Source organism: Natrix helvetica (assembly GCF_964273705.1).
Source record: "Natrix helvetica genome assembly, chromosome: 1".
NCBI lineage: Eukaryota > Metazoa > Chordata > Lepidosauria > Squamata > Natricidae > Natrix > Natrix helvetica.
Window position 1 is genome coordinate 219397003 of NC_138548.1, and position 72089 is coordinate 219469091.

Here is a 72089-nt window from a genome sequence, read left to right on the forward strand (position 1 = left end):
ACAGAGATATCAATAAACTGTACACTTCGGCCCTCTACAACCATGATATCTTGTGTGTTATGCTCCAAATGACGATCCGTTTGTATTCAAAAGTCCCACAAGATCTTCACCTTCACATTTTTGATAACTTTTTCCACTTTATGTTCCCATGACTTTCTGGATACAGGTAAATCATATTTTTTACATAATGACCGGTGGATTAATTTAGCAACTCGGTCATGCCTAGCTTTGTAATCAGTTTGTGCGACATTGTTGCATTCACATATTAAATGTGAAACAATTTCAACTTCGTCATTGCAAATTGGGCAGTTTGGATTATCAGTGGATTTTTATATCTTCGCTTTCATGGCATTAGTTTGCAGTGCTTGTTCTTGAATAGCCAGTATTAAACCTTCCATTTCTTTCTTGATAGTTTCCATCTTAAGCCATGTCCATGTCAAGTTGTCATCACATTTTCCTTCAATGTTTTTCAAGTGCTGTCCATGCAAAGCTTTGGTCTTCCATCTATTTAATCTGTCATCCAGCTGTTTTTACTTATATTCTGCCTTTGTTTCTGTTGTTTTAATGCTGTTCTCTGTTCTCACAGCCTGCAGCAATTTTTCTGTACTTTGGTTCACATAATCATTCAAACTTTGTTTTTCTTCTTCTACAGTTTTATGGATTTGCAATAGCCTCCTGCTCCCTATTTTTCTTGGCAGGTACAACCTGTCAATGTCACTTCGTGGATGTAAAGCATGGTACATATTAAAAAGTTTCCGTGTTTTCGGGTCCAAGTTTTCCAGTTCATCCAGAGTCCAGTTGATGATTCCAGCTGAGTAGAGTATCACTGGAACTGCCCATGTATTAATGGCTTTACTTATGTTTCTAGCATTAAAGTTTGATTTTAATATTTTGCGGACCCTCCTGATGTATTCCTTTTTCATTGACTCGTTGACTTTTCCATTCAAGATGTTATCTGATTATTATTATTATCATTATTATTATTATTATTATTATTATTATTATTATTATTATTATTATTATTATTATTATTTTGACTTATCAGTCGCCCCCTCTCCGCAAAGGGACTCAGGGCGACGTACAATCAAATCAAATATACATGTGTGGCATGGAGGAGGTAACATCAATGTTTAACAATACAGATGCAAGTGCAAGCCACTAAGTTAAAATAAATAGCCATAAGTTAAGACAGTTAAAACAATTTAAAAACCCAAAATTTACATTTACAGTATTAAAATTGCCAGGGAGGTTAGAGGTTCTAGTTAAGCCAGGCCAGCTAGTTGGAACAGGTGGGTCTTGAGTTTCGTGCGGAAGGAGCGGAGATCGGTCGTTATCCTGATATCTGGGGGGAGGTCATTCCAGAGGGCTGGGCCCATCACCGAGAAGGCCCTACTAATCATTATTATTATTGTTGATGATGTTGTTATTGTATACTGTATATTTTAAGAAGGTACTTGGTTGATACCTAGGATACTGGCAGGAACCCATATCAACCATGAGCACCAGTCAATGGTATTTGTGATGCATTTTTGAATGTTCAATTGGCTGAGTTTCATGTTTTATGAAAAAAGTATATAATAATAATAATAATAATAATAATAATAATAATAATAATAATAATAATAATAATAATAATAATAATAATAATGGTCTGGATTGATTACAAAAAGGCATTTGACTCATTGCCACATAGTTGGATCATAAAATGCTTAGAAACAACTGGCATTAGCAAAAATATTACATCCTTTACTGAAAAGGCGATGAAACAATGGAGAACCGAGTTGGCAGTAGGGAATGAGAACTACGGAATGGTTAATATCAAGCGAGGAATTTTCCAGGGTGATTCACTTTCACCTCTTCTCTTCATCATCGCGATGATCCCACTATCAGTAATCTTAAAAAAATGAAATTAGGCTACCAAACAGCCAAAGAAGCTGAAAAAATTTTGCATTTATTATATATGGATGATTTGAAACTATGGAAAGTCAGAAATAGAAATCCAATCATTGACAAATACAGTCCGAGTATTCAGCACCGATATTTCAATGAAGTTTGGCATGGAAAAATGTGCCACTGTATCCATAAAAAGGGGCAAAATCACTGCGTGTGAGGGAATTGAAATGCCCAATGGCCAACTAATTAAATGCAACGAAAATGAAGCCTACAAATACTTAGGCATTCTGCAGTTGGATAACATCAAGCATGGAGAAGTAAAAACTATTGTCAGGGGAGAGTACACCAACAGAGTTAGGAAAATTTTGAAATCTAAATTGAATGGTGGAAATACAATCAAGGCCATAAACACCTGGGCAATACCAGTTATAAGATACACAGCTGGTATAGTTAACTGGACACAAGCTGATTTGGACATTTTAGACCAAAAAACCAGGAAACTAATGACAATGCACTACAGTTTACATCCACGTGGTGATATTGATAGACTATACCTACCCCGGAAATCTGGTGGCAGAGGATTATTACAAGTGAAGCAAATAGTTGAAGAAGAAAAACATGCACTGGCTGATTATTTAAAAGAAAGTCAAGAACATCTATTAATCGAAGTAAAGAACAAAAATCTATTGAAGGCCCAACAGACAAAACAAGAATACAAAAAAGATGTGATAAAATTTAGAATGGAGAGTTGGCAGAACAAAGCATTGCATGGCCAATTTCTGGAAAAAATAAAAGATTAAGTGGACAGTGAAAAAACTTGGTTATGGTTAACAGCAGGTACATTAAAGAAAGAAACAGAGTCACTAATCCTGGCTGCGCAAGAACAAGCTATCCGCACAAATGCCATTAAGACCAAAATCGAAAAATCCTCTGATGATGCCAAATGTAAAGTTTGCAAAGAAACTGATGAAACTGTTGACCACATACTCAGCTGCTGTAAAAAAATCGCGCAGACTGACTATAAAATGCGGCACAATTCAGTGGCACAAATGATCCACTGGAATTTGTGCAAAAATTATAACATTAAAACAGCAACAAACTGGTGGGAACATAAACCTGAAAAAGTCGTCGAGGGTCAGATGGTCAAGATCTTGTGGGATTTTTGCATACAAACGGATAAAATACTGGCGCATAATACACCAGACATCACACTGGTTGAGAAAAATAAGGTTACAATCATAGACATCGCAATACCAGGTGATAGCAGGGTCGCCGAGAAGGAATATGAAAAAATCGCAAAATACCAGGACTTAAAAATTGAAATTCAACGATTATGGCACAAACCAACAGTGGTAATTCCAGTGGTAATCGGCACACTGGGTCCTATTCCAAAAGCACTGGAATTACATTTAAAACAGTTAAAAATTGACAAAATCACCATCAGTCAAATGCAAAAGGCCGCACTGCTTGGATCCGCACACATATTACGAAAATACATTACGATGTCCTAGGCCCCTGGGTGGGGCCCGACTAGTAATTAATGCCAAATCCGGCGAAACAACTGGCCGCTGTGATACAATTCTGTTGATGCAATCATCATCATCATCATCATCATCATCATCATCATCATCATCATCATAATCTTGTTTTCTCATATTCTTTGAAAGACAAACATTATTACTATTATATACTTTATTCATTAAACATCATTTGGCTGAGTTTCATATTTAATGAATATATAATAATAATAATGTTCGTCTTTCAAAGAATATGAGAAAGCAAGTTAATCATCCAAGCACAGCATGGTGTTGTTCTTTGGGGATGACCTTGCAGTAGAATGAATAGGTGTTCTAGGGACTCTACACAGCAGTCAATCATTTGTTGAGGTTAGCCTACCATGAGCTGAAGTGGACTGGTGTGTTCAAAGTCAGACATAACATAGAAAGTGTACTCTGGATATGGAGTAGAAATGTGCCCAGAATGGAAGTTTAATTGAGGATAATATCATCCATTTTGGTCTTCCAAAAATGGTTGTCAGGCCATACTGGTAATGGGGCAACCAGAGATTCTGGTTCTACTGTCTCAAATATCAATCTCATGTGATGTCAAAGGATTCTTGGCAAAAAGTGATAGATATCCAAGCCATTGCCTAAGTTTGTGTCACATCACCTGGAACCATGGCCATCAAAGCTATTGTGCTGCTACTTGAAATGTTTTAGTAGGGTGTGAAACAAACCACATTTCGCTGGTTGATATCCTGGATCATGGGAAACATGGACAATGGACTCAGTCTCTATTTTAAAAGATACAGTAGGCAAAAACTACTGCACAGTATTTGGACAAGGCAATTCATTAACATGACTACATCATTGTGCCTCCTCCTGATCCAACTCTGGAAAAATTTAAATACAGCAGTTAAAATACTTTTATTTTAGTCTACTTTCAACTAACTACTTTTAACTTCATTCTAATGGATGTGGTGGCTCAATGGCTAAAATGCTGAGCTTGTCGATCAGAAAGGTCAGCAGTTTGGCGGTTCGAATCCCTAGCACCGCTTAATGGAGTGAGCTCCCTTTACTTGTCCCAGATTCTGCCAACCTAGCAGTTCGAAAGCATATAAAAAACACAAGTAGAAAAATAGGGATCACTTTTGGTGGGAAGGTAAGATTGTTCCATGTGCCTTCGGCATTTAGTCATGATAGACGTCTTCAGACAGCGCTGGCTCTTCCGCTCTGAAACGGAGATGAGCACCACCCCCTAAAGTGGGGAAAAAACTAGCACATATGTGTGAGGGGAACCTTTACCTTTAGCTTCATTCTCTGAATCCTTTCTATATAAACAAGCATGGAAATATGTAGGACAAGAATTTTGTTAATGTTATTGTGACGGAAGGAGACAACAGTGTTACATTTTAATAATTGCTGGATGGCAGCATCCATTTTCTAAAAAAAGTTCAAGGCCAACCATACCTTTATGCATAAGCATGAGACTATCCTTTACCCAACTACAAGGTAGTCTCTCCCTACTGAAATGAGAGTCTGGAAACTTTACCAGCCATAAACAATCATAATATTGCAGTGGATGTTGGTTCCTCCTCCAAGAAGTTGGTGAGCCTGGCAGTTCTTCTCCATCGCAAGCAAATTAACCCATGCAGGCATGAAGGATTAACATGGCAAATGAGCCCTTGTCTGCAGACATTGAGGGAAATGAATGCTGCCTGGGGCAGCCCAGAAGGGAAATATCCTTTTAATAGTGGGGAGTTGCCTGTAACAAAGTGTGATAGAATCCCAAAACAACTTCCTCCTGTTGCCCCACAAAGGCTGGACTTGGTGGCTCCAATGCAGGACATGTGCCTTGAAAAAAATAATGGCTGGGGAAGCAGCAACCAGCCCATCATGGAAAAATCACCCCTCCAAAAACCAAAACAAGATACACTTATTCTGAAACAATGAGAAGGACAAAAAATAATAATCACACAAGGTCTTGTGCCTTAAGCACCACCAGATTTTGAATCATGGGGCTATCCATGTTATATAAAGAGATTGACATGAAAAAATAAAATCACCATTGCAAATTTGTCACCACGAATAAATAAATAGATGGATATGGTTAACTACATACAGATTTAAACATAGATGGGGCTCTGCACAGATGGAAAAAACTAGTTCTGAGACTGACTTTTTTTTTTATGTGACATCAAGTTGGTGTAATTTCTTAGCGGCCACATAAATTGCTTTTTTGCCATGATGTTGCTTCCCTAACCTGGTTTTCCTTTGGGGTGCCGATTGCCCTTGTAATTGAGTACATCCACGTTCCTGCTGGTCATCCTCTTCTTCTCTTTTCTTTGACCTTTCCCAATTTGAGATCTTTCTCCAAAGAGCTAAGTCCTCAAACATGGTGTCCAAAGTAGGATAATTTGAGCCTGATCTTTTGTGCCTTGAGTCAGAACTCTGGGAGTTGATTGGTTCCATGATCCATTTGTTTCTTTTCTTGATTGTCAGTGACATTCTCAGAACTCTTTTCCAATACAAAGTTCAAAAAGCATGAATACTCTTCCTACCCTTCTTCTTCAAGGACCAAAACCAAATTTTGCTTCCATAGAGCCACAGGGAATACCATGGCTTGCACTATTTTCATGTTTGCATGAAAATATCTGAATATCTTTTCCAAGGCCTTCGTGACTGCCCTACCAAGTGTTAGTCTGTGATATAATATTTCATGACCACTTGTTCTTTTACTATTGATGGTTGATCCTAAAAGGCGGATTTTATTTGTGAATTTTGGTAAACTGTTATAAAGGACAAGACCCAACCCAAATCTTCATCCATTTTGTGACTAAAGAAGTGTCCTTTTCCCTGTCCTACAATTAATACAATGCAACAATATTTCTTTTCATTCTACATTCTGCGTACAACAAGGTATGTAATGAAAAAGGAAAAATAGACACATATATGTTTGTCATGTACCACATGCAGGGCATTTTCTTTAAATACTTCACTTTGCAAAGTGATTTATGTGTAAAAAACTGCGGAAAAATCACAACTTTTACACAAGCTGTTATTTAAGTGGTACTGATTTCTCATTTTATGTTAGTGAATAACTGGCTTGTTGGGCTTTAGATCAGTGTTTCCCAACCTTGGCGACTTTAAGTCCTGTGCACTTCAACTCCCAGAATCCCCCAGCCAGCATAGCATAGCTGGCTGGGGAATTCTGGGAGTTGAAGTCCACAGGGCTTAAAGTCGCCAAGGTTGGGAAACACTGCTTTAGATAACTAGCTTGTTGGGCTTTTTGTGTAAGAGTACACACTGTTTATCACATAGTGCATACACATGGCACACCATGGATTCACATGATGACATAGAGACAAATACCATCTCTGCTTAGTTTTCAATCAAATAAGAGTATTCGTTGGTCTTCAGACAATTTATCTGGAAACCCTTCACTTACCTTCAATCTCACTGATCATTTGTCAAGGATCAGTTCATGAAAATCAAAAAAGTTCAAAAAAATATATGGTGAAGCTCTAGTGATGAGAACAAATATGATTGGAGTCTGAAGGCTAAACCATGCACTTGTTGGAGGTAGGTATGTCTAGTCTAGCAAAGAGAAGGACTTTGACATGATAGCACTCTTCCAATATTTGAGGGACTGTCACCGAGAGGAAGGGGTCAACCTATTCTCCAAAGCACCTGAGGACAGGACAAGAAGCAATAGATGGAAGATTATTAAAGAGAGTTTTAACCTAGAACTAAGAAGAAATCTCCTGACAGTGAGAACAACTAATCACTGGAATGACTTGCAACCAGAAGTTGTAGGTGTTCTATCACTAGAGGTTTTTAAGAAGAGACTGCACAAGCATTTGAGGTTGGACGAGAAGATCTCCAAGGTCTCTTCCAACTCCATTATTCGATGACTTCTAATATCAAATCATTATAATGATTACAAATTTAAAGCCAGAGAGGTCCGTTACTATGGCTCATCTTTGAAAATAATTTTCTTTCGGAAGAACTGGAAAAATCTACGTTCCTTCACAGATGGTATCAAATTATTAGAGTGTCTCTGTTCAAGTTTTAGATAGTAACGTTGACTAAAATATGCCAAGGAATTGCTGGGCAATTCTAGAGAACTTGTGGAAATATTTCTTTTGCTTCAATTTGTTGGCATAGACAGCCTTGGGTGGGTGGGTGGGTGGGAGGCAAGTGTCACATGTGCTTTAATATCACTGTAGCACAAATTGTGTGTCTTACACATTTCTAAGTGACACCACAATGTAAGAAGGCAGAGCTTGGACTGTGATATCAAAATAAAGGTTTCAGCATTTTGGCATCATCGAGGTTAGGAACAGATGCCTTGTTGGGTTTGCTTGGCCCAATAGGAGCCTCAGGGACACTGATTAATGTAGCTTTGAATAGGAAGCCTTAAAATTGAAAGCTGGGTAAACTTCACTCTTGACTGAGTCAAGGTGCTGAAATGTCAACGTTTCAGAAGGCAAAATGCAAAGGACTTCTCTGAAATCATTTAGCTCAGGCCTAATTGTCATATGGAAAACAGTTTAATTAGGCCACTCAAGATCACCCTCAAGAGCCATGCAACACAAGCAACATTTTTCCATTTCAGATTATTTCAACCGCATCACGTTAGCTTTCTTTGAAGTCTTTTTCATTTGCACATTGGGAAAAAAAAAGAAAAAAGAAAATGCGCCTGCCTGTTGACTATTTATGCTTCCCAAGGAAAGGAAGCATAATCTTCCTAACCTGATGGCTATTTTGTAGCCCAGCCCAGATCCCAGAAGGTATATAAAGAATAATTCCTGATGTGAGCAGGAAAAGACTTTGCTTCTCTCTTTAGGCCACTCTCTTTTCCTCTTTGGGAGCTCTGTTGGCAGCTCAGCTTTGCTTCAACCGCTTGGGTTCTAACTTCTTCTTAGCCATCATGAGCCGGCAATGCTGCACCTCTAAATCCCTTAATGGGAGACGGAATTATATTTCTAGCGGTGGGCCCCATGCGGGCAGCAGTGCGTCCTCCTCCTTCCGCCTCCTTGAGCATAGCAGGAGATACTCTGGAGCAAACCTGAGTAGTGGGCTGGGCTATGGAGCTGCGCCTTTTGGCTACAGTATTGGGCCGGTGGGCTTTGGTGCTGGAATCACAAAGAACGGGGGATTTAGCAGTCAAAGTGCAGGGACCAACAGCCAGGCTGGAGGAGGTGGCAACCAAAGCAGCAGCCATCACAGGCACGAAGCGTTCAGCAGCCAAAGTCTTGGTGGCGGGAATAGTCACGGCAGACGCTATCAGCTGGAGGGCTTCAGCTCTCGAAGCCTGGGTGGCGGTGTCAGCAGAAGTGGCCGTGGTTTGAATTACGAATGCCACGGCCGCTTTGGGGAAGGGAGGGGCATCCACACAGTCCGAGTCAACCCAAACCTGTTGCAGCCTCTTAGGATCCAGATTGATCCAGAGATCTCTCGAGTGAAGGAGGAGGAGAGAGAGCAGATCAAGACACTGAACGATAAGTTTGTCTCCTTCATTGATAAGGTGAGAAGAGTGAACCGGTAAGGCTGGTCTGTCGTGTTTTGTTACAAAGATCTCTTTGGGCCTTTTAATTAGAGAATGTTCTTTATACCAGGGGGACTAAACTTGTACTGAATACAGATGAGGGTTGCTATGACCGTGCTCGTATCATTCAATTGCACCAAATTCTTCTTCTTTTGGGGAACTTGTGTTGTTTTCCTCCAATGGCATTTCCCTTTTCTCCATTTTGCACGCAGAAAGATTAGCGCCATCTAAAATAGCCACAGTGCATGCGTTAGCCTCAACCTTCACCTAATCCATTTACAACTTGCACTGAATCTAGTATCAAATGATTAAAACTTGCACAAATCTTGACTTATCTGTATATGCAAAAATGTAACAATGGACCACTTGTTAGAGAACTTTTTTAAAGCGATGAGCTTTTTGGGGGAGGAAATGCATATGGCTTTGGAGTGATGCACAATCCTATTCTCCGATACATAGGATTTTTGGAGGGTTATTGTTATTATTTTTGTATGTGTGTCTTTGAGTTAGTTTTTTGATGGTGACCGCCTTAACCAGTCTCCAGTTTTCTGGCCAAGAGTTTTCAGAAATAGATTGCCATTGCCTCCTTCCTAAGGCTGAGAGAGAGTGACTGGCCCAAGGTCCACTGATTGGTTTCATGCCTAAGGTGCTGCTAGAATTCACCATCTCCTGGTTTCCAGCCTGGTGCCTTAACCGCTATACCAAACTGGCTCTTATCCATAAATCTGGAGAGTTTCCACTTTTAAAATGTATTCACTATTAAATTGATTTGAAATTGTGGCTATACAGATAGTCCTCGACTTACAACAGTTCGTTTAGTGATGGTTCAAACTTACAACATCACTGAAAAAGTGACTTATGACCATTTGTCACACTTACAACCGTTGTAGTTATCCCCATGGTCACATGATTTATGTTCAGCATACTTGGCAACTGACTTACATTTATGACGGTTGCCGTGTCCTGGAGTCATGTGATCCTCTTTTGCGACCTTCTGACAAGCAAAATCAATGGGGAAGCCGGATTCACTTAACAACCGTGTTATTAATTTAACAACTGCAGTGATTCACTTAAACAATGTGGCAAGGAAAGATGTAAAAGGGGCAAAACTCACTTAAGAAATTTCTTACTCAACAACATAAATTTGGGGCTCGATTGTGGTCGTAAGTTGAGGACTACCTGTATTTCTCCTTGTCCTGTCAAGAAGTATTTCTCAACTGCTTTTTAACAGCTTTTTGGTGGATTAACCAAATGCTATACTGGAAACTGCTCTACAATATCTTTTGGGGAGTTATCCTACATTGTGCAACATTTGTCTATGTGTGGACTGCAGTGGAGCCATCATCTCATACACGCACAGTCCAGAGCAGTTCTAACAATAGAAGGTGTTCAACAGAAAGTCACAGCTAATCCAGCTTTTGTTAGAATTCTGTAGGCGTTAGTTAGGGAGGAAGGTGTTGCAAGCACTGAGTATTGCAAATTGCCATGTTTTTCCAATGATACATTGGAAATTCTGCCCTTCTCTAATTCATTGCTCCAACTTTTAATTCAATTATTCTCAAGTAACCTGAAAATATTTTTAGGAGTTGACTTTGCATTACTGATGCTCAGAGCAGTGATGTAAACATTTGGATGTATGTCCTTCCTTCCTTCCTTCCTTCCTTCCTTCCTTCCTTCCTTCCTTCCTTCCTTCCTTCCTTTCTTTCTTTCTTTCCTTCTTTCTTTCCATCCCTCCCTCCCTCCCTCCCTCCCTTATTTCTTTCTTTCTTTTATAGCCCATTTCAATCCTCTAGATCAAGCGTATCAAACTCGTGTCGTCATGGCGGCATCACATGACTTATTGCGACTTTCCCCCCTTTGCTAAATCAGGTGTGGGCATGGCCAGCACGTGACACATCCGGCCCGGGGCCACGAGTTTGACACCCTTACTCTAGATCTTCCAAGACATGAAATGGTGATGCCTAGTTTTTTCCAAGGCAATAATATCAACAACGGGAGGAACAACAATCCTTCTTTCAGTCCAAAAGTAGCTCCTTTACCTTCCTCATGTAATAGATCCTAAGAATCTGTTGTTAGCTTGAAATGGTAGAAGAGCATCTAGACACTTCCCTCACTACAGGTCAAGCACTTGGAGCAACAGAATAAGCTTCTGGAAACCAAATGGAACTGCCTGCAGCAGCAGGAGCCTGTGGAAAAGGCCAATATTCAGCCCCTCTTTGAAAATTACACCATGTCCTTGAAGCAGCACCTGCAGCGGCTGCTGAATGAGCGGGAACAGCTGCAATTGGAGCAGTCCAAATTCCAGGATATGGTTGAAGAATTCAAAAGCAGGTAATCAGCGAGAGGCTGGAGCAGGTGGGAAGAAGGGAAGGTTCCCAAGGCCCACCCATGTCAAAAAGTAGTTGGGGGCGGGGGATCCTTGAAAAAATGGAATTGGGTTCTCTCTTCAAAATGGATCTGTCTTTTGGTTCTGTAGAAGTAAGCATAGACACGCTATCCATGGTCAGGTAGATGCCCTTTGTAGATAGCTGTAGGGGCACAGAGCTCCTGGCTGAATATAGATCTTCTTCTTCCCACCCCGGAGAGGGACCTCATTATCCATTATAGCACAAAGTCTATTATCTCTTGCATTGTTTCTAATCTCTTTAAAAGCAGAAGTCCATATCCTGGGGCCCAGAGCAATATGTGCCCTCCAAAAACTTGACCGTGTCTCTCAGCTTCCCTCCCCAAATTGCCACCTGCTTATAATTGCTAATGTGACAGAAGAAGTTAATTGCTACCTGCCCTGGGAAGTGGGAGGGGCAATCCTATCCAATGTGCCTAATAGGGTTAATTTAATTAAGTGCTAAATAATTTAAAAGGAAAGGAATCTATGTTAAGCTTGTGTTGGCTTTATTTATTTATTTATTTATTTAGTTAGTTATAAAATTTATTCTCTTAGGTATTTTTTGTCAAAGTCCCACTGACTTAGTGTGAAAGGCACATCTTAACCCAGGGGGTGTCAAAGTCAATTTAATTGAGGACCGCATCAGAGGTGTTTGTGTTTGACCTCAGGGGGGCAGGGTGGACATGTCTGTGGTGAGCATGGTCAACTCAACATCACTCATATCAGGGGTGCCTGTAGTGACCTGAGCACTCTGCCACAGAAAACAGGCTCCCGAGCTCAGTTTTCAGTTGTGATTGCTTCCTGTAACCCTCTGCCAGTGAAAACAGAGCTCAGGAGGGCCACGTGTGGCCTTGTGAGCTCCATTCTCACTGGCAGAAGTGCTGCGGGTCAGTCCTTTGCTATTTCCAGGGCAGCCCCGCGGGCCAGATCTAAGCACTCCCTGGGCCAGATCCAGCCCCTGGGCCTTGAGTTTGACATCCCTGCCTTAGCCTAACCAACCAAAAGTCTAACCAACCAAAGAAAAGTGATAAAGTCTGGCTGTAGAGCAGACTTGGGCAGCTTTAAACATTATTGCACATTTTGCATCACTCCCTTTCATGCAGAAGGCCATACCAAGATTCCCAGCTTTTGAGGAACAAAGTTTTACCTTTCTTTTCCCAAAGCATGCTATGTGTGTCCCAGTGTCTCCTCTTCCTTCTTCAAATCTGGAAACTGTTTGTGGACCTACTGTTAGAGGGATAAATGCTCGCTGAAGTCTGTCCTTTTAAGATAATTAAGATTCTTTGAGATAATTCATTAGCTGTACAATAGCCAAGTGGATCCTAATCCAGCCAATGAAACTTCTCTCCTCATTCTGCTCCAGCCATCAAGGTCAAGAGGCAAGAGCTTTGAGCTCACACTCTGCCCCTTCCCCCAATCCTAGACTCACTCACCCAAAGTATTGCAATTCAATTGATTTGTGTGTATCTTGTGTGTATGTTTGCTTGTTCAAGCTCTTAGACATCTCCTTTTTTTCCCCACCTCAAGGTATGAAGAAGAAATCAACCACCGGCTGAGTGCAGAAAATAATTTTGTGCTGCTAAAAAAGGTTAGATATTTCTGGTTCTCAAAAAAAAAGTGTAATTAAAATGATTCAACCCTCACCCAATATGTGAGCAGTAGAAATGCTTGGGATGTAGGTTTATTGAAATAAAAATAAAGGCTTGTGAAATTTACTTGAGGTCAATATGAGCCCCTTTGCAACATTTTAGACAGGGTGCAAATTGATTTAATTCATTCATTCATTCCATAGATTTCAGTGTTCTTCAGTTTTTAATCCCTGGTAGCACATAGAGTGGAAATCAGTAGACTTGCTCTTTTCCTATCCCTTCCAGCTTGTTGTTCCTTGTTGATGGTGACATGCATGTCAATTCTGAGAGATCATTAGAAGAGGAGAAATGGGACAAACAACCCAAGCTCCTTTACTGGTGTTCTATTTTTCAATGCTTGGAAATCATGCTTGTTTCCCTCATGATAGGCCCCAGGCTGGCAAAAGCATTTCCAATAAAGCAGTTTGCTCAGAGATATGCCCGTTTACTGCAAGAGAAAACCATCTATCCCAGGGGTGTCAAACTGGATTTCTTTGAGAGGAGAATCAGCATTGTAATTCTCCTCCTTGGGGGGGGGAGGGGAGGTATGGGTCGGGAGCCTCCTGCAGCACTCTGCCGTCCAAAACTGGGTGTGCGGAGGCCATGTGTGCTCCCCGCATCCTGTTTTGCCTGGCAGAGTGCTGCAGGAGGCCATCCAGGCCAAAAACGGGGAGTTTGGTGGCCATGTGCAGTCCCCCTGTGCCCCATTTTTGCGAGCAGAGGCACCGTGAGGCCGTCCTTTGCTATTTCCAGTCCAGGCCTGTGGGCTAGATTTAAGCACCCCATGGGTCAGATCTGGCCCGCAGGCCTAGAGTTTGACCCCCCCCCCCCGATCTAGCCAATGCTAATTAAGAGGCTTAATGGGACTAATTGTCCAGTATATTGAGAGGGGACCAGACTAGGAAAAATGCTCTATAGGACAATAATAATGAAAAACTGGAGCTTGATTTGATCATCAACCATATCAATGTCACGAGTGGAAAAGATCTTTAGGAGACACATAATAAAATGTTTTGAAAATGAGTTTTGCTCTGTTAAGATAAATGATACTTTCTGTCATGCTTTTCAGGATGTGGATGTTGCATATAGCAACAAAGTTGACCTAGAAGTGAAAGTGGAATCCCTCAGACAGGAGCTCAACTTCATCCGATGTGTCTTTGAAGCTGTAAGGATCCCCACATACATTGTTTATTCTTTCTGCAGTGAAAAGATTCACAATCTCTGCTTCCCTGGGGTTACTTTCTTTCATTCTACTTTCTACCAGGAATTGGCCAAAGGAAAGAGGAGAATCTGATTTGTTTTTCATAACCCAGGGCAGAGAAGTGAAAAAAGATCCAACTCGCTCCCAAGTAGTTAGTATTAGAAGAATCCAGGGAAGAGAAAGGATGTAGTTTTAGTGGGTCCATTGAACATGTTGCAGGTGATCCCCTTGAAGAGTTCACTGGATAATTAAAGTAGGGGTATCATTATTGACTACCATAAATAATGCAAGGTTTTAATTATAAACCAACTTCATATACCCTGTTTCCCCGAAAATAAGACCTCTCCGGATAATAAGCCCAATCAGGCTTTTGAGCACATGAGCTGAAATAAGCCTTCCCCCAAAAATAAGCCCTTCCTGAAAATATTGCAACACAGCAGCAGCCATGAGGTGACCATGCTCGCCACCTCCTGCACCTCAAAAATAATAAGACCTCCCCAAAAATAAGGCCAAGGGCTTATTTTTTGGTTTTTTTAAAAAAGAATAAGTCTGTCCCCTGTCTTATTTTCAGGGAAATACAGTATACAGTTCAAGAATTTACAGATATCTGCATCAGAGGACAGGTAAAGCAGATTAGGATATTATTTTGCTGGAATCTTTCCAGGCTCATCAGGCCCTATAATTTTGAGAGTGATGTGACCACCTCAGGTGATATTTTATGAAAGGACCAGGGAGGCTCCTGGATGTTCTTTCTGAACATCGTGACTGCTCCTCCAAGTTAAATAATATAGTTATGAAAATCTTACAGTCTGATATGGCCCCTGAAACTTTTCTGCCACTATTGTTGAAAAAGGTTGCATGTACTGCAAATCAAACCATTGATGAATGGTACTACAGGGTTCTCCAGGAGAAGGAGCTAAAATGATGAGGGGAAATGCTATAATTGACAAATGGATCATTTGACCAAAGGAGAAGATGTGAACCTTTCTAACGTGTCTTCTTCTATTGGGATAGGAGTTTCCTGCATTATTCAGAAGTACTTTCAACTTCTCTTGCAACTTCTTCTTGGCAGGAAATAGAAAGCTTACAGGCAGCAAATGAAGAAACCAATGTCATTGTGTCAATGGACAACAGTCGAGTCCTTGACATGGAGGGAATAATTCATTCAGTGAGATCTCAGTATGAAGAAATTGCCCAGAAGAGCAAGGATGACGTCAATGCTCTGTATGAAAACAAGGTAGGCTTGGCTTAGCTTACTTTCCCTAGAGGGAAATGAGTGTTTTATTGAAGTTAGTAGAAACCAAAGTTACAAAGCCACAACAAACATAAAAGAATAGGACTTCTCCTGTATTTCAGTATAAAGAACTGCAGAACATGTGGGGACATTATTGCAACAATCTCAGCAGTGGCCGTCACGAAATTCAAGACCTTACCCGTATGGTTCAGAGATGCAAAAGTGAAGTGGAGAGTACCAAAAAACAGGTAAAAGAAGCTGATCTAAGTCTGGAGTAGCCAAAAATGGGCTCTGCCACATGCTATTGAACAACTCCCACCTGTTTTTCCACCAGTAGGGTTGATGTGAAGGCAAGAAAAGTCCAACATTTAATGGTTCATCCATTATCCACCTCTGCATTAAATGCAAAGGGAACAAAGTACACTTTACAAAGATGTCAGAAATATATAAAACATTTGAGTTTTGATTTTAATCTGGAATTGAGTACATATATAAGAAATAAGGACATGATCAAATCCTTATCCTGAGAAAGGAAAGGAACAGCGTGGGCAGCACAGGCAGCTATGGGTGCCCCGCAGTGATGTGCGGTGAGGTTTATGGCTGGTGAGGCTGGTGACGTCATCAGGAAGGCGGGGAATGGGACGTGTGCAGGAGGCTGAGGCAGCCTCAGCCTCCTGCACACGTGGTCCCATTCCCCGCCTTCCTGAGTCAACATGAAGGGGACCGCGGAGCGCGCTCTGCAGTCCCGCAGCTCGCACTCCGCGGTGCCCTTCATGTTGACTCAGGAAAGCAGGGAATCGGAACACGTGTGCCTTTTCCCTTTTTTTTTCTTTTCATGATGAGAGCAGTGAGGCTCTGCCTCCCCTGCCTCCCCTGACTGCACGTCCCTGGTGCCCCTAGAAAGGTACATCCCACTGCTCCATGAGCTATATTGGTTGCCAGTTTCTTTCCAGTTCCAATTGAAGGTGCTGATTTTGACCTTTAAAGCACTACATTGGCAGGAGGACAAGTTGTTTGAAGGACTGCCTCTCCCCAGTTACATCTACCCTTCCCATCGGGTCCAGCAGGAGGGGTATATTATAGGTTCCATATGCTAAGGAGCTGCATCCAATGGGAGCTCTTTTGCCATGGCACCTGCCCTCTGGAACATCCTCCCCCCCCCCAATGTTGAGATTATTTAATTTATTTATTTATTTACATTTCATATTTTTAAACTGCCCATCTCCCTCAAATATTAAGTCCAATCCTAATGACCTTTTGTAAATCTCCTTTTAGCAGATCCTTGGATCCTTTGATAACAGGAAAGCGATAAGTTTGGTTGCATTATGCATCCTCCCATTATGATCTTCTTTATATGATTTTTTTAATTAGTTAGTTATATTGAATGCCATCAGAGACATACTTGTAGATGGTATGCTGTATAAATCTGATGAACAAGTAAATGTGAATTTAGTGGGAATTTTTTGCAGTGTTAATTTTATGGATTAAGTATACAATACTGGTTATCTCATTAGATCTCCCGTCAAGTTATTATTTAGGCTCATTCCTGCTTAGCTTTCAAGTTCAGACAAGATTGGTTTTGTTTGGATAGTACGGCTATAGAATTAAGAATTTATCAGACATTTTAATCATTCTGAAATGGGATGCAAAACCTAGGGCTGTGATGACAAACCTATGGCACACGTGCCTGAAGTTGCTTGTTGCCTGGCAAGTGCAGTGTTGCCTGTACCTCTTCCGGGTTTCCGGAGTGCATGTGTGCACGATGACCAGCTGGCCTTCATGTGTGCGGCAGTGGGGGAAACTGGAAGAGCTGGTCTTCCATTTTCAAGCATGGGTATGCGTGCTGGCCAGCTGATCATCACAAGTGCGTGCTCACCAGTAAATGGAAGACTAGCTTGCCAGTGTGCATGCATGTGCCGGAAACTGAAAGTACATTTCCTGGCGTGCGCATGGCCCCTGGGCAGCTCCTCTTCCCGGTTGCAGACCAGATGACTGTGCTCCCTTTTAGGCACTTGGTGCTGAAAAGGCTCGCCATCACTGACCTAGAGGCTATCATTTTTAAATGTGATCCCCCAAATCCTTTCAAACTACTGAATTTTTTTTAATATGCAGAAAAGACAAATGACGCGGGGACTCAGCAGATTAAATATATAAATTAAATTTCACTTCAAACGCATTTGACTTATCCTGTCCTTTTCTTCTTGGGGTACCATCTAAAGACTACATTTGTCCTCATCCCCACAAGAATTGATAGCACATCAAAGATCATTGAAATTCAGGCATCCGATTGATGGATTTAGAAGAAAGCCATGCTTTCTTATTCCCCACCCAAAGTCATTTTGTGCCTCTGTGTTTAACTCCCCGTTCTCTCCTCTCCACTTCCTCCTGAGGAAGCTCAAGTTCTCTCAAGTTCATTCTCTCTCTCTCTCTTTTTTTTTTTTGGTCTGGCTCTTTTCAAGATTGATGCCTTACAGACATCTATTGCTGACAATGAGCAGCGGGGAGAGAGTGCTTTGAAAGATGCCAAGTTAAAGCTAATTGAGGTGGAGAACAACCTGCAGAGCTCAAAAGATGAACTGGCTCGCCTGCTGAGAGATTACCAGAACTTGCTGAATCTCAAGCTTCCCCTGGATATTGAGATTGCGATGTATAAGTCACTTCTGGAGGGAGAAGAGAACAGGTAAGTGGGTTAAAAAAAATCAAACTGCAAAAAAACAACCCAAACCATACTGCTACAGGTTGTTAATAGCACTATAGTAATAGCACTTAGACTTATATACCGCTTCACAGTGCTTTTACAGCCCTCTCTGAGCGGTTTACAGAGTCAGCCTCTTGCCTCCAACAATCTGGGTCCTCATTTTACCCACCTCGGAAGGATGGAAGGTTGAGTCAACCTTGAGCCTGGTGAGATTTGAACTGCCAAATTGCAGGCAGCCGGCAGCCAGCAGAAGTAGCCTGCAGTACTGCAGTCTAACCACTGTACTACCGTGGCTCTAATGTGCTTGTGGGAAGGTCACCTGGTCTTATTTCAGGACTGCAATATGCTGTAATTAAAAAAAAATACTGAATGAACCAGCTGATACTTCAGGTATAGAGAGAGCTGCTATTTAAATGTCTTTTCACTGTTTATGGCCGATTCTTCATTTTTAATAAGTTCTAGGTTGTGGTCAGAGGGGTTAAAAAAACACCGGGCAAATACAGCTAATTTGAACCTACCAGCTGTCCTAAAGGATCACAATTCAAAAATAAGCTGGGAAAATTTTTTAACATTTGAAACTCCATCAGCCTTCTTTGTGGGTGATGGATAATATTTGGGATTCAGAACTAGCTATTTGGGACATTAATAATTATTCACTCTCTTTTCTCCACAGGATATCTAATGCTCCTCCAGTTAACATAGGTAAGTAGCTTTGAAAAGCATATATGTATTGTCATGAACATTTGCCTAATGCCCTAGATACATATCACTGGATTACATATATATATATATATATATATATATATATATATATATATATATATATATATATATATGTATATATATATGTATATGTATATGTATATGTATATGTATATGTATATGTATATGTATATGTATATGTATATGTATATGTATATGTATATGTATATGTATATGTATATGTATATGTATATGTATATGTATATGTATATGTATATATATTCAGCATTGCTTCCCCCCACCCCTTATTCTTATAGTTGTTGTAGGTTCTTCCAACAACCCTCTAGCTGGTGCACGTTCTTACGGTGGGACAATTGGAAGGAGACAAGGTTACACCCAAAGAAACATCAACAGCAATGGAAGATCCAGCTCTAGAAATGGAGACCATTGCAGCAAACCTGCACTTACTCCTAGGAGTGGAGACAGCCTTTCTAAATCCTCCATAAGCTCTGGGTTTGGACAAAGTGGTAGCCCTACTCCTTCTAAGAATTCTGATCCGGCAAATGTGGGAAGTCCTGGAGGCGGATTGTATGGTTCTAAGAGTAGAGGATACAGCAGCAAAAACACCACACATATTTCCGCAACTACCGGGGTTTGTAGCAAAAGTGGCTCCGGAGGGATCTCTGTGAGTGGCAGCTATAACATCCAGAGCAGTGGAGGATACTCTGGGGATGATTACAGCAGTCATTATTAGAACATGGCACAAATGACATCTCCTCATTCTCCACCACTTTGTGAGCAAAACCATAACAAACTCTAAAAATTAAGCAAGGGAGGGAAAAATTTCACTAAACTTCTGCAGGGGGAAGTTTTCCAGTAAATTCCCCATGTAAAAATAATAATTTGCCATGATAGTGGTACGGCTTTCCCAGGTTGCTTTTGAAGCTCTTTGTTCCTGTCACTGCAGGGGATGGGATTAGTAATTGCATTGATAACAACAACAACAACAATCCCTCCCCCCCTTTTTTTTCAAATTCCACAAAGCCCTGAATATTGAATGTGTTTATGTTTGTGCAATGTATACAGCAGAACCTCTGGTCACTAACGCTTCTGGCCACGACCAAATCGGGTTCCAACCCAAAAATTCGGCCGATTTCCCCTTCCGTGCCATTTTCTGGGAGAGTAAGTGCCAAATTTCAAATTAGGTTCATGTCACGACCAAATCGGAGTGTGACCAAAGTTATGGAACAAATTATGGTCATGACCAGAGGTTCTACAGTATCTAGAATGGAGAGAAGTCAGTTGGCCATGTTAGGAAAAACATGGGTAGAAACAGGAATGGGGAAGGAAAGGGAAGACATTCCATACTAATAGAATTCTTCAGCAGATATTTTAAAGGATTAATCCCAGAGCAGCAGGTGTTTTCTGCTAATATTCCCTATTTATTTAAAGAAGCCTCATTTAATCACTCCTCTGCTCTCAAATGAAAAAAAGCAGCTTAGCGTAGAAGTCCAATATTCCTTTGATAGTATATTCCCACAATTCCTAAGACAGCAGTTCTGGTCTTTCAAATATATGAGCTTTTTACAGAGCTATACATTACATTTCTCTGTTATAACACAGTAGGTACTTTCATAGGAGTTGCAGGTATTGAGAATGTCAACCAAAAGTACAAAAACAACATCTGAATTACACTTCAAATTTTTGATTCCCTTGCTCGTGGGAGAACATGTAACACATGGCTATTGTCCAACTGTCTGGCATTACTACTGGGCAAAAAAAAAAAATCCTCCTGTTTTCTTTGGCTTGCATCTTTCATGCCGTTTTTCCAAATGAAATAGCATTTCATTCTTCAGCTGTAAAAATCGGAAGTTTCCACGAATGAATGTCTAAAATGTACCATCCATGATGGCATCTTTGAAGAACCAGAAGACAGAAGGTGGCTTCCTACCTTTGGAATGAATGTGTACGATGCTTCTCAGATTTGATTATACATTTGAATGCATACCTGACCAATTAGCTAAATCTGAATAAATTACACTTTTCCTTACAAAAAGCAATACTAGCAATTGACACGAACACCTGGGGTTTTGGGGCCACAGAATTCAAGATACCATTTCTTTTCTTTTCTTTTTTGGAAGCAGAAACAAAACAGTGCTTTTCTACTGGATGGAAATAGGTAATAGAATATTTATTCTACGAGCAGATCTGCTGAATTTCTTGGCATGAAAAAGCCTTTGTTTTAAACCTAGCAGAGGCTTAGCCCATATTTATTTAACTTTCTTATGCTCAAAAACAAGTTTATGCACAATCATTTCTGGGACATTATGCAAGGTTTCACTGCAGCAATCCTATGGGGTTTTTAGTGGCGGCAGAAATGCGACTGGATACCATACTAAAATCAGAGCCAGAATTCTATTAAGAACTCAAGGGAAAGCAAACAGTATGTGGTTGGTTGTGAAAATGAACGGTGCAAGGATCATTTCTGTGCAGCCTGTTGAAGGAATGGTTTCATCTTTTTAGGTTTAGGTGACAGTGTTGGTTTTAAGGATCTAGGCTGGGTTCTATGAATGACTACTCTGATGGAACAATATCTTTTAAAAGTATTTTTATTCTGGGGAAAGAATGGTCTGTTTTTGTTTCTAGCGGCATACAGGTGTGAATTCCATTTGCAACCCCTTTTTCCTTGTCCATTTACAAACTGCCTTTATAGCCCCTGCGTAGGCTACTTCCAATCCTTTCCCATATTAGTTAGTAATATGCATTAACACATAGATGCATTGATTAAATCACGGTGCAGAATTCATTTATTTTTGGGATGGGTTGAAGAGTTTACATGTATTCTGCTCATAAAAATGTGTCCCTTTCCCCTTTTTGTCACATGCAAGTTAGAGCTGGCCTGCATTCAAAAGAAAGGGTTCTGCCACAGTCTGAACCAGCCAAAATTGTCATAATCTTGTATTACATGTTGAGATGAGGAATGGAAATGCTACTCTTTGCTTGAGAATGTGGCTTAGTTCCTTCAATAATGAATTCTGTGCTCTGTTTATCTAAAAAAGTAAAATAAATTCTTCTTGCTTTTCTGAATCAAATACTCTTTCTGGCTTCAAGATTTTCTTATAAGCAGGGGTGGGCTTCTGGGGGTTTGCAGGGGTTTGGGAGAACCTCTAGCTAAGATTCTGTGAAGTTCAGAGACCGCCCCCCCCCATCCCACTCCTGGCTGGCCCTGCCCCCTCCTCCCCGCCCCTTCCAGGAGTCCCCATGCGGTCTGTTTGGGATGCATGTAAGTGCAGGGCGCGCACAGAGGCACGGGGAGGGCAAAAAACGGGCCTACCGGAAGTTTGGGAAGCCCGGAAATGCGCCCATTTCCAGCCTCCAGAGGGCCTCCAGAGCCTGGGGAGGCCATTTTCACCCTCATGGAGGCTCGGGGAAAGTCTCCAGAACCCAAGATGGTGGTGCAGGAGGCCGACTAGACCACACCCACCATGACTACGTCCACATAGCACCCGGACCGAGAACCCCTTGTTAAACTTTTTGAAGCCCACCCCTGCTTATAAGCATTTATAACTGGCAGAGGATATTGGATCAAAGTCAAAACAGAGCAAATAACAGAAGAATTCAAAAGACTTTCCTGTCAGAAGTCCCATCCATTTCCCATATGCATCGCTGAAAGTTTTTGTACAACTATGCTTATATTGCATTTGTGAATAAAGCTGAGGGTTTTCTTTTTAAAGAAATGGGATATGGCACCAAGATCATTCACTCAATCAATCAGTGCCTGGTGTGTATGTCAAAATACATGCTTTTGAAAATGCTATGAAGCAATTTGTACCTCACAAAATTGTGCATGATACTGTATATATTGTGGGAAGTGGCACCATGTGGGCATAGGATATATACTGTATGTTGTTGTTGTTAGTTGTGAAGTTGTGTCCGACCCATTGTGACCCCATAGACAACGTTCCTCCAGGCCTTCCTGTCCTCTACCATCCTCTGGAGTCCATTTAAGCTCATGCCTACTGCTTCAGTGACTCCATCCAGCCACCTCATTCTCTGTCATCCCCTTCTTCTTTTGCCCTCAAACTTTCCCAGCATTAGACTCCTCTCCAGTGAGTCCTTCCTTCTCATTAGGTGGCCAAAGTATTTGAGTTTCAACTCCAGAAAACAGGCTATTCCACTGATTAATTATTCTCACTATCAGGAACTTTCTCTTTCATTCCAGATTGGATTTTTCATTAACCAACTTCCACCCATTGCTTCTTGTCCTGCCCGCAGGTTCTATGGAAAATAAATTGACCCTCCCCCCCACTTCTCTGTGACAGCTCCTCAAGTACTGGAAGACAGCTATCATCCACCTCTAATCTTTCTCTGTCTTAGGCGAAACATACCCAGTTCCTTTCATCGTGTGACTTATCCTGCAGATCGCTTATCATCTTTGTTGCTCTTCTTTGCACTTTTATTTTATTGTGGAGACCAAAACTGGATAGATCAGCTTTGAAGCATGCTGGTTCTAGACTCCCTGCATCAAAGACAAACTTAGTGAGATAATTAGAACCCCATTCATGACTTCATGATTCTGATGTACTTACCAGCAGACCGATGATACTGGATTTGTGTCCTGGAAATGTGACTTAAATGCCAGCAAACAAATCAAAGAACATTTTGAGCAACACTACACTCTTGCTACAACTAGCAATACCTAGCACCATCTAGTGGGGAAACGAAGGACCTACATAGATAACACAGGAAAAAATGATTTAAATTAAATCTCATATATATTCCTCCCTTGATTTCAAAAGTCTGCCATTTACCTTTTCAACTTTATCCCTTACATTTTTCTGTTCCTTTGAATTTTTTATTCAGTTTTATTCATGATATCTATAGGTCTCTTCCCTATTTACTTCCCCCCTCTTTTCCTACTTTCTTTCTGTTTTTTCCCCCCTTGATTACGTTTGTAAATATTTAGTAAAGTGGGGAGAAAAAAAAGAATTGTAGTGAATGGTAGCTAAAATGTGAACAACCCCCAGCCTAGGAATATCTGGCATTAATTGCTACATGGAAAGTGTGTCTGGATGGTGCTTGTAAGGTTGGGTGCTCTGATTTCTAAAGCTGTCACTTTTATGGACCTAATGACCTCTAGATGGCAGCTAAATGTAGCTGCAAGGTAAAAATGGAATTTGGACATGTGAAAGGGATTTTCAGGTGTGGAGTGCTCTAAGTCATTTTTATAAAATTCTGCACCTAGTGAGTAATGGAGCTGTCAGGCAATTGACCACTAGATGTCGCCAAAGAGACAGAATGTTTGTATCCCTTGACTTCCTCCAGAGTTTTGAATAGTGATGCGGTGATAGGATCAAATAGTTAATATTTTAATACGCTGATATACTACTCCAGCTTTGTCTGAAAAGCAGTAGCAGTTTGCAAGCCTCAATGGCTGGACTGACACATCATATAAGGTCTCATCCACATGGCCTGCTTACCATTACCTGAAGTTGCCCCACTTACACCATTTTCAGAGGTCATGGTCTTCACAATGGAGCATTCATCTTGTAGGCAGCCCATAGCCAAGACAGGATGAAGCCATTCCAAAGCACCCAAGGTTAACGTGTTTATTCACTGACTACAGCCGAAGCTCTCTATAAGCATATTCTAATTTGCATCAAGGATGCAAAGAAGGAATTAAGTAGTTCTGCTTTCCCCCTGCTGCTGGTCTTACCATCTTGCCATCTTTTTCTATTAGTGGACTGTTCATTTTCTTGACTTTCTTCTTGTTCCTTACATGTTGAAAAACATTTTTTTCTGGTATTTATTGCAAGTCTGAATTCATTCTTGTTTTATAAATAAAGGAAAGGAAAGAAAAACACGGCTGCAGAAAGTGGGAGTCCCGTCTCCCGAGACCAAGAACTAGATAAAAGCAGATATAGCAGATCAGCTGGGCCACTTATAGCTATGTGGATTGTTGCATCGTATAAGATCACCTCAAGGCTCCCCCTCCTTGCACTATGGATGGTTCCAAGGGGAATCTTTTGTTCTTCTAGGGAAAACCCACCTTGTTGAATAGAGGTTGACAGATATATATGATACAGGTAGTCATTGATTTACAACAGTTCATTTAGGGACCATTCAAAGTGACAACGGCATTGGGAAAAAATGACTCATGACCATTTTTCACACTTACAACCTTTGTGTCATCCCCATGATCAGGTGATCAAAATTCAGATGCTTGGCAATTGGTTCATATTTATGACCGTTACTGTGTCCCAAAGTCATATGATCTCCTTTCATGAACTTCTGACAAGCAAAATCAATGAGGAAGCCAGATTCACTGTATAATTAGCTTATCAACTGGAGCAATTCGGTTAACAACTATTGGCAAGAAAGGTTGCAAAATGGGGCAGAATTCTCTGAACAAAATGTCTCACTTAACCCACAGAAATTTTGGGCTCAATTGTGGTCGTATGTTGAGGACTACCTGTACTTTGATGTGAGCACTGCAAGTCAAAGTAGGCGCTGAATTCAAATAACACCCTCTAAGTTTACTACCCTCTTTATATACCTTTTAAATCTTCTTTATGTTTCAGGCTTAGAAGCTATAAAGTTCTTAAATGAAATAAAAAGAAAAAATCCATCCCAACCAATATTGTAGAAGTAGAAGAAAAAATTTAATCCATAGATAAAAAAAGAAATAGAAGAAAATCTGAAACTTTCACTTTAAAAAGTAAAAAAATATTCACAAAACTTCCATCGGTAGAAAAAAATAAAATAAAAAAAGATTAGACACTGTCCAATAATGCTTAATTCCGCTGCTTATTTCCTTTTCTTTAGCAATTTAATTTAACTTCAATCTTCAATCTTTTTTGGGCAGTCTTTTATAAAAATAAAATTTCACACTTTCTCTTTCTGCTTTTCCTCCCATTGTGGAGCTGTCCCGACTTCAGCAGCTTGAGGCTGTGGTTTTTGGCGCCAGCTAGAAGAGATTCTCTTGGATCAATCTGGGACTTTGCGATGTCCCTGAGATCAGCAAGATGTACTCTTCACTGTCACCATCTCTTCGGGACAGTTTGGGTCCAGATACACCATCCAGTAGCAAGAGTATCAACTGTGATCTCGGAACCCCGAGATCGCATGTCATGCCATCGCGACGTCAGCGCCTTTTCCATATATTGATTGTTTCCTGATTGCTTATTTGCACCCTATGACTATCATTAAGTATTGTATCTTATGATTCTTGATGAATGTATCTTGTCTTTTTATGTACACTGTGAGCTTATGCACCAAAGACAAATTTCTTGTGCGTCCAGTCACACTTGGCCAATAAAGAATTCTATTCTATTCTATTCTATTCTATTCTATTCTATTCTATTCTATTCTATTCTATTCTATTCTGTATACAGCAGTGCCCAGCTTCAAAGTCTGCATCCCTTTCCCTGCCCTTACCTTACCGTAGAATGAGAACAGCTTGTTTCTCTATGAAGGCATCACCAGTCTGTTCTCAGGCCCTTCATTCTGCATCTTGCCAGCACCTGCCCTTCCAGCTGTATTGCTAATAACAGACATAGATATCGCTAGCCATACAAGTAAACTGGCAGAATCAAATTCAGACAAGGGCAGGGGTGGGCTGCTGAGGGTTCACGGGGGTTTGGGAGAACCTCTAACTAAGATTCGGTGCAGTTTGGAAAACGCTCAAATCCCACTCCTGGCTGGCCCCACCCACCCACCCTCCCCTTCCAGGAGTTCCCACATGGTCCATTTTGGATGCAGGTAAGTGCAGAACACGCACAGAGGCTTGAGAAGGGTGAAAAATGGGCCTACTGGAAGTTCAGGAAGGCCGGAAACAGGCTGTTTCCTGAGGGCCTCTGGAGCCTGGAGAAGCCATTTTTGCCTTCCTGGAGGCTCAAAGAAAGTCTCCAGAGCCTGGGGAGGGAAAAAGCACCCCCTCATGGTGCAGGTGGCTGACTAGGCCATGCCCACCATGGCCATGCCCACCCAACAACAAGGCAGAGAACCCCTTGCTAAAATTTGTGAAGCCCTCCCAGAGCCTCCGTGTGGGCCCTGCAGTTACCTGGCATCCAAAATGGGCTGCGTGGACACTCCTGGGAGGGGAGGGATGGGGTGGGTAGGGCCAGCCACTCCTTTCAACTACTGGTTTGGTGAACCAGATGTAAAATTAGCAAGCAGTTCACCTGAACTGGTCTGAACCAGCTGAATCCCATCCTGGCTATGAGGCAGCAAAGATGGTTTCAGCCAGCTTCGCTTCAGATCAACACTATGTTTTCCTTTGGCAAGTAGCTGATGTAGTGGGAAGCACCACCCCACAAGCACTTGAAAAATGTGGCAAGCTCTTGATCTTTAGCAATACCTCAAATTTCACTTTCTGAGGTAATATCTGTAAATCATGACTGTGGTATGTGATGCCACATAGTTAAAGACTTAGTCGCCTTTCATTAGAAAGGGCAAAATTTGCCAGTTATGACAGAGAAGACAAACACAGATTGTTGTTTATTTAAGAGTTATCTTCCCCTTCTTCAGATGTTTAAATAGTTTCAATTATACACATGGGAAAGAAAGAGAATGGATTATGATGCTCTTTTTCATTTTTTCGTGTACATTCTTTCTCTCTGCATCCCTCTAACTGAGGGATGAAGATGTCCTTTGGACCATTTTAAAGGCTTTATCTTCTCTCTTTTTTTCATCTGCAATCCAGAACAAGGAATCTTAAACACATTTTTAGCTGTTACCCTTTCAAAAAAGTGTTTTGTCGCCAGCGAGATTGGCAAAATGTTCCCAAATAGACCTCTGAACTGCTGGAAATGTAACCACCAACAAATCAATGCATAATGTATATATAGATAATATAACAAAAGGAGATGGTATATATTCAGAAAGTAACAGAGATGTAAGTATTGTATATACACTATGTTGCCAAAAGTATTCGCTCACCTGCCTTTACTCGCATATGAACTTACTGTAAGTAACATCCCATTCCTAATCCATAGGGTTCAATATGATGTCGGTCCACCCTTTGCAGCTATAACAGCTTCAACTCTTCTGGGAAGGCTGTCCACAAGGTTCAGGAGTGTGTTTATGGGAGTTTTTGACCATTCTTCCAGAAGCGCATTTGTGAGGTCACACACTGATGTTGGACGAGTTTACATGGCCTACCACTTTGTGGCTGAGTTGCTGTCGTTCCCAAACACTTCCACGTTCTTATAATACCGCTGACAGTTGACTGTGGAATATTTAGGAGCGAGGAAATTTCACGACTGGATTTGTTGCACAGGTGGCATCCTATCACAGTTCCACACTGGAATTCACTGAGCTCCTGAGAGTGACCCATTCTTTCACCAATGTTTGTAAAAACAGTCTGCATGCCTAGATACTTGATTTTATACACCTGTGGCCATGGAAGTGATTGGAACACCTGATTCTGATTATTTGGATGAGTGAGCGAATACTTTTGGCAATATAGTGTATATGTATATCTTGTTAAAATGAGAAACTATGAAACAAAGAGGAATATGTATATAACAACATGTTGTAGAACGGAAAATCCGAAATTAGAAAAAAGAAATACCGATAGTGGAAAGATGTAAAAGTGTAATTGTGATTTTAATATTTGGAAAACGTTGAATAAAAATATTTTTAAAAAATTTAAAAAACTGTTTTGTTTCTTCTCCCAACATAATTTTTGCCATAGACATAATCTAGGACACTTCTTCAGTGAAGAAACAGGGGTGGGAGCTGCCTAGTGTCAAAAGTAGCTGTGGGCCCAGCTGCCATCCTCTATTGGCTGGACACTGCCCTCCAGGGCCATTCTGTCTTACGCAGCAGAAGAGACTGGATATGTGGCTTCCCCAGAGCCAGCATCTGTTTGATAAGGTCTGCTTGGTGGTGCAAAAAGGGCCATTATACAGCATTAGCAGTGCTTTGAAAAAATCAGCAGACCAGTTTTTAAAATACAGGTTTATGTTCTTTGGAAAGAATGCTAAGCCTGTCATTAGAGCCATAATCCTAGAGTGATATAAGCCAGCTGTGTGTTCCTGGTTCAGTCTCCAATCAGTTTTCTGCTGTGCCAATTGACACACATTTTAATGGTTGTACTATTTAGTGTTTGTGTGTATGTCTATAACAGTGTTGTTTTCTTACTCCTATTCCATTAGGAACTTCCAAGGACCTCCAACCACAAGGAGAAAAATGGATTTCTAGGTCACTTGCTACTGGCACAGCCACTCATTTGCAGACATCTCTACAATAAATATAGGGACGCGGTGGCTCAGTGCCTCAGACGCTGAGCTTGTTCATCAGAAAAGTTGGCTCTTCGGCGGTTCCAATCCCTAGCGCTGCATAACGGAGCGAGTTCCTGTTACTTGTCCCAGCTTCTGCCAACCTAGCAGTTTGAAAGCATGTAAAAATGCAACTAGAAAAATAGGGACCACCTTTGGTGGGAAGGTAACAGCATTCCATGTGCCTTCGGCGTTTAGTCATGCCGGCCACATGACCATGGAGATGTCTTCGGACAGCGCTTGCTCTTTGGCTTTGAAACGGAGATGAACACAACCCCCTAGAGTCAGGAACAACTAGCACATATGTGTGAGTGGAACCTTTACCTTTATACAATAAATATGGGGTACGTGCTGGCTTAGTGGTTAAAGAGGCTGATCTTGTCAGCTGGAAAGCCACAACAGACCATGTTCGAGACCCCAAGCGTGCATGATGGGATGATTTCCCATTGTTGCCCCAGCTCCTGCCCATCTAGCAGTTTGAAAGCATGCAAATGCAGGTAGATAAATAGATAACACATTGATGGGAAGGAAACAGTGTTCCATGTCCCTCAGCATATAGTCAGGCTGGCCATATGACCACGGAAGTATCTTAAGACAACGCTAGCTCCCTTGGCTAAGAAACGGAGATGAGCACTGCCCCCTGGAGTAGGACATGGCTGGACAGGGGAAAACTTTACCTTTATACAATCAATTGAGATATTCAATTATACAATGATGTTTTCATCAGAGCAAATTACTATTGAATTCCGTAATAAATAATTTGACTGATGGTTCACTGACAGAGAGGAGAACCAAGCAAACCTTCTTGCAACCTTCCTCTATGCCTTTGATCTATCACTTAGCCTATCTTGAATTTAGGTCCAGTGCTTAACAAGATCACTCTATCATTCAGACGAATGTGGTTAAAACTTCCACCCCAAGTACCCACCTACATTCATAAGGAACATTTTCCCACCAGCAGGTGATGCTCCCTAAGAGGGGAAGTACCATAAAGCCGGGGAAATCCACCAATTTCATTTCTTAATTTGTCCCACATTAAAACTCTAAGGACAACATCATTCTCCAGCCTGGAATCTGATGCACACAAGTATTTGCAGAACAATTTAAGCAAGTATATTTTTTCTGCCAAGGCTGAAAGATGCCATTTGCACACAGCTAAAGGAAGGGTGTAAGCTACCAGGAGACCATGTTAGAAGAATGTTTTCCCCTCCAGAATATTTCAATGCCTATTGTTGACTTATAGGCATGGTTCAATTTTATTATAATATGTTTTGAGTGCTTTCACAGGAATGACAAGTACCATTAAGATTAAAATCTATTCCATCAGCATAGGGAAAGGAGTTGTTTTTTGCCTCCTAGCTATCTCATAATGGCAAGATGTTTGGTTAAAAAATAGCACTATGCAATCCTCAATTATGTATGTACATGTGTATGAAAGAAGTAGACCTTCTTTTGGACATCAAAGAAACATTTGCTTCTGGTTCTTCTTGTTTTAGTCCAGTTTGCTTAGTTAAATGTTGAGTTGGTTCCCGGACATTTATACCTTATGCTGAATATGGACAAGCCTTAGAGAAGTCCACTGGAGGCAAGTTTCTGATTCCATGAATAATTTCTCCTTGTCCTTCATGTAAAGCAGATGTGAATAATGAATTATTGACTTTTGATTATGTACAGGTCAGCACCAACTCTTAGTGATCCAGTGGTGGGATATGACCAGTACGCCCTGGGACGGGCGTACCAGTGCCTGCTGGGAGCACCACGTACCGTTCCGGTATGGTGTTCTGGAGGGCCCATCAGCCCGCCCACCCTCCTTACCTATATTTCAGCCGATCTGGGGTTTCATGCATGTGCACAGAGCGTATGGCGCCTGCACAATGCTCTGCCGAGCAGCTGGAGCATCATGGGCGGTAAGTATGCATGCGTGCACAGAGAGCGTGCAGCGTGCGTGCATGTGGTGGACTCCCAGCCCCGTTGCACCACCACTGTAGTGATCCCATAGATAGATTTTCATCAGGGCAATCTGTTTTCAGCTGCTCCTTCAGGTCTTCCAATGATACCCCCAGCATTGCTGTAATTGAGTCCATCACTTTGCTGCTGGTGATCCTCTTCTCTTTCCTTTCACTTTTCCCAGCATTGTAGACTTTTCCAAAGTAGGTCTCCACATAATGTGTCTGAAGAAAGATAATTTGAGCCTAGTCATTTGTACCTTGACTAAGAATTGAAGTTTGATTTGTTCATTGATCCATTTGTTTTGCTTTCTTGCCTATCCACGGTATTTTCAACACTTTTCTCCAATAGCAATTTTTTTTTTAAAAAAAAAATCTATTTAGCTTCTTTAAAGTACAACTTTCACTTCTGTAGGGCATCCCAGAGTAAATCATTGCCTGCATCATGAATAATAATAGCCTTGTTATGAATCTACTAGTTGTCTGTGGGTTGGACCTAGGTTTCAGTATCTGAAAATATTCCTTAAAAATAAAGGTGAAGGTAAAGGTTTCCCCTCGCACATATGTGCTAATTGTTCCCAACTCTTAGAGGCGGTGCTCATCTCCATTACAAAGCTGAAGAGCCAGCGTTGTGCGAAGACATCTCCATGGTCATGTGGCTGGCATGACTAAATGCCAAAGGTGCACGGAACGCTGTTACCTTCCCACCAAAGGTGGTTCCTATTTTTCTACTTGCATTTTTACATGCTTTCGAACTGCTAGGTTGGCAGAAGCTGGGACAAGTAACGGGAGCTCACTCTGTTACGCGGCGCTAGGGATTGGAACCGCTGAACTGCCGTCCTTTCTGATCGGCAAGCTCAGCGTCTTAGCCACTGAGCCACCGTGTCCTACAATATTCCTTAAGTGGTGTTTATCCAGTGCCAAAAATAGGGAAGGTTATTGTTGCCAATTCTGCTTTCTCTCTTTCCAGAGAGAAAAGAAGGAATAGCAGGAGAAAAAATGGGCTGCAAAAAAATAATAATATCACTAACAATGAGACAGAAACCATTTTTAAAAACCGTTTAAACCTTTTGAGAAAATACGAGTCTCTAGGTCTGACTTTAAAATGATGCAGAACAATTGAACTAACTGGCACCAGGATATATTCTGTTCTGAAAGATTGCATTGTTTTCCCAGAATAATGTTACAGATTTCTCCAGCATCTTTATGGGAAGGAATGAGTAAAGTGTGCAATATAACAACAATAATTTGTTGTAAGAAGGGAAAGACAACTCTTAAATAAATAATGCAGATATTATATAATTATTATAATGACTAATTATAATAATATTCATGATATGTGCACAAAAAAACCCTGTCTATTTTTTTCTTTTTTCTTTCTTCCAGAGTACAATAGTTGATTTTTTATAAAAAACATGTTTTGATTAAGTGATAGAGTATTATAAAATACAAAAGTAAATAGAAGAGCAGTGAGGCGGGAGGGGAAAGAGGGAAGTGAAGTGAGGAAAGATAGAGGGGGTCAAAGAAGAAGCATTGACTTCCGACTTTCTCTGTGGCAGTAAAATACGGAATGAATATCAAATCACAGCTTTTTGCTTTTCCAAAATAGTATGAACAAACTATTTCTATAAAGATCTATCAGTCTAATCAGCAAAAACCCAAAGTCAGAGTTTCATTCTTTTCAACATCAAGCAGTTTCTACACGGAAACAAAAGTCCTTATGTTCTTTTCTTTAATCAACCAACTCCAGCTCCATCAACTTCTGCAACCATTATTCCATGGTCGGAATTGAAGTGTTCTTCCATTTCTACCCATACAATAATCTTGCTGTTGCCAACATATAATAGTACCAGATAACACCGAATGGTTGATTTTTAAAACTGTGAGACAGAGTGGGAATAGACTCTCGCAAACTGAGCTTAACGCAGAGAGATTGTATGGGTGTATTATTTTGTTGACCACTGTGCAGAATTGACTTGCAATTGCCTTGCTTCTTGCTTCATTATGTCATCTCATGGCAACTTGGGGCTTTATGCTTCTGAGCTAATTTTCTCTCTATTCCTCAAAGGTTTTTCTTCCCCATTTCCTTTCCGGTTATCAGATTTAGATCCTTAAGCCACGCAACGAGTAAAGTTGTCTAACAAAAGCAAATCCTGTCCACGTCCTATTTCCTGCCACCTTTTTTCAGGTGGCACTCTTCCCCCGCTGAAAACCTCTTGGCTCTTTCAGTAATAATTATAATCCCAAGTCTTGAGACACTGCTCTTTTCTGATGAGGGATTATCACTTTCCTAGTGACTACTTTAAACTGCATCTGTCTCTAACTAATTGTAATAATCTGTCTGTAACTAATGATAAATTAATAGCCTCTTGCTTGTGCACATCCCCTCCAGTGCCCTTAAGTGCATTGCATCATTTTAGCAATTATATACTAAGAATAACTTGAAAATAAAAGTACATAGAAACCAAAACTTCTTATTGTTCAGCAAAGTTTTATAAAAACAAGATTGGGATAAATGTATACTTGTGTCTTGGGATGCAATTGTGTCTTCTCAGGTCTGGTGACTGGAATGTGTTGGTCACCAAATGGAACTTACTCATGGATGCCCCCTTTCAGGAGAGATCTCAAAGCCCTCCTTGAAAACTCTCTCCACAGTTTATGCAGGAAGACCAAGATGAGTAGAAGCAGCAGCTGAAATAAGAACTGTGGGATGAGCAGTAGTGGGTCAAGGAGCTAAACCACTGGCTTGGTTGCGTGATTGGGTTGGTGAAATATCATTTTGCATGCAGGCCAAAATAGAAAGAGAAAAGGGTTTGAACAATGAGCAAGAGGCGGACTTAACATCAATGAAAGAAGTGATCTATATCTATATTTCAAAGGCACATACCTGTTCATTACACTATGATAATTATCATGAACAGTTCCAAAGGGCGTGGCCTTTGTTTATTCCAGTCTTACTCTTTTTTCTTTTTTCAAAGAATAAAGGTGGAAAATAGGACACCAGGTGATCCCTCCCTTATTCTGTACTATGAAGGAAGCAATTTGGTAGAGGGATCTGAGGTATCAACTATATCAGAAGAAGATACATGAGATTTAAAGAGGTGATGGTGGGTGAGAGGTCTGAACTTAGGCCTACATCAAGTCCCCTTCTCACCTTGGAATCCAGCTTTGCCATGTAATATAAAATATTATAGTACGGAAGCTAGAAGTAACTGCCAGTTCCATTAGTAAATGGAACTATGTGGCGATAGAAAGAGATGTACCTTGCACCTAGTGTTTCTCCTAAAGCAGGGTTATCAAACTCAAGGCCCAATGATTGGATCCAATCCACGGGGTGAGTGAAAATAGCAAAGGACCGACCCACGGTGCTTCTGCCAGTGAAAACGGAGCTCGGGAGCCCGTTTTCTCTGGCAGAGTGCTTGGGCCACCATAGGTGCCCCCGGACATGAATGACATAATGCTGGCCACCCCCACCCTGCCCCTCCCCCCCCCCCAAGGTGAAACACAATCCTGATGCGGCCCTATCCTAGAGAATTATGTCTGCCTTTTAATGAAGTTTTAGCATCAGCAGCTCTGGAATTAGATGCCAAATTATCAGTGAACTGAAGACCAACCATCTCAAGGCTTCAGGCCAGAGTCAGATGGTACAGAAACTCCAGTGGAAAATTAATTAGACCAATAAACAGGTAAATACAAAGGAAATCTGTTAGCATTGCTATCTAAATTGACTGCAGTGGGATTTGAACTAGGAATCTTTCATTATTAATGGAAAACCAGTTTGACTGTGTAAATGTTCATTGCCTTTTAGGCAGAACTGTTATAAGGTTGTAAAATCTAATTAAGTACTGTAAGAGGAGACTCCCATCCAACTATGTCCTTCTGTACAAATGATGCAGCACACTAAAAACTTTAAAAAAAGCAGCTGCAGTTGTCTGGTCTGGCATTCTCTTGTTAACCTACACCTCAATGTTTATGCATTAATGCAAATTTGTGCCTGTGCAAATATCACCACTCAACTGTACACATGAGCAGAAAAAAAGTTACATTCATCTCTGATGTTCATAGATCCTCATATGGATGGCTATACATAAAGCTTCCTAGATCTATCTATCTATCTATCTATCTATCTATCTATCTATCTATCTCTCTCTCTCTCTCTCTCTCTCTCTCTGTCTGTCTGTCTGTCTGTCTGTCTATCTCTATCTATCTATCTATCTATCTATCTATCTATCTATCTATCTATCATCTATCATCTATCATCTATCATCTATCATCTATCATCTATCTATCTATCTATCTATCATCTATCTATCTATCTATCTATCTTAGTTTGTTATTCACTGCAGAGCAACGTAAGAAGTGATGGACAAGATATCAACACATTTCGTTAAAAAGATCTTGGCCACCTCTCATTAACGTCCTCCCAAACAAAGGGAATGTTATTTCTACTTTTTTCATATAAATATCTGATAGAAGTTTTGAACCATGAAATCTAAATATTTGGAAAGGGCCAATCATTTAGTTCTGTTATATAGTGTAGTATAAGGCCACATCTAGCCCAGCTGCGCAAAGGCAAAACACGTCATGATACATTATGTGATGTCACGTGACATGATCAGGTTTGACATCCGTGATCTAAGGGATAAGGCATCAGAATAGAAACTGGGAGACTGTAAATTCTAGTCCAGCCTTAGGCAAAAACACAGCTGCGTGACCTTAGAACAGTCACTCTCATTCAGCCCCAGGAAGCAGGCAAGGGCTGCTTCTGAAAAACCTTGCCAAATATCTGCAGGGATTTGTCCAGGCAGTCTTTGAGAATTGGACATGATGGAAATGAATAAATATATATATATGGTGTACTACTATAAATTAAAGTGGTATAATGCTAAATTATAACAGAGCTGGAATGTACCCAATAAGAACTATACCTATCTTCCACCTTCCAACCTCCCACACTAGAACATCTCTGGCAATAAGAAACTCAATTCCCAGAACTCTTAGCTATGGTTATGTTGGTTGGATAACTCTGGGAGTAGAACTCCATACATTTGGAATGTATCCAGATTGGGGGACAAGGTTCTACAACATACCTGGAGTTTTCCCTGGATTCAGTGGAAGGCATGGAAGAAACTTAGATATTGAAAGACCCTCTGACCCAATAAAGGAGAAATATTTTTAGCTCAGGGTTGAAATGAGGGGTTCTTGCTGCCTTCTCATCGATTGTTTTCTTACAGATGTTTCATTACCCAAACTAGGTAACACCACCAGTCTGATGAATAGTATTACTTAGGTTTATTGTGGCTGCCTGTTTCAAAAGTCAGTTCCCTTCTAGATATTGAATGGAATTTGGGGCATCAAAAGAGAATAGTAGACACCATATTTGGAAAGGTGTGCATTTATTTATTCCACCTAAAATAAAATATAAAGTCTCCATAAGATCAAGCTTGATTATTTTATTTAAAAAAGTATTTTTATTCAAAGATTTTACATCCATAATATATACAAGAAACTTTTTTTAAAAAAAACCTACTTGCTGCTGTCATTAGCCAGGAAGCTGGAATAGACACATGTCGCAGCTGACTCACCTCGGCCAACTTGCTGTATCCAACTAGCCATGGGACTATGGGACAACTCATCCCTGGCCATTCAACATTCAACATTCAACATACACTCTGGCTTAACCCAACCTCGAGGCCTTCTAACTTGAGAAAATTCAAAACTAAAACAAGACAAGGCCACTGCTATTCACTTGTCCCTCTCTTGAGTTATTCCTCTTTGAATTGTCCCATAGCATGTTGTTCCATAGTGAATTGGTCAGGTCAAGTCAGCCAGGGTAAGTTGGCCACTGTCAGTCAGCCTCAGTAAGTTGTCCTCAGTAAGTTGGAGGAAGCGCAGACTTAGGGGTTTTTTAACGAAGTGTTTTTTATCTTTTTTAGGGGGCTCCAGGGTGGGTGGGTGGGTGGGTTAATCAGGCCAGGAGGGGGACCAGCGCCAGGCGAACAGGTGAGGTCAGGAGGGAAGTGAGCGGAGTAGGGGGGGAGGGAGAATGACACTCCAATAGAGGGTTGCTTTATTACAACGGTCGTGGGGAGGGGTGGGTGCGAGGATAGAAGAAGATCTCGTAGTCGGTTGGGAGACCGTGGCTGTTGGACATGCCCGGTCGCTTGTACCAACCCCCGCAGTCTAGGTGGCCAGGACCTACAGAGCCAGGGCCTGAGGCTGATGCTTTGCAATGCAAGGTCCGTTGTCAACAAGGCCCCCCTCATTAATGAGTTGATCTCGGAGGGGGAGCTGGACCTTGCAGGGATAACGGAGACCTGGTTGGGCCACGAGGGTGGTTTACCCCTCGTGGAAATGTGCCCACCGGGCTTCCGTGCATTCCATCAGCCCCGGGCCCTGGGTAAGGGTGGTGGGGTGGCGGTAGTTATACGGGAGAGTCTGGAACCGAGGGAGTTCACTGTGCCACAGATATCCGGGTGTGAGTCCCTTGGTGTGAAATGGGGCCCAGGGAGGCAGTGGGGCTTGCTGATTGTATACTTGGCTCCTCGCTATGCATCAGCAGCCCTGCCCGAGCTCCTCGAGCTGATCTCAGAGACGGCAGTTGAGACCCCCAAACTCTTGGTTATGGGGGACTTCAACCTGCCGTTGATGGGGGAAGCGTCCGAGGTGGCTCGGGAGTTCATGGCTTCCATGACAGCCATGGACCTGACCCAATTAATTCAGGGCCCCACACACGAGGGCGGCCACACGCTGGACCTTGTTTTTGTATCTGGGCAGTGGACGAGTGATCTGGGAATAGGGGATTTGGTTGTTACCCCCCTGTCATGGTCAGATCACTCATCTCTTCGGCTCGACCTCCCTGGCGCTACCCCCCGCCGCGGGGAGGCGGAACCAGACTGTCCAAGATGGTTCCGCCCCAGGTGCCTGATGGAACCGGATAGGTTCCAGACGGAGCTTGGGCCACTTCCTGTAGCCCTGACCCACTCTCGGACGGAGGACCTAGTGGCCGCCTGGAATAGGGCGGCTGCTGGAGCCTTGGACCGGGTTGCGCCTTTGCGGCCTCTCCTGCAGCAACGAACCACCCTGGCTCCTTGGTTTACTGTGGACCTAAGGGTGATGAAACGCCACAGGAGACGCCTAGAGAGCAGGTGGAGGTCCTCGCGCTCCGAATCTGACCGAACACAGGTAAGAGCCTATTCACGGACCTACCTTGTGGCATTAAGAGCGGCCAAACGTAGACATTGTGCCGCTCTTATTGCGTCCGCCAATAACCGCCCTGCTGCCCTGTTTCGGGTGACCCGCTCCCTCTTATCACAGAGGCCACGGGAAGCCCCTTTACAGGGCAGAGCAGAGGAGTTTGGGGAATATCTGCAGGACAAAATCACTCAGATTCGGAGTGGATGGGCCCCCTTCAGTGGACCAGAGGAGTCGTCTTGAGGGACCACACTGGGAGGAGTTTGACTCTGTTGCCCCTGAGGATTTGGACAGGTTACGTGGGCGGCTGCGAGCCACTACATGTTTATTGGACCCGTGCCCCTCCTGGCTGGTACTGGCATCCTGGGAGGTGACACGAGGCTGGCTCCTGGGTCTAGTGAATGCTTCACTGGGCGAGGGGTCCTTACCGGCCGCCTTGAAAGAGGCGGTGGTGAGGCCCTTACTCAAGAAGCCTTCCCTGGACCTGACGGAACTAGCTAATTATCGTCCTGTCTCCAACCTTCCCTTCTTAGCGAAGGTTGTAGAGAATGTGGTGGCACAGCAATTCCCATGGCACCTGGAGGAAACCGATTATCTAGACCCGCGCCAGTCCGGTTTCCGGCCCGGTCACAGCACGGAGACGGCCTTGGTCGCGTTGGTTGATGATCTCTGGAGGGCCAGAGATAGGGGTTGCTCCTCTATCCTGGTCCTATTAGATCTATCAGGGGCTTTTGATACCATCGACCATGGTATCCTATTGCGCCGGCTGGAGGGGATGGGAGTAAGGGGCACCGTTTTACGGTGGTTCGGCTCCTACCTCTCCGACCGGACGCAATGTGTGTTGGCAGGGGAGCAGAGGTTGACCCTGAGGTCGCTCACTTGTGGGGTGCCGCAGGGGTCGGTCCTCTCGCCCCTTCTGTTCAACACATATGTGAAGCCACTGGGTGAGATCATCCGTGGTTTTGGGGTTGGATACCACCTGTACGCTGATGACACTCAGCTGTACATTTCCACCCCAAACCACCCCAACGAGGCTGTTGAAATGATGTCCTGGTGTTTGGAAGCCGTTCGGGTCTGGATGGGGGACAACAGACTCAGGCTCAACCCCTCCAAGACAGAGTGGCTGTGGTTACCGGCGCCTCGGTTCAACCAGTGGAGTCCATCACTGACCATAGGGGGCGAGCAACTGCCCCCTGTGGAACGGGCGCGCAATTTGGGCATCCTCCTAGATGCCCGCCTGTCGATGGATGACCATGTGGCAGCCGTGGCAAGGGGGGTGTTCCACCAGGTTCACCTGGTGCGCCAATTGCGCCCCCTATTGGACCGGGATGCCTTACGCACAGTCACTCATGCGCTGGTGACGTCCCGTCTGGACTACTGCAATGCTCTCTACATGGGGCTCCCCTTGAGATGCACCCGAAGACTACAGCTAGTTCAGAATGCGGCCGCGCGTGCTATCATGGGGAGTACTAGGTACTCCCACATAACACCTCTCCTGCGCGAGCTGCACTGTCTGCCTGTGGTTTTTCGGGTGCATTTCAAGGTGTTGATTACCATCTTCAAAGTGCTCCATGGCACAGGACCTAGTTACCTGCGGGATCGCATCCTACCGCATACATCCCTGCGACCAATACGCTCTCACAAGGAGGGACTCCTCCAGGTGCCGTCCACCAAGCAATGCCAACGGGCGGCGCCTAGGAGTAGAGCCTTCTCTGTGATGGGCCCAACCCTCTGGAATGACCTCCCCCCCGATATTAGAACTACTACCGACCTCCGCTCCTTCCGACAGAAACTTAAGACCCACCTGTTCCAATTAGCTGACCTGGCCCATTTATAGTCCCATTTATACCTCCGCGCAAATATTTTTATCCTGGGATAGTTTTTAGGGGTGTTTTTTAATGTATTTTTAAATTTTCAATTCTTAAATTTTAAATCTAACTTTAACTATTGTACAGTAAACTACTGCTACCTCCTCCAGCCACACCTATATTTATTTATATTTATATTATGTATATTTATTGTTTTTAATATGACTGTACACCGCCCCGAGTCCCTTCTGGGAGAGGGGCGGTCTAGAAATCAAATAAAAGTTAAAGTTAAAGTTAAAGTCCTAGGCCCCCAGGTACTACTATAGTGGGAGGCGGTGAAGGATTCATGTTTGAGGAGGTGGGGGAGACAGGAGGCAGTAAACAATAGAATGTATCCCATTCCCCAGTTTTTGCTTCCCTGATATCAAGTTTTAGAGATGGAGGAAAATGTTGGTAGGAATATCAGTCTTAACATCATTTTATTCATTTATTCAATTGACTCAGTGCAGCACACAACATTACAATAAATGTTTAAAATCATAAATACCAACAAAAAACAAAAAACCTGTTATAAATTATACAGATAGGCAACCAAAAATTATCATAAGAATCACATAAAATTAACAGTCCAATCAGGTAATGGGGCTTCAATTACTTTTCAGGACCCTGCTAAACAGGGAATACAACAGACCCCACATAGGGAATATCTTTCATGAGGTTGGTATTCTGGAAGGGATGTAGGGAGGAATCAGAGCTCCATAGGAGATGGGAGGGACCAATCCTGCAGCAGGCCAATTAGAGTCCTGCAGATTACCAGATTCCCTTAGGCTCCTCTGACAGGTGAATCAGAATGCTTGCCCAGGAGGTTCTCTTGGGTTTTCCACTTTGTCCTGGCTTGAGTCTGACTCAACAGCAGGATGATAGATGGATAGAGACAGTTGTGTCCTTCACGACCAACAAGTATACCATTTTTAGAGTTGGATGCCCCCTGACTTCTAATCTGGATCAGTGGGGGTTGAGACCATCTTAGTTCTACAGCTAACCAGTGCAAAAGGCCTTAAGTTAGCCTTCTAATCTTTCCTTCCTGGTGGTAATCACACCCCTTTGGGTGGCAAATCTCCAGCACCACCAAAGGATTGAGGAAATCATAATAGTGAACTCAGGAGAGGCTGTTGAGAAAACCTCTTCTCCAGCGACATATTAAATTCAAGCACCAAGGATTGAAATAAAAGTGAATAAAGCAGTGGGTGAGCCTTTTTTGGACTAATACCTCCTCTACACCCATTCAGTAATAATCCAAGTAAGACAAACAGAGTGGAATCATGAGAGATGAGTCACAAGTAGGCACTTTCTCCTCTTCCTTTTGTTGAAGCAACTTAGACTTCCAGAATTCCTTTTTGGTAGTAACGGCAGAATAATTGGTACTGTCATCTCACTGTTTCACATTCTGAGATTTGTGCTAAATCAGGAAGGACCAATGGGTTAAAACATCTATATCACGGCAGCTGAACAGTCCAGTGACACTGTGCAGTTCTGAGACAGCAGTGGTTTAGGACTTCTGGATCCAGCTCTTTAGAGAGAGAAAAGAATGGCAGCAGATAAGGCTAGCTAGGAACCTTAGGCGAGATGTCTGTCGAGATTTTCAGTCATTCAGGTCAAGAAGCAGCTTCTTCTTCTTCTTCTTCTTCTTCTTCTTCTTCTTCTTCTTCTTCTTCTTCTTCTTCTTCTTCTTCTTCTTCTTCTTCTTCTCTCTTCTTCCTCCTCTTCCTCTTCCTCTTCCTCTTCCTCTTCCTTCTCCTCCTCCTGAAAAATCACCTTTGGGACAACCATGATCTGGATGATTGAGAATCTCGACAGACATTTAGCTATATAATTTGGGATAAACATTCTTTGAATGGTGATATTAACTGGAAATAGGAATGATTTCCAGAGGAAATATTGCAGACTACGGTAACCAGGAGCACTACCCAGGTGACCCTCAGGACACAGAAAAACCTCCCAAGTGCTTCAATGACCCTCTAAAAGGATGCAAATGACCAGCTGTCTGCAAGCAATATAAATCCTTTCCTTCACCACTATCCTGTCAGAGCCGAAGAAGCTTCTTGGATGAGAAGCGAAAGGCCTTCAAAAGAAAAAGCAAGGAAGTCCAGTTGCCTCCTGAAAAAGAACCCAGCAACTGAGCAGAGAACCCCTTGCTAAAAATTTTTGAAGCCCACCTCTGGATAGCCTTATCAAGATTAAAATGTTTAACAATTCTCACCTGTCTCTAGGAATGTGCAGGGCAGGCGGGCGAGAGGAGTGTCTCTAGCCATACACCTGTGGTGATATTAATTGGATATGGCATTGGGATTACAGGTAGCCCTTGAATCACAACCATTTATTTAGCAACCATTTGAAACGACAAAGATACTGAAGACAGTGACTTACGACCAGTCCTCACCCTGATGACAACTGAATCCCCTCAGTCTTGTGATCAAAATCCGAACACTTGGCAACTGGCATGAATTTATGATATTTGCAGCATCTCGGGTGTGTGTGTGTGTCACATGATCATTATTTGTGACTTTCCCAACCGGCTTCCAACAAAGAAAGTCAGCGGGGGAAGCTAGATAACAGGAGTCATCTACAACACACAGTGTAAGAACTGCAACAACCACTATATGGGACAAACAGGCAGAAGACAGGCAGAAGACATCCACAAACACCAACTGGCAGTCAGAAGATATGATGAACATTCTTTCATTTCACAACCTATAGACAGAACGAACCAAAATTTCAACTGGGAAAAATGTGCATATCTTAGACCAGGCCAAGTCCCAAAATGCCAGGGAATTTCTAGAAGCCTGGCACTCTGACGAATCAGTCATCAATAGACACATAGACGTTAATGCCATCTACAGGCTGTGCAAAAGAGACAATCAACCAGCCCAAAAGAGAACAAAAAGACTCCAGCACCTCTCCACCTGTAATCAGTACCCACAACAGCATAGATTAACTCCAAGGTTAACTTCAGACCAACAGTCAAGTAAACAATACTCCAGTCAAGAATCTGCCAAAGACCCATCAGTAAACATCCCAACTAAAGTGTCTCCAATACCGCCCCCAGCCAGACAGACAGGCAAGACACCGGAATATAAACTGACGGCAAACAACATTCCTTACTAGCACTGATGATGTTACCTAGTTAGGGTCATGAAACGTCTGCAAGAAAACAAGCAAGCTCAGAGAGCACCAAGGGACCCGCTCATTTCAACCCTGAGCTACAAATATTCTCCTTTATTGAAACTAGATTTATTTCAACACACGATTGACTTAACAACTGCAGTGGTTTAACAATTGAAGCAGAAATGTAATAAAGTTGGGTGCACCTCACTTACCATCTGACCTGGTTAGCAACAGAAATTTCAGTGCCAATTGTGATCGTAAGTTGACTCCCTGGACAATATATACTTCTGTTGGGATGCTCCCAGTTTATTTTTGGCTCCGCTTGACATACTCTTTGTGCTGTATTACAGTATGTATGGCGCATATGTGTTCCATGTTCTCTTGAAAACTGATTGAAAAATGGATGTGAGTCTTAAATGTAGAAAACATAGAAACAGGAACCTACAAAATAAATGAATGTAAAAGAGACTCCACCACAAAGGAATTACTTGGTGGTAAACTCTATTAGTAGTCTGGCTCCAACAGTCCATAATATTGAAAAATGAGTATGTGCTTAATTTGAATGCTAGGAGTGCTTAATGTTGGGAGGATGCTCATATTTTAACTACTGCCTATGTGGGAAGACTAAGACGAATGCGTTTTCCTTCAACTCTAGAATCCCATCATCAAAGAAAAATTTGTGACATAGTGTCCTGAATAAACTACATGTGTCCTAAGTATGGTGATAATACGTGTTTATAGAAGTTCAGTATTAAAAGAAAGGCTGCATTTTCCCCTTTTCCACCTCTGCTCCCAGTTTTAATCCACCTCACAGCCTTATAGGTAAACTAAGGATAAATATGTTTTATATTTAAATTTCCCTTTCGGTCACGTTTATAATAGCCTATATGTCAGAGTCAGTGGTGGGATTCAATTTTTTTTTATTACCGGTTCTATGGTGTGGCTTAGTGGGTGTGGGTTGGCCATTCCCACTCCACTCCAGGGGAAGGATGCTGTAAAATCTCCATTCCCTCCCCATTCCAGGGGAAGGATACTGTAAAATCTCCATTCCCTCCCCACTCCAGGGGAAGGATACTGTAAAATCCCCATTCCCTCCCCACTCCAGGGGAAGGATACTGTAAAATCTCTATTCCCTCCCCACTCCAGGGGAAGGATACTGTAAAATCCCCATTCCCTCCCAATCAGCTGGAACTCTGGAGGCAGAGAATAGATGGGGGCGGGGCCAGTCAGAGGTGGTATTTACTGGTTCTCCGAACTACTCAAAATGTTCGCTACCGGTTCTCCAGAACTGGTCAGAACCTGCTGAATACCACCTCTGGTCAGAGTGAATGGAATGGAAGGTGATACAATAAAGGAAATTGAATGGCATGTTAAATGTGGTTGGCAGGCATTTGGCAAGCTAAGCATAATTTTCATGAACAACCTTCTCCTTTGCCTGAAAGTGTGTGCTCCCTGCTCTTACATATGCTAGTGAAAAAGGGACACTAAACTCCCAATGAAAACAAAAGCTAAGCGTGGCGCAGAGAGCTATGGAAAGATGCATGCTTGGTTTTACAAGACAAGATAGAAAGACCTGCACATGAATTAGAGAACAAACCAAAGTATACAGTATCAGCAAGAGAGTAAAAGAATTGAAATGGAAATGGGCTGGTCACATAGCCAGAAGAACTGATGGCAATTGGTGGACCAAGGCGGTCATAGAATGGATCCCACTTGATGAAGGAAAAGAGACCTAAAACAAGATGGATCGATGACATCAGCAATTATTGAAGGCCCAATTGGCAAAAGAAAGCTCAGGACCATATTGGTTGGGAACATGTGGAAGAGGCCTTCATCCTACAGTGGATAAACAATGGGCTAAAATGATGAGGATGAGGATAGATCCGAGTAGGGTTTGCTGAAAATACAGAGCACTATTTTGTGAAGTGGGTTTCATAAATTTATTGTTTATGGGAATTTTGTGTGTATGTTTGCTTGTGTTTGTAGGTCTTGGGAAGAAGAACCTTAACTTCTGTGTTAGCTAAGAAGTATAAGAATAGGATTCTTGGGATAAAGGACAACAAATGTGTTAGATCGGGTGAATGGATGAGACAGACTCAGGCTTCAGCAACAACAGCTCTTTATTAAGTAGCAACTATGTAAAATCCAGCAAAGACTCTGTCTGGCAGCAGCCCTTTTATAGGGAGCTGTCAGACCCTTCAACCAATCAGATTTGAATACTGTTCCCGCCGGAACAGAGGACCTTGGTGGAAACTCCTATACTGATTGTCAGTATGTAACAAAATGCTTCTCTTTTAATATTGTTCTGCTTTGTGAATTTATTTTGCCATAAAAACAATATTTAAAAAATTATAAATAGGATGCCTACTAATGTTCTCCTTTGTGGCATGACTATGAGTATATGTACCAATTCCATCAAGGTTTGTTTGTTTTTTGCATGTGTTTAGTGATACTACCATAAATTATTTGATACTAGTAAAATAGGATCTTAGCAACAGAGAGCTGAGCAGCAGAGTTGCAGAATGTGTATAGTCTCAGTTTACCAAATGTGGTCAGTAAAGGAAGAGAAAACTTCCTTCACTTTCTTTGTAGCCTGTAATAATGTGAGGGAAACAATTTTCAGACATCATGTGTTCTGAACAAAGCTTGCAAACAAAGCAATTCCTATCTGCACTTTGAAAAGCACTTCTGTCCCTGAGGCAAGCCAAACCCGAGAAAGTTCCTAAATTAAAATGCTAAACCAATCAAGGACACCTCCACAAGTGTATATAAGCATTCACTTTGAGGTTGTGTGCTAGAGGGCTGCACTCTCTGCTTTGCTTCTGTTGCACCTGTTCCCTTGGATCAAGCATCTCGTCGTGTTCCAATGACGCATCAGGTGTCCGCAACCAGGAATGCCTTCCTAAGGGGAAGGGGGTTCAGCTCTGCCTCTGCTCTCGGTGGACTTAGTGGACAAAGGACCTATGTTGCCTCCATGTACCATCCCATAGGCACCGGAGGTGGGGTCCACGGTTTCAGCAGTCAAAGCCTTTCCAACTTGGGTGGAAGAGGAAGAATTGCGCCTAGCGGTTACGAACTTGGATATTATGGTGGCCACAACTATGGTTGTGCAAGTCATGGTAGCCCTGCCTTTGTTGGCCCAGTGGGTCATTATGGCCCAGTTGGAAGCTATGGGATGTTCGGTGGATACTCAAATGGCAGGGGGGATGGCATCCATGGCGTTAGAATCAACGAGAAGCTTCTGAAGCCATTGCACGTGGGAGTTGACCCTCAAGAACATATTCTACGAGATCATGAAAGGGAAGAGATGAAGAGCCTCAACAACGAGTTTGCCTCCTTCATTGACAAGGTGAGGAAATCGCTTTCTCTTTGACTTGAAGGTTTTTTTTTAAAAAATAAAAGGTATAAAGTCCCATGAGATACATTCACTGTTTCACTAGATATCATTTGAGCTTTTGGTATACGTCATCTTCAGAGGTGGGTTGCTTCCGGTTTGCACCAGTTCGGGCGAACTGGTAGTGGAAATTGTGACTGGGTCGTCAAACTGGTAGGGATGGCAGGCTCACCACACCCCCGGTCGCCACAGCATGGTTTGTTTTTTTTTGTCATTTTCCATGTTCTGCGCATGCCCAGACCTATTTACATGCAATTGTGCATGCATGTGCACCAAAACCAACAGTAATGCTGGCAGAAACACATCCTTGATTATCTTATCTCTTAATGTACTTTGGTCTATTCTTTAAAAAAAAAAGTCTGAACATCCACACTTTCTCTAATGCCCATTTTTACTAGATTGTTTAGCTATCGAATTAAAAGCAATAACATGTAAATAACTCAGAATTTGATATGTTGATCACTCAGTTACTTAAATCAGGGAGCAGTTCTAAAGTGGAGAGATCCATAGCAGAGCTTCTGCTGCTTCCTAAGCAATCTTGGTCTGTGTTAGCCAGAGTACAAAGTATGGTACGGAGAGGATCTTCTTTCTCCTTTCATATTGGGGTGAAATCAACTTACCTTTGCTACCGGTTTGCAAATGTGAGCGTGCGCATGCACAGAGGGTCAAAAAAACGAAACATGATGACATCCGGGCGGGTGGGCAGAGCCTCCCTCCGCCAGCGCTACCAATTCACCCGAACCAGATAGAACCGGCTGAATTTCACCACTGGTTTACTTAAGAAGCCATTCAATATGCTACCTATAACACTGGAAGAATTTCTTGTTCTGTTGGAGGAAGTATCAGGAAGTGAGGATGTAGGCTCCTGGTGAGCTTGATCATCTGTGAAACACCGAAACCAAGCTAGCTGTGCCCGTTTTGATTTACACCATTGCAAACTTTTGGGAGCTACTGATGGGGAAAATTCTCACTGTTACTCAAAGATGTCCTCTTTGGGCTTCTATTTTTACTCTAAGGGGAGATTGCAACATAGAACAAAAGTCTAAGGGTTTACTTTTCAAAGTTGGCAACTAATAATATTGATTCAGGATTATTCAATAAAGATCAGCTGAAAGGCTGCTTCTTCTGAAATGTGAATCTGCTGCATAAACCAAAACCTGGTGTCCACTCATTATCAGTCCCTCATGTATTGAATCGTTAGTCGGTCATTCCAAATTCTTCATCATCCCATCATTTAATTTATTTATTTTTAAAATCACCCTTCAAATATCCATTTATTTTGTGCCCAAATTTTCCTACCATGCAATTTTGTATGCAACTTTCCTATATATGCATATCTATCTATCTATCTATCTATCTATCTATCTATCTATCTATCTATCTATCTATCTATCTATCTATCTATCTATCATCTATCTATCATACACACAAAGTTTCTTTAAATATAACATGTATTGTTGAGCCAGAAATCTGTCAGAGACTATCAGACTCTTGAATTATATTTCTACTTGTGTAGCAAAGAATTCCATTTAGGTTGCCAAACTAGAGGAAATGAGATGGCTACTTTCTCAGCCATCGCTATTTTCATCTGACCCTTTAGACTTTTCATTTAGCTCTGTATTCTTTATTTTTCTACTTGGAATTTTAATTTACTTTCCGAGATGAGTGCACTGAAAGGACGTCCCTTTTGGAAAGGATTCATAGTTTACAAATGAAATTAGTTTCAGTGTCCTGCACAGCGGTTGACTGGAAAAGCAAATCAAGAATGCAGAATATGTGCTCTTTTAACATGCTTTGGATTATTATATTTTGTAATACTACACAATATACTCTTGCCTAGTATGATGTATGCCAGATGAGTTGAATTTTAGCCCTCAGCCCAGCATACTTGCTACGAACCATGAGATATGTATTCCAATTGTTAATATTTATTTATATTTTATTTATATCTATTTCTACAAATGCCCATCTCAGCAGTTCAGCTCTGGGAAGTTAACAGGAATTAAAATGCAATATAAACTCTATCTATCTATCTATCTATCTATCTATCTATCTATCTATCTATCTATCTATCTATCTATCTATCATCTATAGTGTTTCCAACCAATTAGTACAAAGTGGCTCCTGAAAACATGCTTGGGAAAATCAACATGGAAAATTTCAATAATGAGAAACAACAGCGATTTTGACTTATCTACAAACCTTTGTTAAACATTTTATAGGCAGATGCAGAGACTCAGGTTTTCTGGAGCATATGTTATTTACTTTGCTAGCAAAAATATGTTTATAATGTGCATTGTTATTTGTGCTTAATATGTATTTTGTGTAAATGTTCATGCGACTTAAAATATCATTGGACTATACAATTCAATACTAATAAAGTTTGTAACTCAGTTTACTCAAAAAGAAAAGGATTCCAGCAACAACCAAGCAAACCACTGCAATGCCAAACTGATGGTGCATGAGTGATGATTAGGTCATTCAGATGCAACCATTATGTCTTTGTAGTCCAAAATCTTTTTGGAATCACAGTATGTGATGGTGATATTGACCACATGTGTATTTGGGTCCCCCTTTCCTTCTCTGCAGATACCCAATATGCCTCATTGTTTGTCTTGGAAGTGCATATCCCGAAGCTCCAGAACTTCAGAAGATTTGACTCTGGTCCCAGAGATCTCTAGAGGTTAAGAAATTGCAATGTGTACTATAATAGAAGTAAGAAATTAATAAGCACATGATTAAAGAGGAACCATATCCATAATTAACCATATTTAATTTTAATGAAATTTATATAGAATGAAAGCAGATCAGAGTAAATTTCATTTCAGAAATAAAGTTAAGTCTTGAATTGTTATCTAATTTATGATATTGTTGGATTCTGGTTTATGAAATAGGTCCGAAATCTAGAGCTACAGAACAAAGTCCTTGAGACCAAATGGAACCTTTTGCAAGAACAAGTCATTCCAGCCAAGAAAAGCCTTGAACCGTGTTACAACAACTTCATCAGCAACATGAGAAAGCAACTGGAGTGTGTATTGAATACCCAAGAGCATCTAAGAAATGAAAATGCTGCCATTGACCAGCTGGTGGAGGACTTCAAGTGCAAGTAATGTGAGGGTGATCAGGAGGAGGAGGAAGAGAAGGAAAATAGGGGAGGGGGAGATATACTCACAGTCTCAGATTCTTTATTGTTCTCAGCTGGGGTCCCCGTTGGCACTAACATGGTATTAGATAGCTCATTTTATTCAATACTTTTGAAGCAGGTAGCAATTGTCTCAATTAAAAAGAGGAGACCAGCTATGCAAATTGAAATAAGGTTTATTTCAACTTTTGCTTACTTTTCTTCTGAACTGGAAATCTTAAAAAGAGAGTTAAAGCAAGGTGGGATTAATGCAATATAATTTACAGGAGGTAATGTCCTATAATGAATTCATAAAAATCTTTAAAATTCCAAATAAGCTTAAAATTATGTTTTCCCTAGTACTCAGTTCTCAAGTCTCATCGTCTGCAATACTTCCGTATTGTTTGATTGTAAGAACTTTTAAACATGCTTTTAAGCAGTTTAAACAGTTCCTTCCAATTGTATTACAGTACAAAGAAAACTGCCCTGAACAGTGTTTATTAGATAAATAAATAATTGATGCTCTTTCTGGTAAAGAATGCCTAATGGCACTTAAGTATTAAATATTTTGTTCATATCTCTCGACAATCTGTAAAAAAAATTGAAACATGGAAGCCAATCAAATAACCTCAAGGAGGGATACATTAACTGGCTAGTGAGCAATGTTTCATTAGATGGAATAAAATATTTTGGATTCTTTTACAAAAGTAATATAGTAACAATCTCTTTAAAATTTATAACCTGACCTGCCATCATTATTTCTATAAATAATTCAAGATGGTAAACATATCTAATACTACTACTCCCTCCTATTTTCCCTACAACCACAATCCTGTGAGGTAGATATGTTTGAGAGAAACTGACTGGCTTAAAGTCACCCAACCAACTTTCATGCCTAAGGTGCTGTGAACTCATTGTCTCCTGGTTTTTAGACTTAAGATACCTTAACCACTGGCTTAAACTGGCTCTATATTAAGTATAGCATATGCCTATGTTATTAACATTATATAATATATATCTCATGGGCTTCAATCATTACATAAAAAAGAAAATGATAATTAATGGGCAAGAAAATGAATGGGCAAGGGCATTCAAAATATGTAAATAGCCTAAACAATTTACTTTATATCATTTTATGGGAAAGGTAGTCTTTGACTCTCAGAGAGTCATGCTTCGAATGGTACACAGCTCTTATTCCGTGTTTCCACAGATACGAACAGGAATTCAAAAGACGCACAGAAGCAGAAAACGAATTTGTGCTGCTCAAGAAGGTAAAATTTGTGGATTAGTGCCTTAAACTGCAAAAGAAGGCCTTCCTTCCTTCCTTCCTTCCTTCCTTCCTTCCTTCCTTCCTTCCTTCCTTCCTTCCTTCCTTCCTTCCCAGGGACCATACCCATTCTCTATTGCTGTAAGAGATCACTTGCCATATTCCCCAATGACTGATTCTCAGGGTGCCATTTTACCTATGATATACTTGCACACCAGATAAAACTACAAAGGTCTTCCTGGACACAGTTGCCAGTCCAAAAAAATAGCAATAGCACAGACTTATATACTGCTTCACAGTGCTTTTACAGCCCTCTCTAAGCAGTTTACAAAGTCAGCCTATAGCCCCAAACAATCTGGGTCCTCATTTTATCCACCTTGGAAGGATGGAAGGCTGAGTCAAACTTGAGCCTGGTCAGATTTGAACTGCCAAATTACAGGCAGCCGGCAGTTAGCAGAAGTAGCCTGCAGTACTGTACTCTAACCACTGTGCCACCACGGCTCATCCCCCCCAATTGTGTGCCATCCTTGAAAGGGGAAGGTAGTGTGGAATATTTGTCTTACTTTCCTTTTCTATTTCATCAGATTTCCTTTTTGCCTATTTTCATAATTTTTGCTCTATTTTGAGCAATCCAAGAATTCACCAGCTTTAAAACTGGTTTACCTTTTACTCTTGAGTCAGCAGCCTCTCCAGCATCGTGAATTGAGGGCATTCAGTTAAGGCAAGACAGGTTAGATCCTTTGGGATATGCAGCTGCATCCTTAAGTGGATGTGTCAGGCTCTACTTTTCTCCTTACACCCCAAGGATCTATCATCCTGCTCTGCCTAATGATAGGGCTGCCTGGACATAGGCAATAATTCCAAATTGAAAAAAAAAAGTTTAATTAACTGTTCTATCATCTTCAGGAGGTAGACTCCATTGCTCTGAGCAAGTCAGAACTGGAGGGGAAAGTACATTTGCTCAGCGGAGAATTGGAATTTCGCAGTGGTATCTACGCAGAGGTAAGAACAACCCTGGAATTATTTTAGATAGAATTGACTCACAAGGGGAAAGAATATGAACATGTATTCCAGTCCAAACAAGCTTTCTTGCTAATTGGGATTTCCTATGCCACCAGCCACACAAAGACCAGGAAGGACGGGATTCCTTCTTATGGTGTTCTGTAATTTTCTAAAGAAAAACAGCTGGGTGAAAATTAGATTCATGGGCATTTGTTTCATGTTCTATCTAGGCTTCTAGTATTCTTTAAAAAGCAATGCCCAACAATGCACAGAAAATGGCAAGATCCAAAGAAAGGGAAAATGAAATCTCTTAGAAGCAGCTCTAATTCTGTCAAAACAATTTGTGAAGGCCCCCGTTACTTGGGTTTACTATTAGCTGATTAATCATCATGGCCACAGTTTATACTTACCATATTTTTCAGAGTATAAGCTGCACTGGAGTATAAGACGCACTTTAGATTTTGGAGAGGAAAATAGGGGGGGAAATTCTGCCTACCATGCATTCGTCTAGCTAACGTCCTTAGTCTGGTTGGTTTCAGCACATAGGTTTGCTGGTTTTGAGTGCACACACCTGTGGTGGGTTGCTCCCTGTTCGGCCAAACAGGTAGTAGCGGTGGCAGGAGGCTCCACCCACCTGCCTGGACACTTCTGCGCATGTGCAGAAGTGTTGCGAGTGTGGGAGCACACCTGAACCAGTAGTGAAAAAATTGACAACTCACCACTGGCACACACACACTTTTTATCCCTTGGTTGGGGATAAAAAAACAGCTTCTAAAGCACTGTTGGAGGGAGCAGCAATGAGAAAAGCAGGCGAAGCATGGGAGATGGCTTCACTCGTTAATGCCTCATTAGGGTTGAAAAAAAGCTTTGAAAAAGCTACATTTGGCGTATAAGCCTCTTTTTTTGGAGGGGTGCTTCTTATACTTTGAAAAATACAGTATTTATTTTGTGGATGTTTTCCTTGCTTTTAGTGTCTTTTCAATGTTCTTAATTGTTTTAGATTTGTAAGCCATCCAGAATCACTTAGCTATAGAAATTAGATAAATAAATTAGTTTTCCTATGAGAGCAATCAATCAATGCTCCTGGAGTTGAATTGAAGTATCTTAGAATATACTTCCCTCAAACAGTCAGCTTCTATAGGAGCAAATGTCTCTCTCAGTATTCTTAATTTTTTCTGGATACAATGGTAGCCACCATTTTCATTTCCATCATGCCTCAAAGCAACCCTAGCCCTGAGCAATATGGGAAGACGAAATAGTCACCAGGCTAACACAAAATTGTCACTCCAAGATGCAAGCCAACCTTTTTACTATTAAGTAAAACAATAATGTGCTTTGGCCGCCAAGGGAAGAGAGACACAACATAGATTTTTCCCATATCTAGTATTTTCCTTTTAACAATGTTATTAAAACATACAGTAAAAGTGTTGAAAATCTGCATTTTTTCTATTGCCCTAGTCATAACTAAGTAATTTGTTTATATGATAAATTGTTGCTATTTTGGGTTAAAATATTTTTAAAAATAAAAAATCAACAAGGTATATTTTTAATATAGTTGTGAGGTTCAACTTGAGCATGAAAGAATATTATTTTCTTATTTCACCTTCAGTGCTTTTTGAGACTTAATAGCAATAGCATTTTATATACCACTTCACAATGCTTTAAAGCCCTCTCTGAGTCATTTACAAATGTCAACATATTGCCCCCAACAATCTGGGTCCTCATTTAACCAAGCTTGGAAGGATAGAAAGCTGTCAACTTTGAGCTGGTCAGGATCGAACTCCTGACTGTGGGCTGAGTTAGGAGTGCAATGCTGCATTCTAACCAGTCTGCCACCACAACTCTTTTAATGCTTTGACAGTAAAGCGATGGAAAGGCCACGGGGCACCATCATTGGGCACTGCTTAGGGCATCAGTTGGTCTTAATCTGGCCTAGTACAAGCCCAGTGGGAAGGATTTTAAAAGACAGGAGGAACACATGTAGTATATAGAGCAGCGGAGGTTTCATCAGGTAAATAATCAGTTGTAGTTGTAACGTTCTTATTAAAAGGTGAAGAATATGCTTCGCTAAATCAGCAAACAGGATACTTTCACGTATTTCATTTAAAATAGTAGCTTTGAGGAAGCACCTGTTGCAGTCAAGTCATATGTCATGGTTTGCTTTTATGTTAATGTAACCCTAGAGGTGTGAGAGCCACAGATTTTCTATGATTTTGCAGGAATTAGCACAGCTCAGTAACAATGTTCATGACACCAACATCCTCTTGCAAATGGACAACAGCCGAGACTTGGACATTGACTGCATCATCAAAAACGTGGAAGCATGGTATCAAAATGTTGCCCATGGGAGCAAAGAAGAAGTTAATGCTTTTTATGAAAACCGAGTAAGTTATGGGGCCATGGGCATCTGTTTGGAAAACTATATGGGTCTTATGGAATTCATGCCTTTTTTCACATATTTTCCCTGTCGCTCTCCAAAACATCTTGGCATGTTCCAGAGGAGCAATACTTAATTCATGAAATATTAATGCATGCTCCTTTTTCTCTGTCCCACCACTTTTGTCCACCTAAATTTTCTCTTGACCCTGTTCTCTTTAGCATGTCCCTTAGGTCAAAACAGGCTGAAATTGGGATTGCCTAGAACCACCACTGAGAATGTTTGCTTATTATGGCTTTGTCCTCACAATCCAATAGGTATTTATGGAGATGTAAATGGCAAATTCCATGTGGTGGCAATATTATTAACATGTTTGGTTTTTAAAAATTATTGTCTTGGATATCAGTTCCAGGAGCTTCAGCAACAAAGAGGCAAATATTCTCAAACTCTGAAGATCAACCAGCAAGAGATTGCAGATCTGACTCGTCTGGTTCATAAATTGCAGTCTGAACATGATATTATTAAAAAACAGGTAGGGGCAACCCTGGTGTGTTATTCCACATCTGTTTGTTTCAATATACCTATTGAAGTCATTTCTGGAAACCTCATTATGGAGTCCAAACTTGTCGATACTTTTTGTGAACACTTCCACCAGGCTCAAATATGTTGTTTATGTTCAGCACTTAGGAAAACATTGGCAATTTGTGGAAATTTTATTTCATTTTATTTAGTTTGTCAAACATGTAAAAGATAACAGGTATAAGCTTAAACAAAAATATGAACACAGTAAATGGGTACAAATATGGAGACAGTAGGACAGGGACGGTAAGCACGCTGGTGCGCTTATGCACGCCCCCTTTTTAAATCTCAACTGCCTTCAATAATATCATTATCACATCTGGTGGTTTATCACATCTGCTGGTTTGCGTACTGACCCTATGGCTTCACACATGACAGGAATATTTATATCTTCTATGTCAGAAAACAGGCCTACTTTGAGTAAAATAGTTGAAACAAGGATAAAAGCAAGCTTGGGCATCTATGGGAAGATGAGTGATATCACCCATACATTTGCACCATAATATCACAGACTGACCTGAATTATGTAATTTACATCGTTTGTGTGTGATGGCATTGTGACGTGTGGTATCATCATGGTCTCCATTGAAATCCTAAAAATATAAAATTCCTTCCCCCCCCCCCCTCAAGATGTAAAAGTAGTGGTAATTTTAACAGATTCTCTTTTCTGCAGTTGTTCTTGATTGGTTCCATTATGAGACCATAATCCTCCTGTATTTGAATTGGTAATTTACTGCCCCTTCTATTTGAGGAATCTTCAACCAAGGTCAAATTTAAAGATAAGGAGCCAGAAGATGGCAAGACAGGGGTCTTGAAGTTGTCCATCAATGGTCAATACCTGAGCAACAGCCTTAGCAGGCATGGAGGTTGCCTAGTTAGCTTTCTTTTCCAAATTGAGTGGTGATCTATTTTTATTGACAGGGAAGCTATTACACGCAAGTACGTCTTTAAGGCAAATCTATGTTATTTTTTGTTTACTTTATTTGGGATTCGTTTCTCATTTTCTTGGCAATGGATGATTTGCCCGTCTATTCCCTTGATCCAAACTTGTGAGCCAAGAAATTGGAAGTCAAGAAACAGAGCTGAAAATGAACACACACAGAAATGAAAGAAAGCACTGACTTTTGTATGGCTCTAGCTTCAGCTGAGTTTCCATATTTTTAATATTTACTCTGTCCATTCTGTAGGATACTAAATTCCTCTTGCTTTTTGAATGATTTGGATTTTGTGGCCAAGTTCTTTGTGTTTTTCATTTTTTACATCCTATTCCAACTTTTCTGTCTTTATTAGTCGCTTCATTTTCTCTCCCTTCCTATCAGGTCCTCCTGGACAGTATTTTTCCTTCTTCTCTTTCTTTTCTCTCTCGTTGCAATTATGGTGATTTGCATTTTTTTTTAACATTGATGTTGCTTTCATTTCCCCCTTGAGACATTTTCTGCTAATTTCTGCTTAGCTCAACTATTGTTTCATTTTGATTGGATGCCTTCTCTCAATTCTAAATTAAAAACACGGAAAACTCAAAATGCTTCTCAGTTCTTGACTTTTTTTTTGGGGGGGGGGGGATATTGGCTTTCCCTTCAAGTCCACAATCTGACATGTTAAAAATGCATTTCTTTTTCCTTATTTGCATTATTACAAATTGGCATGCACCCCAGTGCCATTTTCCCCATTTGTTGATTCAGTATGGACTTTGCTTGTCTCTTCTGAATAGGTTAATGCTTTCCAAACGTCCATTTGTGAGGTTGAGCAGCATGGAGACTGTACCCTGAAAGATGCCCGGGACAAGCACATCGATCTGCAAACTGCTGTACAGAAGGCCAAGGATGACTTAGCGAGGCTGCTAAGAGATTACCAAGAGCTTCTGAACACCAAGCTCGCTCTTGACATTGAAATTGCTACCTATAAGACATTGCTGGAGGGAGAGGAGACCAGGTGACTATGAATGACATTCAATATATCCCAAATAGAATATGAAACTCCTTTGGATTCTTTTCTCTTCCTTTTCACTCATGTGACTTTGTCAGCTGAGAAGGAACCTAGTCTTTTCTTGGCTATAGAGCCAAGGTGGCGCAGTGGTTAGAGGTCAGTACTGCAGGCTCCTTCAGCTGACTGCTAATTGCAGTTCAGCAGTTCAAATTTCACCATCTCAAGATGGACTCAGCCTCCCATCCTTCCAAGCAGTGGTGGGTTACGGCCGAAACACCCTGGTACGGGCGTACTGGTGCCTACTGGGAGCACAGATACCATTCCAGTATGGTGCTTCGGAGGGCCTACCCACACGTTTGCCCTCCTTACCTGTATTTGACCCAACTGGGACATTTGCACACATGCATGGAGCATATGGGGCCTGTGCAATGCTCTGCCAAGCAGCTGGAGCATCGCGGGTGGTGGGTGTGCATGCGCGGCCGGCCCCATCGCAGCATACCGGTTGCGACGGGATCTGGAACCCACCACTGCCTCCAAGGTGGGTAAAATGAGGACCCAGATTGTTGGGGTCAATAGGCTGGCTCTGTAAACTGCTTAGAGAAGGCTGTAAAAGCACTATGAAGTGATATATAAGTCTAAGTGCTACTGCTATTTCACTGAGGCAGAAATTTGTTTCTTAAATAAACCTTAGCCACAGGGCAAAATCTTTCTGGAAGTGTTTCTAAGATATTTTTCTTAGGGTAGTATTCCCAAGATTTTTTTCATGGTCTCTAGCTTTTCCGAGGTGGAAATCTTTAAGTTAGATTTGGTTTTCAGATCAGATTTTCGGCATGTCTATAATTAGGCATGAAAATACCTTTGTATTTGTTCTTCCTACTGCCAGAAAAAAAACTGTGGTTTAAGATGGTTTTCCTTCCTCTGTCTTTGGTGGACATAAACCAATAGGTGGATGTGTCAGGATTTAATAATGTATGCAGCTAATCCTCAACATATGGCCGCAACTGAGCCCAAAATTCCTGCTGCTAAGTGAGACAGTTGTTAAGCAAATTTTGTCCCATGGTATGACCTTTCTTGCCACAGTTGTTAAGTGAATCACTCTGTTAAACTACTAGCAGAGTTGTCAAGTTAACCTCGCTTCCCCATTGATTTTGCTTGTCAGGAGGTCGCAAAGAAAGTCACATACTCTGGGACACTGCAAACGTCATAAATATGAACCAGTTGCCAAGCATCCACATTTTGATCACATAACCTTGGGGATGTTGCAATGGCCGTAAGCGTGAAAAACCTGTCACCTTTCTCAGTGCTATTGTAACTTCAAATAGTCACTAAACAAATGGTTGTAAGTTAAGGACTATCTGTATTTATGATTTCCAGCATAAGTGTATTCCAATTATAAGCCAAACCCACCTCAAATAAAATGAAGAAAAATTAGCCAACTGCCTATTAATTACAATTACAAAATTACAATTACAAAAGGCCATGGGCAGGACAAGGATCTGAGTTGTCTGTGTGAAATAGGTCATAAGGCTATCTGGTTGCAATAGAATCTTCTTTTTCTCCTCATAGGATACACTTAGGAAATCCTGTCTGTATAGGTAAGTAAAAAGCATGAAAATATGGTGGGTTATGTCATCAGTTATATGTTTGGTCTTGTTTTTAAGGACTGCATGTATGCTGTAGTGCCAGTTTGAGCCAGCTGGTGTTAAGGCACCAGACTAGAAATCAGGAGGGCATGAGTTCTAGTACTAACTTATGTATAAAGCCAGCAGGGAGACTTTAGGATTCCCCCGTCTATGTCTGCCCTAGGAAGGGGACAATGGCAACACACTTCTGAAATCTTGCCAAGAAAACTCCAAGAACCTGTCCAGGCATCTGCCATGAGTTAAAAACTGACTCAAAAGTACAAAACAACAACACTTATGTTGGGAAAATCACAATTAGGGTCTGAACTAGTCCATGTTCATCAGTTGATATGTGTACAATTTTCCTCCAGGCTGCAATTATTATTTGCAAGTTATTATCTAAATCTTCCATCTTCTGTGCATCTTTTTAGTTATTTATTATTACTTTCCTATCCAGCTATCAGTTAAGGTGGCTCACAACAGTAAAAATAGAAAGGTTAAGTCCAAATAACCTTTGCACAATAGCAATCCTGTTTTGTTTTGTTTTTTAAGTTAAACTCAACAGTTAAAGACCTACCAAGAGAGCTGCATTGGTTTTCTAGCTAATATGACCAAAATGGTTGTCTTCTTATTTCTTATAGTTTTCTTATTTCTTATAATCAGCTTACTCCCATTTTTGTGAGGATTTTCTTGAGTAGGTGAACGTTTTCTACAGCAAAGCTGTTTTTTTTTAGGTTACTTCAGAAGAAGAGTTAGAAGGGATTCATTTATCACTTTCATTACACGTTCTTGAAAGTATTAAAGCAATGGCATTGCAAAGATAAAGTGGGAAATAGGTTTCCATAGGTCTCTGGATTTGTCCTCCGGATCACACAAGCTGACTTCTCTACTTTTTCTTGCAGATGTGATCAAACCTGGAACAGAGAATGCAGCTGGATACCCATTTCCAAGTGGATATGGTTCTCTGGGTGGAGGATATGATATGGGATTTGGTAAAGGGTATGGAATGGGAAATCAGGGGAGAAGCAATAGGAACTACAGCTCCAGAAGTACTGGATTTGATCATACTGGAAGGAGTAATACAGCTACAGGGAATGTGTCAGCAGATGCAGAGTTCTACCAAGGAAGAGGGCGTAGCTATAGGAATGAGTCCTGCTCTGGTAATCCCTCTGCAGGCATGCGCCGAGCCTCAACAGAAGAGGCTGGCAGAGGTGCTGGCTATGGCCCAGATGCAGGATTCAGCACACGGACTGCCTATGGATCAGTCAGCGGTGGAGGGAGGGGATATGGGTCTACGAGGGTGGCAGGGAATTGCCCAGATGGAAACTACCCCCACGAAGGTTATGAATCCTCAGGGATTGCTCCATTTGGGGATGCAAGGTGGTGCTCTAGGGCAGGAATGCCAATGGGGGGTGCAGCTGAAGGGAACCGAGCCTCTGTAGGAGTAGGGCCAGCAAGTGGTGTGTGTTACTCTGGATCACTAGCAACTCCTGCAGGGGTGTGTTATGCAGGACCAGCAGGAACATCTGCAGGGGTGTGTTATGCAGCACCAGCAGGAACATCTGCAGGGGTGTGTTATGCAGGACCAGCAGGAACATCTGGAGGGGTGCGCTATGCTGGGCCAGTGGGAAGTTCTGGAGGACTGTGCTACCCTACAGCTGTAAGACTTTTTTAAGGAGATTGGGACAGTCTTATTTTTAACATTCAGTAATCAAGCTACTATAAAGTTGGTCATAGACCTTGACAGCACAATAGAAATTCAGAAAAACTTCTCCTAAACCCTTTGGAACAATGTCCATGACTAGTTATCCATTCTGTATTTGTATTTTGGTACTTTGGTACTATTACTTTAAGCAAGGTATTTGCCCCAGAATCATATACTTTGATTCGATCAAGTCAACCATTTTTCCATGTATTTTTGACACTGGCTTTTTTCTTAAACATACTCTTACTAACATTTTATACTAATGTTTTATTCACAAATTTGTATTAAGTGGAAAACAAATGCATTATTTTAGGAGAGGGACGGCACTATTTTTAAAAACAGCTCTTTAAGCTAATTGACTTTTCACCCAAAATTTATTTTATAGTTATTGCTATAGTTAATGCAAGCATACATTTGACATTCCAAAGTATTAATTCCCTTCTGATGCTTAGATTACATGCTTTCCCTCTTGGACTTCTTGTAGTGATTGTGTGAGTCCGTTTAATAAGTGGAGTGTGCTAGCATAAGTAGAAAGCAAAATGCTACAAGGAGAACTTAATTCCAGAAATCAGGATTAACCATACTTCTGACAGATTCCTATTACAAAATAGTGCAATGTGCATACTACATAATTATTGTCAAAGAAGCACCGCCAAGGTGAAAAACAGAAACAGATATGTTAGAGATCAGTAGATATAATGGTGAAGGACAGAACGAAAAGTACTAAAACTGAGAAGAAAATTTCACTGTTATGACATTCAAAGATACTATACTAATATTCTTCTTTCTTAAAGACTTATACATGCCTGGTCATGTAGAATAAAGCCTTCTACATGTCTTTTTTTTCTGAAAGAATTTTATTGGTTTTTAAAGTTTTTTGGGGAAAAGGGTAGGTGGATATACAAAAAAAAAATTTTGGCAGCTCCATCGTGCTAGAGGTAGGAATCTCTCCAATTCTCACAACTTTTTACAGAAAAAAACCCAAAAGATAAAAGATAAGCAGAAACAGCATCTTATTATACATTGTATCAACCATGTGTTCAATCATCTCTTTTGCCACTTTCTAATATATCAACAATTAAAATGATATTCCAGATATATTTATTTTTGTGACCTGAGTCTTTCCGTTATTGTTCCCTTCCCCTTGTCCCCAGGAGGGACTACTTCTTATATTTCCGTCCTCTAGGAGGGCACTATGTTTTTTAATGAAGGCCTCTGCCTCCACGACTGTGTCAATTCTAATTCTGTTTCCCTCCCAGAAGATCAGCATCCCTTTTGGCAATAACCATCTAAACCAAATTCTCTTATTATATAATTTCTTTGATAAGGAGGAATACTTCCTCCTCTTATCTCTTATTTTTTTCGGAATTTGCTTAAGAATGGCAATTTCTTTATCTTTATATTTTAGTGGTCCCCCCTCCCTCTGAGCCCCTAGAATCTCATCCCTTGTGGTCTTCCTAAGAAATTTAACATGTTCTTCCCTTGGAACATTATGTGTTCTGGCATATGCTGAATTAATCCTATAAAGCCATAAGAGACGCCTAGAGAGCAAATGGAGATCTTCACGCTCCGAATCTGACCGAACACAGGTAAGAGCCTATTTACGGACCTACCTTGTGGCATTAAGAGTGGCCAAGCATCAATATTGCGCCACTCTTATTGCGTCCGCAGATAACCGCCCTGCCGCCCTGTTTCGGGTGACCCGCTCCCTCCTTTCGCAGAGGCCGTGGGAAGCCCCCTTGCAGGGTAGAGCAGAGGAATTTGGGGAATATCTGCAGGACAAAATCGCTCAAATCCGTAGCGAGTGGGTCCCCCCCAGTAGTCCAGGGGGGACGTCGGAGGTGAGTCTTGAGGGACCATTCTGGGAGGAGTTTGACTCTGTTGCTGCCGATGATATGGACAGGTTGCGTGGGCGACTGCGAGCCACTACATGTTTACTGGACCCGTGTCCCTCCCGGCTTATACTGGCATCCTGGGAGGTTACACGAGGCTGGCTCCAGGAGTTAGTCAACGCTTCTTTGAGAGAGGGGTCCTTGCCGGCCGCCTTGAAAGAGGCGGTGGTGAGGCCCCTACTCAAGAAGCCTTCCCTGGATCCAGCTATGTTAACCAACTATTGTCCTGTCTCCAACCTTTGCTTTTTGGCAAAGGTTGTAGAGAGTGTGGTGGCGCAACAGTTCCCACGCCACTTGGAGGAAATTGATTATCTAGACCCGCGCCAGTCCAGTTTCCGGACCGGTCACAGCACGGAGACAACCTTGGTCGCGTTGGTGGATGATCTCTGGAGGGCCAAGGATGGGGGTTGCTCCTCCATCCTGGTCCTATTAGATCTCTCGGCGGCTTTTGATACCATCGACCATGGTATCCTATTGCGTCGTCTGGAGGGGCTGGGGGTGAGGGGCACCGTCTTGCGGTGGTTCTCCTCCTACCTCTCTGGCCGGACGCAACGCGTGCTGGTAGGGGAGCAGAGGTCGACCCTGAGGCCACTCACTTGTGGGGTGCCACAGGGGTCGGTCCTCTCGCCTCTCCTGTTCAACACGTATATGAAGCCACTGGGTGAGATCATTCACGGTTTTGGGGTTGAGTACCATCTGTACGCTGATATACTCAGCTGTACATCTCCACCCCGAACCACCCCAACGAGGCCGTCGAAGTGATGTCCCGGTGCCTGGTGGCCGTACGGGTCTGGATGGGAAGCAACAGACTCAAACTCAACCCCTCCAAGACGGAGTGGCTGTGGATACCGGCGCCCCAGTTCAACCAGTGGGTTCCATCACTGGCCATCGTGGGCGAACAACTGGCCCCCGTGGAACGGGCGCGCAATTTGGGCATCCTCCTGGATGCCCAGCTGTCAATGGATGACCATGTGACAGCCGTGGCAAGGGGGGGCGTTCCACCAGGTTCGCCTGGTGTGCCAATTGCGCCCCCTATTGGACCGGGACGCCCTTCACACAGTCACCCATGCGCTTGTGACGTCGCGCCTGGACTATTGCAATGCTCTCTACATGGGGCTCCCCTTGAGATGCACCCGAAGGCTGCATCTGGTCCAGAATGCGGTCGCGCGGGTAATCATGGGATGTACCAGGTACTCCCATATAACACCTCTCCTGCGCGAGCTGCACTGGCTACCTGTGGCTTTTCGGGTGCGTTTCAAGGTGTTTATTATCACCTTTAAAGCGCTCCATGGCACAGGACCTAGCTATCTGCGGGATCGCATCCTACCCCATACATCCCTGTGACCAATTCGCTCTCACAGAGAGGGACTCCTCCAGGTACCGTCCACTAGGCAATGCCAGCGGGCGATGCCCAGGAGTAGGGCCTTCTCTGTGATGGGGCCGACCCTTTGGAATGACCTCCCCCCCCGACATCAGAACTACTACCGATCTCCGCTCCTTCCGCAAGAAACTCAAGACCCACCTGTTCCAATCAGCTGGCCTGGCCCAATCGTAGTTTTAATTTTTAATCCTCCTGGCCGACATTTTAAATTTTAAGGGGTTGTCCTTTTAATCTGTTTTAATTTTTATTACCATTGTACAGACTCCATATTTAATTTGTTTTTAAAAAGGGGTATTTAATACTGTTATTGTATATACGGTTTTTAGCTTTTGTCTGTACACCGCCCCGAGTCCCCTTGGGGAGAGGGGGCGGTCTATAAATCCTAAATAAGGTAAAGTAAAGTAAAGTAAACCAGATCCATATCCCACCACAACAACTATTCTTTATCTCTTTTAATATATTCTGCTAAAATTGTACTCATAATATCCTTAAGATCTTCATCTTCTGTCTCCAGTAGGTTCTGGAATCTGAGAAAGAAGGACATTCTTTCAAGTTCTATCTTTGCCATAAAATTTTCCAATTCTATATTCCCCTTCTGGACTGCCTTAACTTCCTCCCCCAGCCCAGCCATGCCCTCCTCTAGCACCGCAATTCTCTGTTTATTTTCTGTTATTTGTTGCTGCACATTTTTAAGCTCATCTCTAAAATCTGCTACCTCCTTTTTCAACTCATTTTGACCCTGCATAATAGCTTGAAACATTTGAGTAACAGATAAATCCTTTGAACTTTCTCCAGTCTTTTCTTGTAAAAATGATGACATTTTTGTCTGTTGAATCATTGGACTGGATACAGTAGAAGTTGGTGCCGAGGCTGCTTTGCCTGTAGGTGGTTTTCTGGGCCCCATTGTCTAAGTTCAGAAACAGTAAAGATCTTTTGCAAAAGAAATGGCGTCTGTGAAGCGCGCAGCCGAATGAGTCCAAGAAGACAGGCAAATCCAAAAGTGAAAATTAACTCTCTGTCACAGTTCCAAGCCAAGAAGTCACTCAGAAAAAAAAGGAAATCAAATAGTCCAAATCCAGAAAGACCACGTAATAGGAGAGGCTCCAAGAGTCCTTCAGTGGGGATAATATAAAGCCAGACTTTCTTCAAAGGTAGTTTCAAAAGACAGACTTCATTTATAAGTGCAAACAAGAAGAAGGAAGCAGGCCAACTTGGCTCCTCCTCGGGGTCAGGAGAAGAACATTAAAAACTCCCATAAAGCTTTCAAAACAACTCAGCAATCAGCTCTTGCAGTTATGATATAAATCTTTTCACATAGTTAGTTCAAGTGGCTAATTCAATTTTTGCTCTCTATCCCCATTCCGAGATTGAGAGACAGTCCAAATGCCGCTTTGCCTGAGAGGGGTAGAAGAAGAAAAACAACCCCCTTCCAAGCTTCCTACTTCAAACAGATTGAATCCACAACTTGTAAAAAAAGCCGTTACTCGTCAGTTAAAAGCAATTAAGGAGATTGAAGCAAATTTCTCACCTCTAGCACTTCAGCTGCTTCATGTAGTTAACTCTTTCCTTCCGGAATCCATTCAGCGAAGGTGCTGTTATGCACCCCCTATGCTCCCTGGCTCATAAGGCGAAACTGGAGACACCCCCCCCCATGGCTGCCGCCTATCCGGGGGGTTCCAGCAAGCCGCCCTACGGCAGGTGGTCCGTCCAAGACCGTCTGTGCTCCTAAAAGGAGCCCACCGGAGAAGCGAACAGCGGACCAACGTCCGTCGCCTTCATCTGACCATAAAGAGAATGTTACTCCTTGTCACCTTCATGGATATTCTTTAAAAATATTTGAAAATCATAACTAGTGATTTTCCTAAGTACATCCTATCTTTTTGGGCAGAATAACAACTCCATAGTTCCCTAGCATTCCATACAAATGGTAATTTTTGTCTCAGAAATCTGATCCAGGTGGATAAAGTCTAATGAGTACAGCTACTTCGAAAGAACAAAAATCCATCCAATTTTTTTTAATCACTGTTTAGAATTCATTAGATTGTAGAAGTTCTTTTTCATGGAGTTGGATTCTCAAATATTCTGCTTTCTACAATTTAAGTGATTGGGGATGTTGGCCATCTTGCCATGATGCATAATCTTTTGATAGTATTGCGTTAGGGACTGCATGTTGTCAAAAAGTTTGTGTTATTCTCTCCAGCCAATGAATAAAGAATTAAAACTCTTTCCAGTTACTTTTACCTGTGATTGATTGATTGATTGATTATTTTTCCTGCTGAGACTCATGGCAATTTATAACAAAGCTCATAAGCAAACATCCATAAGCAGTTAAGATATCATAGAATAATTCTATCCTATCACATGTCATTGAAGAATATTCTATATTTTGTGTTTCTGTTTCTAATACCATTTCCCCCCCGAAAATAAGACAGGGTCTTATTTTATTTTGATCCCAACAATAAGCACTTGGCCTTATTTTGGGGGAGGTTTTATTATTTTTGAGGTGCAGGAGGCGGTGAGCATAGTTACCTCATGGCTGCTGCTGTGTTGCAATATTTTCGGGGAGGGTTTATTTTTGGGGGAGGGCTTATTTAAGCACATGCACTCAAAAGCCCAATTGGGCTTATTATCCGGGGAGGTCTTATTTTCAGGGAAACAGGGTAGAAATAAAAATAAACAAGTATGAATCCAACACCAAAATGCAAAACAATTGTGATAATGGTCCCTTTCGGGAGAGGGGGCGGTCTATAAGCGCTAAGAAATAAATAAATAAATAAATAAGAACAGAGAAAAACAAACTAGTAACGAAAGCAGATACAAAAAAAAGTTAACTAAAGTTAAAGGAAATTTAAATAGTGATGGCAAGAACCAACAGTTTAATGAAAGGATACGTGGAAGTAGTAGAGCATTCTAACTTTAACAGCTTCCAGAGCACTAGAAGGCATGAAGCAAGTTCACATTTTAAGGGGAAGGGATAACATAAGATTGGGACATTTTCTTGTTCCCTCCCAATTATGCTATTATAATGAATGATGCTTAGGATAATCAGTTGTGTGTGTTTTTTTAAAAAGACATTAGAAGAAAATACAGTATACGTAGCTTGGGTTCTTGACTTCTTCTTAAGCATTTACTTATTAATGTAAAGTTGAATGGACTTACTTAACAATGAGCTCCATAACATAATGAGCCATGATTATTGTTTTGGCTGTGAGAGACAGGATTATCAAAAGTTCCTTCTCAAAAATTATAATAGCTATAAAAGAAAATTGGAGCCATCAGCATGAGAAACTAAAAAGGACTAAAGACTAATTTATATATACTTCAATTCATAAAATGAGAAATTCCAAACATCTTCTAACCCGTCTATCTTCCGTAAAGGAAAAAAATTAGGTTAATGATGATGTCAGAATGATGCATCATAACATCACTGTGAAAATAACACAAATTACTTATGGTTCAAGTGTGTAATTCTCATTATTTGGAGAGATTTTATGTTATGACATCACCCACTTCCCCTTCCTTGCAGAAAGGTTAATGAAGCAGACTTCACCTAGGTGCTGGGTGACACATGCATTTCTTTCTCTTTCTAGAATAAAATGGAATGGAATAGGATAGAATAGGATAGGATAGAATAATAACTTTACTGTCACTTTAAATGTACACTAATCAGCATACATTAAAATGAGATTTTGTGGCATACAGCTCTCAAAGGGTAATCACCTCCAATGTATACTACATGAACATGACAAAAACTATGCATTTACCCACATACACACACATATGTGACCCAAAGAAACAACACAGTTTAGTTCTGCATTTTCTGATAGAAGTGGAGGGCTTTGTGGCTGATTTTTGAAAGCATAAGCTTGCTGTAGCATCATTTTCTACTGTAAGCCTACAACAGTTAAGAATCTATTGTGATTTCTCAATGGAGACAGACATACTCTAAGGGCATATTCATTTTTGGTATATTATTGGTTCCAAAATAATAACTGGAGTAATACATTAATAATAATTAAAAATATTATTTCTGAAGCTGGCTAACTGTTATTATAACAGAAGGTGGTGTTCAGTTCCGAATGACATTCAAATTTCAGAAACTTTTCTCTGTATGGTGAGTTTGTAACCCAGGATCTGGCTAGATAAGATGAAGCAGAAACACTTATCTGTGGCAGACACCTATTTATTAATATGTCTCCTCAGTGATAAAGTTAATGACTTATTCTATGTGCTAGTGGAACTCAAGTCTTTCTGTATTTGGCATTGCTTCTGGGCATTCTTTCGTTCTTCGGTACTAATGTAGGGAAACATTTTTCAGGAATGCTTTGTCCTCCACGTAAGAGTCACCGTGCAGTGAGAAGGGCAGCAAACAAAATGAATCACTAAATAAATACATAAAGAAAAAGATGACTCTGAATTCCAAAGGGGCTTTTCCAAAAAGGCAACTGGGCCTTCTTAGTTTTTTGTCCCTTGAAAATGTTTTGCTTCTCATCTAAGATGCTTCTTCAGTCCTGAAGTGAACTGAATTGAAGAAGCTTCTTGGATGAGAAGCAAAACATTTTCAAGGAAAAGTCCAAGAAAGTCCAGTTACCTTTTGGAAAAGCACCTTTGACCTGGATGAAGGAGAATCTCCATACACATGACTCTGAATTGAATGCGACCTCCCAAAAGGACTCAGACAGACAGACAGCTTTATAAACTTGATTAAAAATCATTGTGCAATGCTGTACCTTGTCAATCTATACTATCCAATTTCTGAATTGGCTACTGAAAGAATTCCTGGAAATTGCCCACTTAACAATTGTAGACATGCGATACATGTGCCTATCTGTGTGCATTAATTGACCCTCCTCCCCTTATGCCAAACATTTCCTTTTATGCTTTGAAAGCTTTACTCATCTCTCTCTGTCTCTCTCATCCCTCAAGCTGACTTAAGCCTCTCCAATATAGCGGCCCTAATCATCTAATAAATTATTTTTGTGACTGTAAAATTCTATGCTAGAGGTAGGCAATAGTATTTCAATTATAGGACTGGATTACCTTTTCAGCTCCAAGGTCATCAGCAAAACCAGAATTATATACACGCACACACATACTCACACACACAATGCAACACATAGCATCAGCCCTTCATGGTAGACAAGACTAGGAAACCAATGTCAACAAGATCAGGGCTCCTTTTTAAAATAAAGCTATAATAATTGAATCTTGCAAGTCTGAGGATGCTTTGTCCTCTCTCCCCTTTATCTTTGTGGGAACTAGGAAAGGGCTTATTGAGACATTTACTCATATTACTTTCCTGGCATAGACACAAGTCCCTTTTAATCTGGCCATTATCTTGAGAGCAGCTCTTCCTCTGTCCTTCAAGACTATTCCCTCTCCCCTCAACATATTCCTGTCTGCACACAAACCCATACCTGTAGGGGTGGGGAACAATGGGCCTTTTATGACTTGTGGACTTCAAATCCCAGAATTCAAGAGCCAGCCATGCTGGTTCAGGAATTCTGGAAGTTGAAGTCCGCGATTATAAAGGGGGCATTGTTCCCCACCTCTGCTATAGAGATACATATTTATGTTTATCCAGACCTCTAGGCAAGTTTTCATTCTCTACTATCCTACGCATAGGGTTCAGAATGTTGACTGGATGGGGAAAATTGTTGTGAAACTATCATTTGTGAGAAGTGTTTTAGGTTACAATATAAATATTGGCTGAATTATGAGCTATCCTTTAGAACAGGGGGGTAGTAACATTTTTCAATGAAGCTATATTTTCCTTTTTAAACACCCCTCCCCCGCTTCACAGAACAATTTGACATCAAATAAGTGGAGTTGAATATTCACTTCTTAACCTTTACATTTTGGTAAGCGGGACACCTGCAAGGCAAGTTAAAAATACTCAAAATATGACACACATTAAACAAAAAAGGAAGGGCTCTGATTGTTACCTTGATATTTTTTTCTCTCCTTCCCCAGCTCTGCTTCATGAAAGAGTTGTGCAAACACATCAAATATTTGAGATAACTCAACAGTTTGTTATGGCAAGGCGGTTATTTGCATTATTATTATTTTTTTTTAATTTAAACACATCAGATCAAAACATTGTGGTTTTCCCTTGAGTATTTTTTTTTCTCACTCAGTTTTCACAAAGCCATGATAAGAACCTGGAAATATTGGTTGATGTGGCAAGCAGGACTGAAAATGCTGAGCCAGTCACTAGGAAATGCAAAAGTAGGAACAGATGAAAGGAAGAAAATGTAACGAGAACGGTACTTTGGCTAAAAGCCTAGCTGACTAGGATCTTGGCAGCTAAGTCTAAACTATGATGAAGACAGCTAGAAATTACAACCAGCACTTTTCTACCAAATAAAGATAATTCTAAAATTTATGAATTGTACATAATACCCTTAACCCAATTTTGATTAGCACAAATGCCTGTGCTCAATTTGATCACAAGTCGAGGACTACCGGTAGTCCTAAATAGTGCCAAGGTCAAGGTCAAGGTAAAGTTTCCCCTCGCACATATGTGCTGGTTGTTCCCGACTCTAGGGGGCGGTGCTCATCTCCGTTTCAAAGCCGAAGAGCCAGCACTGTCCGAAGATGTCTCTGTGGTCATGTGGCCGGCATGACTCAATGCCAAAGGCGCACAGAATGCTGTTACCTTCCCATCAAAGGTGGTCCCTATTTTTCTACTTGCATTTTTACGTGCTTTCGAACTGCTAGGTTGGCAGAAGTTGGGGACAAATAACGGGAGCTCACTCCGTTACATGGCGCTAGAGATTTGAACCACCAAACTGCCGACCTTTCTGATAGACAAGCTCAGCATCTTAGCCACTGAGCCACCACGTCTCTAAAACAGTCTGGACTATAGCATGCGAGGCTAAAGAAATGAAAGCAAATATATTATTTAAGTAGAATTTAAGGTTACTAAGCTAATGCCTGAGTGATTTCCTTTCCCTCTCAGACCAAAGCTTTTTCCAGCAAGGGGATTAAAGGCTGCTCTTTCTTTCTTTTTAATTACAATTTGTCAGGAAGGTATATCTGTCAAAAGAGTGAAGACACAGAGGTCAGGACTGAAGGCTATACGAGCCCTTCCCTTGTGGGGAGAGTGGGGGGGGGGGGGGTTGAATCAATCAAAATCATATACACAGCCTAACCCTTGCAGAGGCTCAACATTCCTCTTATGTACCTTTTCAATCACCAATCCCTTTTCTCTCTCATGCAATTGTGGAGGCTGGAGGATAGCTGTCAGCCTCAGGTTATCCACTTATGGCCTTATGTTCCACACAGTTCAGGACATTTCATTTGAATCTGGGAAAAAAATCTTGAGGGAATTGAGAGATTTCGGTGAAGGAGTGGCGGCAAAGTGATTTCTTCCTGTCCTTTGACCAGTACTTTTTCTGTATGATTCAAGCTAAAATGTGAAGAAGCTAAATTAAAGTTTGGAACATGTCAAAACATATATTTTTTAAATGCTAGAACATAGACTGTTGCTTTCCCACAGCTGTCATTGGTTGGTGGCCAGTGCATGACAGGTAGACTGAAGAAATGAAGTCAGAGCCAGACATGATTGGAGATCCTGTATTCTCTGTGGCATTCCCTTCCTTCTCCTCGCTTCCTAAGCAACAATTTCAACAGGCCTGAAAGGTCCATTGCTTGGAGATTTGGAACTCGCATCACTTGCGACCTGTGGGCAAAAAACCCATTCACTTTAATCTTGCGATTTCCACCCAACTCTCTTTAAGGATGTCAAGTTTTTGCTGTCTTCTCCTCTGTATGAATACAGGTAATCCTCAACTTAGCCCAACGTTTATGTTGCTAAGTGGATCGGTTGCTAGTGAGTTTTGCCCCATTTTATTATGACCCTTCTTGCCACATTTGTTAAGTGATCACTGCAGTTGTTCAGTTAGCAACATGGTTGTTAAGTAAATCTGGCTTCCCCCATTGACTTTGCTTGTCAGAAGTTTGCAAAAGGTGACCACATGACTCCAGGACACTGAAACTGTCATAAATGTGAGCCAGTTGCCAAGCATCTGAATTTTGATCAAGTGGCCATGGGGATACTGCAATGGTTGTAAGTGTGAAAAAGGGTCATGGGTTACTTTTTTCAGTGCCGTTGTAACGGTCACTAAACAAACTGTTGTAAATCGAGGACTCCCTGTATTCTGAGAATATACATAACTATATTTCAGTTCAGTTCAAGCTTAATTCCATTGGACTGTCTATCAATTAAGTACAGAAAGGATGAGCTGTTTGGAATCCGTTCCTCCCACATTCATCCCATAAGAATGCTCTTTTACAAATACAAATATGATAGCAGAGTTGGAAGGGACCTTTGAGGTCTTCTAGTCCAACCCCCTGACTAGGCAGGAAACCTTATACAGTTTCAGGCAAATGGCTATCCAACATCTTCTTAAAGACCTCCAGTGTTGGGGCATTCACAACTTCTGGAGGCAAGCTGTTCCACTGATTAATTGTTCTAGCTGTCAGGAAGTTTCTCCTCAGTTCTAAGTTGCTTCTCTCCTTGATTAGTTTCCACCCATTGCTTCTTGTCCTACCCTCAGGTGCCTTGGAGAATAGTTTGACTCCCTCTTCTTTGTGGCAACCCCTGAGATATTGGAACACTGCCATCATGTCT

At 41.5% G+C, this 72089-nt stretch overlaps 1 protein-coding gene across 1 annotated transcript; it reads left to right on the forward strand.

The window, feature by feature from the left end:
- Positions 1 to 46162: 46162 nt before the first annotated feature.
- LOC309384125 (keratin, type II cytoskeletal 75-like) lies at positions 46163 to 56864 on the forward strand (the record flags this gene model as incomplete). Its single annotated transcript, XM_081937317.1, has 7 exons — positions 46163 to 46537; positions 49477 to 49688; positions 50914 to 50974; positions 51877 to 51972; positions 54192 to 54356; positions 54756 to 54881; positions 56640 to 56864. 7 exons carry the CDS (start codon positions 46163 to 46165, stop codon positions 56862 to 56864), a joined length of 1260 nt encoding a protein of 419 aa, XP_081793443.1.
- Positions 56865 to 72089: the final 15225 nt, after the last annotated feature.